Below are 72089 nucleotides of genomic sequence, written 5' to 3'. Positions count from 1 at the left end.
TACCTTTTAAACCCAGTACGTGTGTAGGAAAAACTGCGTATAAGCTGTATCACACTCTCTCTGTCTGTGTGTCAGGTGGTCGTGTCGTTCGCTAGTTGTATGTCACAGCTTAACCCGTACTAGGTAATATTTTTACATGAGGTAAGTTGACATACTCTGGTAGGGTATATGTTTCAAGCCTCTAGCTGTAGAGCCTATTTGCAAAAAATAAGTTTGGTAACACTACTCGTCAAAAGCAGCTCAAACAGTGTTGCTAGCTGTAGGTTAATTTTCCCCGTTATACAATTGCAAGAGGTGAGTTGCTTATAGCCTATCTGGAAGGCTTGGTGTGTATATATCCATGGCTTATGTCGTAGGTTAATAAAATTTGCAATAGATCTTGTATGTCTTGCCAACCGTCGGCCCTTACATGTGATATAGCAGTTTTACTTATTGTAAGACATAGTGTGTATGTATGAGTAGGGGGAGGTTAGTTTAGTTCACAATAAATCGACCTGTCACGCTATGACCAATTTCTGCTTTTGAGTCACCTGTAAGGCTATATGTGGGTGGGTGAAAAAGCTTAGTTTAATTCACGATAGATCACATTTTAAATTTGTTAGGTTAGTTTTTGTAGAGCTCTCTTTTTCCATCTTTCCTCTATACAGTGAAGACACAATTAGCTAACCTAGCATACAACATACCTTCCTAATTAATATGGATATTGTCACACACTCCTCTTATTTTATACTGTTGTAAATAGAAAAGATTATGTACGGTAAATGTTTTGTACATTATAGGAAAAAAATGCAAAATATCCTCCAATTTTAATTCGAATCGAGTCGAATTTTTACATATTTCCACGCCGCCACATATTGTCCTATTTGCTTCTTTTACTTGCCTTGCTTAATTAACTCTCGCTAATTAGCATTTTTTTGGAAGAAGTCAACTAGAACAACATATGGCGGTATGAGAAATATGCAAATCAAAAAACATTTTAGCAATATATGGGCCCTAGCAATTAGCTTTCTCGACTAAGAGTACTCTTTCAAACGTCTTCTGCTGATCGTATTACTAAACGAGGACGTTTAAAATTTTTGGGTGTTGAAAAAGTTTGACCCTACTTTTTTATTTCTATTGTTTGCTAATAGATGGCGCTAATAGTACCCCCTCCCCTCCCCTCTCCCCTCTTCTCCTCTGCTGTATGGCAAATAGCACAAACATAGAAATCAAGATTTTTGAGAGCAAAACATAAAATTTGCATGCATCTGATGTCGAACCAGGAACTTTTATCTTTCGGGGAGTCAACATTATTTCTTACTCAGTCGTCATATAACATGAACGCACGCAAAGATTCACATGTGCTTTTATTATTTTGTGTTCGGTAAGTACAAGTATATTCTTACATAAATTATTGTTTAATTTAATAAATTGTAAAACTCGGAGCCTGCTAAACTAACACTCCTTCTGTATTTCATTAAACTATTGAAAGCGAATGTTGCGTGCACGCGGAAATAGCACAGAAAAAAAAACCGGATGGACGCAATTTAAAATCACTGGGGCAAGGTCAGTATTACGAGAGCGTAAAAAACACGTGCTTCCATTCAACTTCGAAAAATAAGAATGAATATGTGCATACAGAACACATATGCTTTCTTTTCACAGTTGTAAAATCATATAAATTGTGCATGAAGTAAGTTACGAGAAGGCTCTCTCAATTAGGTACAAGTATTGTACAATTAGGTACAAATTGTTGTACAATTATTTCCCCCAGTTGCCCAGTTGGAGTTGGGGGCATAACACTGGTATTATTTGTAATCACAGTGCTTACTCATGTATTTTGTTTAATATTTTATTTCAAATTCACTGTCAGAAACTAGTGTTGCCAGTTTCTGCATGTAGGTTTACCTACTCTGTTGGTTGTCACTGTCAAGTTTTTAGTATTCGTACAGCATAAAAAGCTATAACTCCCCCCCCTCAAAAATATATACATTGTATACGCCAAGATGCGCAATAGCCTGGCAACACATCATGAAAAAACATGCCAAGAAGACCCAGTGGGTTTATAAGTCAGTGCTACCAATTCCTATTTGTAGGTTAGCTTAGCCAGTGAAAGATCATATAGTAGAATTTTTGTAGAGTGGGTGTTTGCGAGTTCCACGACGCCTTGCCCGAGGATACCCTATGCAGTGTCATCCTGATTGCAGAGAAGTCCTTCGCCTACGACGTGAAGAACAAGAGGGTCACGGAGCAGTTTTAAATTCATAAAAAATTGCCACATACTAAAAATCAACATCCAACACATTTTAGGTTATATAAAATTTGTGAAAACCTTATAATACTGAAATATTAAAACAAACGGAGTCCCCCTTGTAGGTTAGTTCGGTGCGTAAATAAAAAAAATGATAGGTTAAGTTATATCACTTAGGATCGTAAGAAAATTAAAAAAAATCGTAAAAAAAAAAGATAGGTTAAGTTATATCACGTAACATCGTGATATACCTACCAAGTACGAGTGGGGGAAAAATGAGTATAGTGAAAATTTGTACTAAAACATCGCTAAACGCTATAACATCGACAAAAAATTGTCAAAATATGTCAAAAACTTATATTCGATTAATAAAAAAAAAATACCTACAAAATATGATCCTCAAATAATAACGTTCAAACAGTACCTAAATAAAAAAAATGATAGGTTAAGTTATATCACTTAGGATCGTAAAAAAATTAAATAATCGTAAAAAAAGGATAGGTTAAGTTGTATCACGTAACATCATGATATACCTACCAAGTACGAGTGGGGGAAAAATGAGTATAGTGAAAATTTGTACTAAAACATCGCTAAACGCTAAAACATCGACAAAAAATTGTCAAAGTATGTCAAAAAGCGATATTCAATTGGTAAAAAAAAACCATACCTACTAAGTACTATTTTGAAACAACTAACTTACACTACTATCAAATAATTAGAGACTTAGAGCTTATAATAAAATATAATATCGCTCTGAGATGGAAATATTGCTGCAACTAACTTTGTGTTGATGCGTGTCCGTAATGAAGGGTTGCGCCTTCCTGTCTAACCATTATTCCATTATCTTGCATAATATCGAAATCAATTATGTGGTGTCTCGATTTTTATGTAAACATGACACGCATTATCAAGATTGTAGCTTGAATTTCCTGCGAGAGTACAGTAAAGATTAATCACGTAATATACAGCAAAGGAGTAAGTAACTTACTGAATAATTTAGATTAATTCAACGATGAGTTGAATTTCTTCGACTGACATCGGGCATTTCCGAGCAAGACGACACCGAACACCGTTAGCGGAACTAAACAATTGAGCGTCGGATACACCACATGTTGCCAAACGTACTGTAAAGCGAGATAATTTTCCGACAACGGTATCGTAAGCACCAGAAATCAACGGGGGTTAGATGTGGAACTGACACGTGGACCTGCACAATGAAGTTTCCTGAACGATCAACTACAGGTCGGTATGCAACTGGCAAAAAGAGAAGTACTCTTGGCAACTTTGTGATTTGAGAGCGAACTTCCCAAACGAGCTTGTTGTCACCCATCAAGCCACCCCCCCTACGAAGACGATTCGGGGACAAAGAGAGCTAGAAATAGCCATGAAGGTCAGCCGCCAGCTGGGAATGCGACCAGTATAATGCATTTTGATAAAGGTATTTAGCATTCACTATTAGAGCTTGGATTTGTATGTAATTTCATATTCTATTCCTTTCTAAATACATACCTTGAACAGGAAATTGACAACGAATTATATAACTGACATGATTTTGCATAAGTTTTATGTTTCATATTTTTACATATTTGCCAGGATATTACATACTTTACATATTTGCTAATTTACTTTACATAAAACAACATAGTTCGGTATTCTTGTCCTATCTGGACCCTTTTTCTTATGTTTTCGATCTCTGAAGCATGATGAAGAAATTTTGTAGCTCATGTGATGTCATATTTTCTAATTAATGAGATGCATAGTGCATGCTCACAGTCACCTGAAATTTACTGCCAAGTCGACAGACAAGCTGAATACGCCCACCCCCAAAGAAAATACGGGAACTGTTATTCATTGAAAGATGCTGGAGTTTCTCCCCCCCCCCCCCTTTCTGGTTACATATTTTCGTTTCGCTTTTAGGTTTAGGCAAAGCACTTAGAAACTTGGCATCGGTGGACAAGTAAGCTACTTTCCTGTACGTAGCGAGTTACACAATATGTTCCCTTGTACAAAAGTAGCTATGTAATTTTATTCGATTGTTCTTTCTGTAGATGCTGCCTTTTACAATTTGTTTCGAAAGCTACAAAGAGGTATCTTACATATTTATATATTATACAATAATATGCGATGTGAAAAGTAATTAATAGTTAACAAAATTGGTTTCTTAAGTATGTACACGTCGCAGTGCATTTTTGAGTTTATTAATTTGATACAAATTTTAATTTGAATAACTTATGTCCTTAAAATTAAGTTGAATATGTTAAAATACTTTATAATAAATATCTAGCAGAATTCTTGAAATTGCTTGGATACTCGATTGTTATTAATATTACATATTCTTTGATACTACATATTTAGGTACATATTTTATCAATTTTTGTTACATATTTATGTACATATTTTGTACTTTGAAATTACATAAAAATCCGGGGTCTACTCATTATATCATACTTATTTTCAGTGTCTGCTTTTATCTATGTTGGCTTGATTTCAAAGGACTACGTCATAAAGGATGCTATTCGGAGCTTCAGCATGAGTGCATCTTACTTCAATCCAGTTATCCAGCTATCCGGGAAAGAAAATGTTTTCGAGATAAATGATGGAACACAAAACTTCAGATGTGTTGGGAACGAAACAGTTTTCAGTTAGCATTAGATTTATATCGCGATCCGACTGTGTTCGAGACGATTTTCTTTTATTTGTTTCGTGGTGATATATGGCATGACTGCTGAGGCTTCTGTCAAGAAATCGTTTTCCGCGACGAAGAGGATAAAAAACCGTGTCACGGAACAGGATGAATAGCGATAGGCTGGCAGATATGGGCATTGCTGTCAGTGCACTGGCGGTCACTTCCGACTCAATACTAAGGATGCGCAATAACTGAAAAAAGTTATTGCTTTGAAAGGGAGCTGGATAATTGGATAATTGTTTGCCTTTACAGCCATTGCATATTATAACATTATATTATGTGCTATACAGCATGATTGGATATATACGTAACATAATTTAATATTGTTCCCAGCGGGTGGTAGTCCAACGCAGACAAAGCCAAACTGCGTGGCGGAGTGGTTAGCACAGCGTGCTACGACGCCAGGATACCCTGGTTCGAATCCAAGCCTGTGCATGGGTGTTCTTTGTGATGGTGTCTTTTCATCAATTTTATCATGTCATCACTCTTCTAATCTTCGCGATTAGCCAAAAGTGGCAGAAAAACAAACAAAGTAAAATAAACTAAATCAATCAATCGGAAGCAGACATTCTATAATTGTGAAGTTGGTGACAGATCAAAAAAAAATGAATGCAAAAGTGTAGGGGTTGGGTGGGGGGGGGGGGAAGGATGTTTCCTAAAAACAGTAAACGTTAACCGTGTACTGGCCTGTTATGGCGTACGAAGTATCCCACAGATGGTGGATGTGGTGAAGTTTCTATGGATATGCTGGGCAGTGTGTAACCGAACCACTGTGTGCCTCTACCGGGTATCGAACCAGGGTGCTTGGCAGTGCTCCCAGCCAGGTCCGATGGACGAACCCACCAACTGGTGCCGTCATGCAATCGCGTTGGATGTTGGAAAATGTTAATGTCTGTATTCCCTTAAAAATACGGCAAGAGGGAGGCAGCGGTTTCTCCAGCTATTGAAACACTGCGGCATGGAAGCAACACATCTTCCCCCAGGAAATCAAGCTCTTATGATGGTGTTCTCGTGAGTGAAACTTTCCGGGGGTCAAATAGTCCCCCATTTGAATCTCCAGGCGGACTGTTGGAGAGGGCACATCAAAGATGACAACACAGTAACATTATGTACGTGTATATGTTTATACTAACTTCTTTCCTTAGGATGCATTCGTTCCCCGGTCTGTCTGGCTCAGTCACTGTCTATACCCCTTCTAAAACGTTATTTATCCTCCCCCCCCAAAAAAAATCCTGAATACATGCTTGGAAATAGCCATAGCTTGCAAACATTCTGGGCATGTCACTGTGTACAAATCACTGGATTAAAATATGAGAGTACAAACATTTTCATAATTTATTTGAAACGTTGTAGCTCTTTTGTTTCTGTAATTAATGCAAAGTGATTACTAAACCCTCCCCTTGGGTCAATGACTCCGAAACAATGTTCCTATTCCAGCCAAGAACACAGCAAAGAAAAAGGGCTTTGCAAATTTTGCCGTGTTCCGCAGGAAACATCGAATAAACTTTCAAGGTGAACCAGTAGAGTGAGACACAGAAGGCCGAGGGTGAAGGGAGAAGAAAAGAAACTGTCAGCGAAATTGAGAAGAGAATAGTTTAGAAAACAATTCGAACCCAGCTTGCGGTTGTTGCATGGTTTTCTGGTATTTTCTCCTGGAGATGAAAAGTGGTTTTGGAACGACAGTGTTTAGTAACACTGAACTTGAAACTCAGCAGCACTGGATTCTCTTTTGTAATGTCCATTGGTACTTCTTGTATTAGTTTTAATTTTGTTTTAGAGGTGGGATAGAGGGCATCAGAGGAAGATACTACAGGATTAGGTGTTAGTGGCGTGGAAGAGTATATGAACGTAGAGAACAAATGTAAAATGAGCCGCTGCTAAAATTTTTGAAATAACCACAAAGGAATAAATGTGAAAAAGATTAAAAGCAAAAGCAATACAATAATATTGGGCGAAGTCAAAGTTGAATAAGGGATAAAGGGCAACCAAATCAATCTTTATGACAAAATATGAAACTTTCATGTGCAGTCTTGTGATGTTTACTTATATCTCCGAAATGCAGGGCACGTGAATTGCATCTGGGGATATAATGTGACTGCCCACCCCCCCGCACATTTACGCTACCTATATTACTGTTTATAAAACTAATGCAGCATAAGCTTGAGTTGAAGTCCACTTTATACTCAATAAGGCTATTCGGGACTGAACCTACAGTTTAATGTAGAAATCTAACCATTATGTGCCTCCTTCGCTTATCGAACCCACGCCCCTTGATTATACAAGTCGATGACGACAGCACAACGCCATCGCGAAGATTCAACAGTCGTGCATTCAAATTTCAACCTCCTATGTCATCGTTTCTCAACCTTTGGGGCCCAACCCACTGCTGGATCCCGAGGGGGTGTTTGGTGGGTCGCGAAGTCGCGTTCGGAAATTTATTTACTGTGTCTTAAGGGGGTTCTAAAGGCATGTTAAAGCATAGGCCCAAATTTCAATGGATGAGCGTACGACTAATATAGATTCGGTAAGGGAGAAATTTTCCGATATAAAAGATTGTTTTATTCACTAGAACATGTGAACCTTATAATTTTGTTACGATTAATGATATTTTAAGTAAATAACAGAAAATAAAAGGTCTCCGTCATGTTCAAACTTCTGCGTACAGATGGCGCTGAAGTGGTAGTTTTGTCAATACTGGTGCATTTTTTTTTCTTTTATGACTAGTATGGAAGATTTCGTGGTGAAACAAAGATCACATGTTCTTTCCGCAAGCATCTGAAATACTATGTGAAAAAATGAAAACATTTCGTACCTTCAGAGAGTAGTGCTTATCATTAAAATTTTTGAAGTGGCGTTTCGTCGCAATATACTCCGTAGTGCAGATTTTAGCCAACACTGTTGCCGAGATTTCACTCTGTGCTTTCTAACGATATGATCCAGATATGATCAATGCGAGTGCTTCGAAATTGTGAAAGTTAAACCAAGTTACCAGAGAATAATGAATCCAGTAAATGTTGGAAGAAGGAAACTTCGGAAAAAACTGAAAGGTAAGTGTTATATTTAAATGCTTGTTGCTTAATTTATCAAAAGCAAAACATTTGCAATATGCAAGAGTGATGCAGAATGTATGATTTATTTACATGTTGAGGAAATACCTTCCGATATAATTTCTGTGAGAATATCGCTTCGACATGTCTACATTTTCAACGCAGCACGCATTTTTTCCTTACAAACGAAGTTGATAATTCTTTGCAATTGTAAAATCAGAAGAAACTGTTATTTTAAATTAGGCATAATGCAGATATTACAGTTTTGTGATTATTACTAGAGCATGAAATACCTTGATATAGATTATATTCTGGCATTAAATCGATATTGCACAAAATGCTCTACTATCGTTCCTGTGAGATGAGATTATTTTCGTATTTCACTGGTGCTATTCAAATGTACGTACTTACATCGGAATTTGTATTACAAATCAGTCGTTCATTATAGTTTCACTTTGTCCTTGTACATGGTTGGAACGAGTCGTTTCTGGCTTTCAAGTGTTAAATGCATTAAGTAGGTTAAGCTAAGTTAGGTTGGATTGGAATAGATTTAATGTGAGATCCCCGAATTTTGTGCAAGTTCTAGACAACGTTCTGTTATCTTCTTTCACAGAATCAGGTCAGAAAACCTGTTTTGTAAGCTGTATAAAACTCTTCGGTTTTCTCGTTCTTTCATAATTTTGAACGGCTTGTAATGGTAGTGCAGCATTTCCAATAAGTTCAAGCTTTATGTATTTAAAGTGTAAAAGTACACCCTAACGGCTAAAAGAGTAAAGTCCTAACAGTCTATCAAACAATAGTTTGCGTGTTTACTGAGAATTTACAACTTAGTATAGATTAGGAAATTTTACTAGTTTACATATTTTACAAGTGCAAAGCCAATCATTTATTTGTGGGTAAGATTGATTATTTTCAGAGAAATCATAATCTGTCCTGATTATGTTATGAATATTTGATTCAATAGCCTACTGAAGTCCAAGTCATATTTAACATGCACTGTAAAGATAGATCTGAATCTGAGCTGATATAGTGAATCAAACCTTTAATAATTCTGTTATAACAGGACCACTACGTTAACAATTATGGTGTAGTTTAGATCAATTATATTCACATCCACTTACACAACATCTCCAAGTTGTTTTCATTTTATTATTAACTCAACTTGTCTGTGGTTATAACAATGTAATGAAAATGATTTTTTTCATCTTTGTTAAGTTCATAGTCTCATACACCATATTAACAATATTTATATTTGCTCCTTTTGCAGATGAACATTTGAGAATCCATTTGATATGTCTTCTAAGAATACCTTGAAATTTGTAAAAAGGACAACAGATTTGACAAACAATGGCAACCCAATACCGTGGAAGTTTGTGGATATGCTTCTATGGAATCAAAATCGTCTTTTTGGATTGTTTGACCTGTACACAATTTGCAGATACATGGTTGAATGGTGATGGTTTACAAGATATCAAGAGTCCAATATATACTCAAGAAATTATGTTGCAAGACTTCTTAATATCTGGTTGCAAGTAGTCAGCAATTGGGAACGGTATATTAGAGAAACTGAAAATAATGGGAATGGTATAACGTGTGTGTCTTGTCTGTCAAGTTATAGCACATATATAGTTATAGTTATATTCCTTGAAATTTTTGTTAGTTCCAATTTTTAAGGGTATTTGCCCATCATTGCTTTCTGAGTGGGATGATGATTACAAGAAGGATACGTATCTATGAAAGAACGACATAATGTTTTGCAGGATGAGTAAGAAGGAGAATGAAGTTACATTGAAACAAAAATGTTAATGTGAATTTATACGTATATCCCGAATATATAGTTTTTGTAGTCCTTTCATGCAATGATTTTTGAATGATTTGAATTTTATTATAATAGTAATTATTACCATATTGTATCTTATAAAACTTCTCTCACAATTCTTATCTGAGTAATGCTGAACTCTAAGATATCAACAGTGTTTTGAAAGTTACTTTTCAAAAGTAATTCAAAATTATTCACTTGAGAAATTAATTCAGTTATAATTACTGTTGCTTTAAAATGTATCTAATTTAGTTACTATTACAATAATTGTAATTATTTCTTTATTCTAGATTAGTTGTATATTTTAAGACATGGTTCAGAACATGAAATGTAAGCGCACTATTAATTTCATCACAGATGACCACCAACAACTTGGCATTAAGTTTCATATATAATTATAACTGCTGGTCTCCGTGTTGGAGTGGTTAGAACAGCGAGTTACGACGCTAGGAGTCTCTGGTTCGAATCCCGGCATGGATATTCTTTGTATGTGATCCTTCATAAGTTTCATCATATTATCACTCGTTCTCATCTTTGCGATTAGACAAAAATGGCAGAAAAGCGTAGTAAAATAAACTAAATCAATCAACCATATAATTATAACTAAGTTAATATATTTTATATGTAAATACAGAGCCAATAAAATCCACATATTTTACTTAAAGATGAAAAAATAATATTTTATTGTATTTTTGTTGAGCAAACAATATATTATTCAGAATTACTGTTGAACTGTGGTATACCAATGAGGATTGTTGGACATTATATAGCCTTATGTCGAAATTATTCTAATTAAAATACGCTTGGAAGAGATAAATTCTGGTTCTTGGCAATAAATAAGATTGTTCTCATGGTCTCAAGATTTCAATCCATTGTTTCAGGCGAGGACATGATTCAACAAATTGTAAAAATGGAACAAAAGAAAATTCCTTTCAATGCGAAAAAAATAGTAATTGTACACTTCTGTTCAGATCAATTGGTACATACTTCAACTGTTCGACCCTATAAAGAGTGACACTTTATGTGAACAGGAGTGTACAACTAACTTTCAATTTAGTTACTATTTAGGTGGAAAAAAAACAACTGAATTTCAGGTACTAATTTCATAAAGTAAGTAGTTTACAGTTACTGTTAAACGAAAATGTTACTGTTACTTCTAAAGACAGCTGCAGAACAAACCAGTATAATTCGTGAAGAACTGTGAAACAGGACTTTGGACATTGTGCGGAGGCAACTTATGTAAAATTGTACTTAAGAATTATGAAACGAACAAATAATCACTCTGCTGCTCGTTTACCTTTATTCGCGGTTTTCAAATAAAAGCCTCCCCGATAGTGTAGTGGTAACGTCGTCGCCTTGTACTCAAGAGGTTCGATACATGGTGGAGGTGCATTACACAGTGGTTCAGATCCCACTTTAAACGGTAGGTCCAGTCCTGATTAGCCTAATTGTGCATAAAAGGACTTAAAACATCAATTCAAGGTTTTCAAAAAAATAATTTTCTTATAGTATAGTAATTTGAGCTATAATTTCTATTGTAACACTGTTAAGCCTTGTTTCCATGTTAATAAAACATTAAAATGCTGACCAAGGAAAACTTTTATAATATAAAAAAATATGCTTAAAAACGCAAAGTTTCCACCCTCAATTGTGAATATTCGTCTGAAGAAGACCCTCTTAGAGGGTGGAAACGTTACGTTTTTATGTACATATATTTTTTATAAGTATAAAAAGTCATGATTTTAATGTTTTTTTTAATTTCCATCTTCAGTTTTCTTCCAATATTGCGAATAAGAACTTTTGCAGGTATTAATATACCCGAAAATATTATAAACTAAAAGATTATTTGGTTTTATCGTCATCCTGAGAAAATGGAACACTTTTTTGTATCAATTGGAATTCTGCAAGAAAAATACACGAAGAAACTGAAATTGTGGAAAAATTAACATTACTACTTTTAAGCATTTTTCAACAATGTTTATAATTGAAAAAATTGAAAATGTGTTTTTTATTTAATTTCATTTTACTAATACAGGGTGCAGAAAATGGCGTTTCAACAATGAAAGCACGGTGCGTTGCGTTACGTTCTACCCAAGAATATTTTGAACGGTCGCTCCATACACAAGAAAACAACTTCGCTGGAGCAAGCGAACGAAAACAAGTCTCTGCGCAATTAGTGACGCGAGACGGCTCTACCAATGAACACGTGAGAGGGAACGGGATTGCGTGGAACGGGTGAAAGCGGCTGTAGTTACTAGCTTTCGCATCATCGTGTACTGCTTCGCTCTGCCCACTCGATCCCCCCCCCCTTTCTCTGCCGCTATGTGCAGCCTTGCTGCAGCAGATATAGTCGGGACAGAGTATAAAGTCTCCAATCAATGGTAGAAAGTACTGTCATACAAAATGAAGTGTACTGTCATACAAAATGAAGTGAAGGCACGTATCCAGAAATTCCTTTCAAGGGGGCAGAACAATATATTTTTAAGGGGTATAGATATAAACTCACAAGTGTATGTTTAAGGCCAGTGGTGCCCTTTGGTGGCAAAACGGGGGGGGGGGGGGGCAAGGAAAGTTTACTTTCTCTCGGCAGACAAGGCCTAGCATTAAGAGGCCATAGTGCGGAGGCAAAAGAAATGGGAAGCAACTGTCCCCTAAATAGTAGCCACCGTTTAAGGCTGCCATTTTTATCACAACGTGTTTGTCCGTTTCTTCTCATCAGGCATCAAAACATCTTTGGTGTCTGAGTGTTTTCACGAAGCTGTTACACAATGGATGGACAATCCACTCGACAATGTGAGATTCAAACTGTGGGCTGCGAACTGGACGCACACAGTTTTCGAATATTTCTCCCTGATTCGAGCCTGAACACCACTAATGTGTCTTGTCTTCCCATGTTTGCAGCTCTTATAAAAGCTGAAACCCACCAAATTGTACATATTCAGGCCTAAGCACTCGCAAGTGTTTGAAATTGTCAGTCACAGCTTCCGCAGTTTTGTCATATATCGGCACGAAACCTAGGAAGTCTTTTAGAATACAGCTGGATCGAGAAACAATTACTGCACAGTGAAAACCCTTCCGTTCCCAACACATCTAATGTTTCGTCTTCCAATATGATAAAATGCTCACTCATTTATCTCCAGTGGCGTGCACAAAGGGAGTTAGTGTTGGTGGGGATCATAACCCTCTTTTGGCCAAGTATTTCTAAAAAAAAAAATGAAGGTATAAAGCAGAGAAAGATGGTAAAATGAGGACTGACTACCGAAAAGAGTATACGTACCACCCCCACTTCGAAAATCCTGGGTATGCCACAGTATAGCAACGGCACGACATACCAGAGACCCTGGTTCGGGTCCTGGCAGAGCCTAAAAATTCCGCTAAAATATCTACATATGCAACATCTTCCTGCTTTCTCTTCTTGACATTCATAAAATTTTCGGCTGTCCCTTTGTAGTAGTTAAGTGTTTGAGTGTGTGTCAAGCCCAGTTGGCTTAAATAAAAGTCCTTTTTACCCCATGAAAGTCTCGGACTGCATACACGAAATTTGGCCCGGGCACAAATAAAATTACAGTTGATCTGTGCAACTTATTTATGTCTTAATAACCCGCCTCAATATCCGGTACTCGTGAAATGTTCACTTTAGAGACCTTCGATCTCTTCGGCTCATGCCTCGAACTAGCACTACACTGAGGCTCCTAGTCGGCAATATCTTCAACTTTGGACACGAACTGGAACTAGAAGTAGACTTCCGTAGTTTACAGGAAATTGCGTCACTAGTCCTCTTCATTTTCGAATTACTAACAGATTCTGTTGCACTGATCAACCGGGAAATTGAAGCCGGGTATTTATTTATGTCTTCATTATATTCTAGAATGTTCCGCAGATAAAACCTTTCGTTAATGTTACCAGTAGTTCGACTCCACCTCTTATTTAAGAATGTTTCCTTTTCCGCTTTCCAAAGAATAAATAATACAAAGAATCGTCCTATTGTGCTTTGTTGTGCAGCTTCTAAATGATGACTAATCTTTACGCAATGATCGCGCTCGCTGCGACAACAACAATGAAAGCCCAATAAAAGTTTACGTGCAATATTGTCAACAAAAGGGTTATAGAACATTCTCTGTCGTGCCTCGATAATTACGCTCCTTAAATTATCGTCACATTATTCAAGCCAAAACACTAATTTATCCAGTGTAAACTGATGGATTTCATGCGGGAGCTCGACCCCCTGATCTCCACCTTGGATACGTGCTATTATCAATAAAATGGTTATGAAACATTCTCTATCTTGCCTTCATAATTATTTCTCTCCTTAAATTATCGTCGTATTTTTCAAAAAACCAAAAACCTAATTTATCTATTGAAAACTGAAAGATTTCCCGGTGGGGGGGGGGGGTCGACACCCCTCCCTGATCCCCACCTTGGATACGTGATATTATCAATAACAGGGTTATAGAACATTCTCCCTCTTGCCTCGATAATTATTTCTCTCAATCGTCACATTATTCAAGAAGCCAAAAACCTAATTTTATCAAGTTTAAACTGAAAGATGATAATTATAAAGTCTACGCAGTGTGTCAGTGTCCCAGTGAAAAGGTGAGTGAAAAACAAGGCGTTATTTATGTTGTGTTTTTATAAAAGTAGTCTTCCTTTGAATCAATAGGCCGCTAGAAACGATCGTAAAACTGAAGTAGTCCTGGAAGTCTGCCGCCGAAATCCTCTTCAGAAGCTGTGTCCTCAGTTAAATCTTCATGGTCAACTTTAATTTTGAGAACAGCCAAAAGTCTGCAGGAAAATAGGATGAATGGTCAAGTACAACAACACCTATTTTGGCCAAAAAATCGCGAAAATTCGCTCCAATCTCTTTGGTCGTCTGAAAAAAGTGTTAAAATGCGACTGACAGTGGTTATGGGAATGCCAGCGAGTTCTTCAATGTGTATGACAGAGACACAGCGATCGGTTCGGATATTTTCGGAATCTCTTCACACGATGTTCTGGTTTCCATATGTTCTTCTTGCACCCGACCGCATCACGAAATCTTGCATACCACTTGAAAAAGTACTTGTCACTCACAGTTTCACTACAATACACATATCGAATCGTTTCAGTTACATTTCTTTTCAACAAAATTTGATGTTAGCGCGTTGTTCCATCATGGCGTTTTTTCACAGATATGATACATGCAGTTACATTTCATGTCATATCTCATGATTTGCACATGCTATACTGAACGCAACTTCAACTGGCAGCTGGGAAATAGCGAATCAGCGATCAGTTGAATTTTCTTCGACTGAAATCGGGCATTTTCGAGTCACAAGGTACCGAACGTTGTTCGCGGGACGAAACAAATGAGCGTTGGGTACACCACATGTTGCCAAACGTACTGTAAAGCGCGAGAGAGTCTTCTCGGGCAACGATATTGTCAGTACCAGAAATCAGTGAGGTGTTAATGGTACAACTGCACACGTGGTCCTACATGAGGGAGTTTCACACGCAACACTCTACAAACACACAGATAAAGACAACTGGCCAAAACAGAAGTAAGCTTGGCAACGTTACTTTTACTTCGCTACTGAGTTTCTTGACACCCATCGAGCCACACACCCCTGAATACGATTGGTTGGACATAAAGGGCCAGAAATAGCCGTCAAGGTCAGCCGCCAGTTGCAGTTGCATTCAGTATATTGAGTTGGTGTTTTAAGTCCACTTTATGCACAGTAAGGCTAATCGGGACTAGATCTACAGGTTTTTTTTAAAAAAAGTGGGATCCGAACCACTGTGCCATGTGCCTCTACCGGGTATCGAACCCGGGACCCCTTCATTACAAGGCGACGACGCTACCACTACGCCAGCGGGGAGGCCGCATTCAGTATAGCACCATGAAATTCTTGTGAGGAGTGGTAGAGATGACGCTATGGGCGTCTTGCAGAGACGATCAACCACCTTTTCACTGGACCACACCGTGTACAATTATGATGCTCAGTCTTTATTTATTTCAAGACATTTCAGGGACGGAACGCAACAGTAGCGGATAAGTGGATGAGTCAGAGGGATGACTGTTAAAGATTTACCTTGACAGATCTTCAAATAACAATGAATTTTTATATTCACGTTGTTGTTACGGGTTTCAAACCAGGAAAGTTCTCATCATGTTCATCATTATTTATTCATTTTCATTTTTACCATGACATTTGCTTATTACATTTTGACAGGATGGCGCAGCCTGATTTTTTATTTTGATTTGATTTAGTTTATTTTACTTCGCGTTTTGTGCCTCGTGGCTAATTTGCGAAGATGGGGATGAGTGATGAAATGATGAAATTGATGAATGGACATTCACAAACAACCAAGCCCGACCGGGATTCGAACCCGGGACCCTTGGCGTCTCAGCGCGATGTGCTAACCACTCGGCCACAGGGTCTGGCGCAGCCTGATTTTGGATGGACCAAAGCACATTCTGCCAGACTCTTGGAAAACAAGGCGGTAACCTCCTTTTACATACGCCACTGCAACAGACATGCACAAAAAGCATTAAAATGGCATGAGTTATCACATGTCAAATGCTTGGAAATCTCTAAAGTGAGTCTCCATTCTACAACGTCTCGTTTCGCCATTGTCCATATCTCGTACGTCTGTGAAAGAAGTAAGAAAGTTTTTTTAACTCACAGAAACCAGGAAAAGAAATCTTGCTGGCCCATTTCTTCATCTCCCTTTACGATGCAAGGGAGAGGCAATTTATCATCACAGAACCGACGCGAGACTATTCTTCAACCAACTGGTGACGTCACAAATCGTCATGAGACCAAACAGAAACAGATGTCGCGCTATTGGATATCGACTTACGCTTCGATCAGGCGAACAAAGACTGGGATAGCTAATGTCGTGTCGGCCGCAAGGTGACACGGGTGTTCTTTGTGAGTGTCCCTTCATCGAATTCATCATATCATCACTCATTCTGATCTTCGCGATTAGCCAAAAGTGGCACAAAAGCGAAGTAAAATAAACCACATCAATCATTCAACAACAAGGTGGCAACTCTGAAAAATATAATAAGTCGAATCACTGCTCGAGAGCTAAGAGGCAGTTGCCAACCTTGAGATTTATGTCTTTATGTTGCCAACTTTACTGAATTATTAAAAAAATTAAATTCGCTAAATAGGTTTTGAAAATGATAGCCACAATGGTATTTCACAGAACCAGCATAATAAACGAACGGCCTTTAGCAACTTGGAAAAATACTGTCAGCAGTGAATGCTATGACGTATGGATTTATTTTCTGTTGTGAACAATTCGTTAACCTATCCACATATTTATTTCTGATATTAGATGCATACATATGCACCAAATACATACAACTTGCTATAGCTATCGCTAGCCACTCGTATAAAGTAAGTACATAGTTGAACGGCTTGGCAGCACTTTGCAGAACTACTGAACCAATTAAATAGAGTAACTCGGGGGAATATGCCCATCGAGGTTAAATGCCCACCCCCTCGTATCTCGCGCAACGTTAATGTTGTGGCAACTCTGCGACTCTTGTTTGAAAGCGCCCTCCGTGGTGAGACGAGGCAGCAGGTTTGGAGCTTGTGAAAAGAATCTGAAGTCATTCAGGGTTAATTTCGTGAGGTAAGAAGACAACTCTTGAGGTAATAATTTTTGGACGTTGTTGTATTAACAGAGTGCAATAATATTCCCAAGAGAGAAAGAAACTGAATTATATTTAGTGTAAAGATCAAGAGTGAGGGAAACATATCTGCAGAGTGAAACTGCAGCATGGTGCTCAGAGTTGCCAACCCAGTGATTCAGTTTTCTGCTTGTAGCTGTGGGGTGATATGCCCACAGAAATTAAGTACAATATGCCCGTGGGCATTATTATGAGAAGAAAGGACCACAATGTGACTTTATCCAGTATATTCGTTGTAGTATGTGGATACATGAAATATGTACCAAATTCAAGTCCATGTCTCCAAAGTGCAATGCAATTTCTCACAAATGTAAACAGTAAAAGAGGGTATGGTAAATTCAAAATAAGTGTTGTTAGAAACGCTATGCTTGTCTGTACAAATGATGTTCTGTTTACGAAACAAACGTTAATAATATTCCAGTTAATGCTGTGTAATATTTTCCTTTAGATATGTCATGTCAAGTATTACAACAATTGTTTCTTGTATTGGGCATTTTACCCTTAATATGTGCGCATTTTACCCCGAGCACAGGGTGATTTGCCCAAATTGACGTTCATCTGTTTATTTTTCTATGGTTCTTTTGCTATAAGACTTACAGTAATAAAACTTATAGGTAACAATTACAAAACAGGTAGCTTTCATTTGACATCCTTTTCTTTGCGACACTCCTTCATTTAGCGAAGCTGCTACGTATAAACCGCCAAAAAAAGTTGGGCGTATTCCACCGAGTGACTCTATTGTTTTAAATATTTGAGATCAAATATCTAGAAAAGAGGTTCGATACACTTTGGAAAGGATTTGAGTAATGAGGTTTGAAATAATTTCCAAAAAACAGAGCTTTATTTGACAGGCTTTTACTTATTAAAAAATGAATCTACACCTCTCCTAGTGTGTTGACTTTACAAAATTATATGTGTTAGTATGTCGTCTATATAGAGGTATACAGGGTGAGTCACTTCAAAGCACCGAAAATATTTCGTGAACAACAATAAATATTGAAAAACTGCTTTCGGAGATATAAAGGTGTGAGAGAGGCTCAAAAAATTAATGGACACAATACGTTGAACTACGTAAGGAAGTACGATTTTCAACACAATCTTTTTTTTAATGGAAACTCCATTTTATTATTATATCATTTGAAAGTACGGAAAAAATCATTAACAATGGCATTTGTTACATTGTAATACGTCTCAAGTATTTCTCAAGTAATTTTAACGTGAAGTTGAGCGTGAAGGCGCATCCCCACTATACCTGTCGGCAGAGCTGAGCGCAAATGCCATCGTGCATACAGCCTACACGTTTGTGCTGCATTTTTCGTACACTTGCCATAGATAAGTATGATCTCGGCCTTTTCAGAGTTTGAAAATACTATTGCCTCAGCAACAGTTCTATTTCATAAAATTGATAAATCAATTTGAAAGAAAATATGTGTCAAGTGCAAAGTTTAAAAGTTGAAAACTTACAGATTTGTCATGACCAAACGAGAAGAGTTGATTGTTCCGATGTACTAAAAATTATGACGTAAATGAATGAACACCAATTAAAAATTAGAAAAATGTTAATGTACTAACCTTTATGTATGTGACTGATGGCGGAACATTTAAAATGTATACTTTTTAATGTACAAATATTTATATGATATATATGGCTGGATTTGGATTTTCATGGTGGTATCGTTTGGATTCTGTGTGAATAGCGTGTTGAATTGTTTGTTTTTCTAGTTTGAGATCTAATTAATTGAAGTTTGATTTGAGAATAATAGTTCTAGAGTTACAAGATTAAATCTCTCTATACATTTTACATTTGATATGTGAAAGAGAAAAGCGAAATAAAAACGCTTGTGATTTCCCAAGATGGCTCAGGATGTGAAGATCAATGAAGAAAATTTATTGCAAGCAATCCAGAGTGATATGAATGTGATTGTACCTGAACAGTTAGCGGAAATGGAAGTTAGTGATAAGACTTCTTTCAAAAGAGGTCGATCTAATGAAGAATGCACGGAACCTGAAGTGGAGAAAAACCCAAAAAATCCGAAAGTAAGTGCAAGTACAAAGGTTGGTGTTGCTAAATATAGAAATGAGGCATATAATATGACTTTATATTATGAGGGACATCAAGGCCCATATATCGTGTTGGTGGACAGTACATTACCTGGATCACAGAGCTTGAATACGGTAAAATTAGGTTATAATTTGTGTAAGGAGAAGGTTGATGTTGAATTCGTTAAACAAAGTGGTTTGAAGCCGGCAAAATTGACATTTCGCACAGCATATGATGCAAATAAATTTGCTAAAAATGAATTCATCAAGGAAAAATACCATTTAGAAGCCAGAATTCCTAAAGGTCTATTAGTGAGAGAAGGATTAATATATGGTGTACCTACCGACATCCCAGTAGACGAGATAATCGAAGACATTAGAGCTGAAGTTCCAATAATAGATGTAATAAGGATGAAGAAAACTTTTTTCAATGAAGAGGGGGAAGTAAGGCAAGAACCTACTAAACTGATTAGTGTAACATTCCAATCTCAACAGTTACCAAAAGAAGTGAAGTTGTGGAGACAAATATTTGAAGTGAAGCCAAAAGTAAAATCTGTGATTTTATGCAAGAAATGTTTCCGTTTCTCACACACACAAACACAGTGTAAATCCTCTCCCGTGTGTTATAGATGCGGTCAAGCGGAACATGGAATCTGCAATGCCAGTCCTAAATGTATTAATTGCAAAGGAAACCACTTATCTACCGATAAGTCTTGTGTAAGATGGGAGCAAGAGAGAGAAATACAAAGGCTGATTGCTTATAACAACATCTCCTATCAAGATGCAAGGAAACAAGTACTTTTTGGAATTGATCCACGAAATGAACAGCGAACATATGCGACCTCTGCTAAAGACTTTCCTAAATTGCTAGAGATAAGAAAGGAATCAATAAACAAGGAAAGCCCTTGCACATCAGAAAGTCCTACTACGATCAGATTAAATTCTGTTACAGATTGGGAAAATAGAAGAAATGACACATATCTGAGTAACCTCTGTTGGAAGAAAGTGCCACCAGAATCTGACCGGTCTTATGAAAGTTTTAAAAAACAACACGGGGAAAATTTTAGACTGCATTCTGCTTCACAATTGAGGAAAACAATTAAACCTGTTTTGATAAAGGACAAAAATAAACACAAGGATCCACAAATTGCGTCAACATCATCAGCAGTGGCTAATTCAAGTGAACCTGTGAGCACGACGTGTTCCTCTAAGGAACAGGATAGAAAATCAGATTCGATTGGACGCCGGACAACAGCGGAGAGTCCTTCTCAGAAAGAATCGCTAGTAAATCTGCTACATCTAATAGCTGAACTTACCACAACAATTTCAGTGAGTGATGATTTATTATATATTAGGAAAATAATCTTAAAATGTAACGAAATTTCTGTACAAATTTTAAAACTAATTCAAGACTTACAAGATTTCGGGGACACCCCTTAATTTAAAACAACAATGTGTTACCAGCAAAGAAAATACTTGCCATTAATAATACAATGGAATTTAAGATCCTTCTCTGCAAGGAAACTTCAATTAATTAAATTAATAGATGAGTGTCACCCGTTAATTATTTGCGTTAGTGAGGTATGGGGTTTAAAATCAGAAAATATTCATATTGCTCACTATCATAGTATATTAAATGATTATAATGTGGGAAATAAGGGTGTGGGAATTTTTGTTCATGAAAGTGTACCATTTCAACAAATTCAGTTTAATTCAACACATGATTTATTTTCCAAATATAATGTAGAAGTGGTCGGTATAAAAATTCAGTTAAACAACTTACTTTATAATATTATTAGCTTGTATATTCCATCTCATTATACTTCGCAACAAATACAGAGCTCTCATCTAAATTCTCTTATATCTGGCTTTCAACATCCCTTTATCATAACAGGAGATTTTAATTGTCATAATACATTGTGGGGTGATCATAGAATTGATACTTTGGGAAAGACAGTTGAAGATTGGATGGATTATAATAACTTGACAGTTATAAATGATGGATCTCCAACACATGTTCCACCAAATGGAAATAATATGTCCTCTATTGATCTAACTTTAATATCTGATAATCAGTGTTTTGATTTTGTGTGGGAAATAGACTTTGATTTACGAACTAGTGATCATTTTCCATGTTTCATCACGCTAACATTATCTCAAAAATTTCCAAAATTAATAAAACAAAAAACAATTCGTAAGTGGAGCGTAAAGAGGGCAGATTGGATGAAATATAATTCAGTTTTAGACTTAAAATTTTCAGCTAAAGAATATCAAAACCAATATACTGTACAATATGAAAAATTTGTGGATATAATAACTCAAGTTATGGATTATGCCTGTCCCCGACTAAAACCGCAATATGATCGAAATTTTCCCAAAATAGATTGGTGGAATGAAGAATGTTTTCAAGCAAAAAGGAAGCGAATACAAGCATTGAAACAATTTGTAAGTGCTCCTTCACCTGCAACTTTGATAAATTTGAAACGAACTACTGCAAAATCTAGAAAAGTATATATAAAGGCTAAGAGATTTTCATGGCAAAAATATTGCGAAGAAATAAACCCTAACACAAAATTAGACGTCATATGGCGCAAGTTCAGATCACTTAGAAAAGCACATGTAAGTCGGACTTTACCTTTGTCGACTGAATGGAAAACCGATTTTATTAATAAAGTCATTCCTACACCCTTTACATCAGCCTGTGAATCTCCTAATATATTCTACACGTTCTCATCTACATCAAAATACTCAAAGGGGTTCACATCCTCTATCACTGTAAATGAAATTCATGAAATTCTTCAAGGGTCTAAAGATTCTGCTCCTGGCATTGATGGAATTACGTATTCTATGGTACGAAATCTTCCACAGAATGCACTAAGCATGTTATGTAAAATTTTCAATCAAATATTCCTATCGGGTAAAATTCCCGTTGCATGGACCTCTCAAATCATTATACCAATTCTAAAACCAGGGAAAAACCCTTCGTTGGGTCAGTCATATCGCCCAATAGCTCTAAGTTCCGTACTGGCAAAAATTTTCGAGAAGATTTTATTAAAAAGATTAGAGTGGTTTATGGAAGGTCAAAAGGTATTTTCTCCCAGACAAATGGGATTTCGTAAAGGTTATGGAACCCAGGATGCATTAGTAACATTATCTTCTCATATTTATAGCGTTATTAAAAGAAACCAATCAGTACTTTCAGCCTTTATTGATATTCAAAGTGCATATGACAACGTAGATATTACTGTTCTATTGAGACAACTACAATTACTAAAAGTGCCACATTGTATACTCATAATGACATGGAAATTGTTATCTAAAAGACAACTTTATTTTCATTTTGGTTCAGAAATGGTAGGTCCAATATATATTGGACAAGGACTACCACAGGGAAGTCCTCTTAGCCCATTATTATTTAATGTTTATTTATCAGATATTAAAACAATAATAGATTCCCCATTTCAGTTTCTACAATATGCTGATGATGTATGTATATATTTAGACTCAAACAATCACTTAAAAGATTTTTCAATGTTTGAATATAAATTAATAGAATTTAACGAATGGTTAAAGCAGAAAAAATTATCAATATCTTTAGAAAAGTCCAAAATAGTAGTATTTAAGCATAAGGGTCTTCAAAATATTTTCAACATTATTCCTAGGAGATTACAAATTCCAATTGTTTCACAAGTAAAATATCTAGGTGTATACTTTGATGCTTCATTATCATGGCAGTATCAAATAAATATGATGAAAAATAGATCCGATAAAATATTTCATTTATTTAAAGCTATGGCGAATACCAAATGGGGAGCACATCCTACCAGCATGCTTATGTTTTATAAGAATTATTATCGAGCAGTATTAGATTATGGATTAATGGTCTTGTGTAATCTTCCAGTAACAAAACTTTCTCCACTAGAAGTCCAGCAACGAAAAATTCTAAAAAGATGTTTGGGATTAATGAACAGTACTCCTAATGTAGTGGTATATATGGAGTCAGTAGAATGTTCGGTTTCTGTGAGGATAAAGTTAATTGCTATAAAAATGTTATTTAAAATTCAACATTCACCATGGCATCCTTTCAATGATGTTTTATTAAATCTTTTAGAGCTGCATGATTCAGGAATAACCAATGATAAATCAGCTACACTTTGGGTACAACTATTTAGTAAATATCATCATGAATGTAGTCAAGTGCTCATAGCAAGAACATTGCCAGTATACTCGTTAGAATTTCCCACACAATCAATTCAAAATATATATTTCCCGAAATATAATCATTCAGCTCAGTTTAGAGAATCTTGGGAAGACTTTTATCACATATATACAGATGGGTCTAAAACTGAAAGTGGAGTAGGAGCAGCTCTTTATGATACTGAAAGAAATATATCAAAAATGTTTAGGTTACCAGTGGAGGCATCCATATTTACAGCAGAAATATATGCGGTATATCAAGCTTTGATTTATATTGGTACAGTTCCTGAACAGAAATTTCTAATACTGGTTGATTCGCAAAGTGTTTTACAAGCAATACAATCTAATTATAAAAAATTATTTAAAATATCACCATATGTCATCAATTGTATTCGTGCAACTAATAGCTTAATTAGCAATGGAAAGGTAGTTCATTATGTGTGGGTAAAATCACACATTAATATTTACGGAAATGAACAAGCAGACAGATATGCAAAACAAGCTGCTCAGATGAATGAAACAATCCAGTTACCATTGCATTACACAGATCTTCTGCCGAGGGTTAAGAAGAAATTTTTTGAAGAATGGAACTTATGGTGTAATAATGCATTAGAAAGCGTTGGTGAAAGTTATCGTCCTTATGTTGATTACACTAGGAAAAAACCTTGGTTTTATAATTGTAAAGGTTCAAGAAATGCAATTGTTTTAATAAATAGACTAAGAAGTGGTCACGCGAGAACATATCATCATTTATTTAAAATACACATTTTAAAATCTCCGAATTGTGACTGTGGTGATTTAAGGGGTGATGCTCATCATATTATTTTGGAATGTCCAATTCACTCAGAGAGAAGAAAGACTTTATACAAAACATTGTCAAAAATTAATGTTCCTTTTCCTATTAATATGACTTCAATGTTGTATGCTCCAGATATTAGAATTGGATATGTTATACTTGCTTTTTTGAGAAAAGCTGATATAAAATTATAATATATTTTTTTGTTACTGAATGTGTTAATGTAGTTATATAAAATTGTATTTAAGAGCGTTTATGAACTTTGTGAGTAAAATTTATATTAAAAATGTATCTTATGTACTTATAATGTATGCTGGGCATAAACAGCCACATGTAAGCTGTAAGTCCAATAAATATTAGTTGAGTTGACAAATATTTATTAACTCAGAAAGATGTATCAGAACCTTTGACATAATTTGTCAAAGCTTACTTATGTACAAACTACACATTTTATTATAACCGACAGTTGTTGGAACGTAACAACTTTCCTAAACACAACGCATAGTACGTGGAAGAGTAACAAGTTAGCACGTATGATACATGAATGGCGTCAAAAGGGGGATATGTATGTTACGACACATGAATCAACTTGTGACTATGTTTATTTCAAGCGTCAACTTCACGTTACAATTACTTGAGAACTACTTGACGTATTAAAATGTAACAAACGCTATTTTTAATGAATTTTTCCGTACTTTCAAATGAGATAATAATAAAATGGAGTTTCCATTTAATAAACACCAAGATTGTGTTGAAAATCGTACTTCCTTACGTAGTTCAGCATATTGTGTCCACTAATTTCATGAGCCCCTCTCACACCTTTATATCTGCGAAAGCAGTTTTTCAATATTTATTGTTGTTCACTAGATATTTTCGGTGATAATTTTTGGTGACTTACCCGTATATGATCAGAAATTTGAACATAATAAATTGAAGTATCGGAATTGGTCTAAATTTAATGAATCTTAATTATAGGGGTATGTTCAGCTTGCGAGCATATGCGACCATGCTTGTTAGAGCATGATTTACGAACCAGTAGAATCCCCACAGGTTTCTTGGGTGCATTGTTACCACCTGCACAACAATGCTCGGCCCTCTCATTGGAATGGAACTTCGATTAAAATGAGACAGCGAGCAACACATGTGATAAAGCGATAAAAGAGAGAGAGAGAGAGAGGGGTCAAAGAAACAACAGTTAGGTTTGCAGCAAGCCAGTTTCTCTCTCTCTCTCTCTCTCTCTCTCTCTCTCTCTCTCTCTCACACACACACACACACACACACAAACAGACACACAGAGTGTTAGCGAGGATTATAGCGGGCGTGTTAAACAAGGCAGATATGCGAAACACTGCGGCGTTACCTTGTTTCCGCTATGGGAGATTTTTATCTCAGGAAGCTTTAGTCTGCTTGTCATCCTAGTCGGTTGGATTCAGGGTTACCAGTTCGCGATTCGCTTTTCCACCAGACAAATTGGATAGTGAAAGTTGCCAGGTTCGAATACTAGCCTGAGCATGGCTGTTTCTTTGTTAGTGTCATCATTAATCCTCAACGTCACGATTAATCAAAACTGGCAGAAAGCCTACGTAAACTAAGACGAACACAAAACATACTTCAAAAGTTTGCTTTCATAAATAAGCAATATTTCCCTCTGTGATTAATGTTTATTTACTTGTCAATATTGTCAATAATCGAAATGATCCATAAACATATTGACAGTGACAAAATAAATACGATCACCGTTAGCGAATGTTAGTTTTTACGTCGTTTTTTCTTAGGCTACATCTAGTTTTATCGCGATGATGAGGATGAGTGTCATTTAATGACACGTATCTAGAACCATATTTCAGGAGGTGTCCGAAGTCCCTTGTAATAATAGTAATAGCAATAATAATAATAATAATAATAAAGATCATAATTAATAGGTCGCTGATATTAATGTATATTAACAATATCAATAATAATGATAATAATAATTATTATTATTACATGAAAAGGGGAAAAAATGGCATAGGAAGTTTCGAGGATAAACCATCCTTGTACTCTTTACGGAGGGCACTTTGAAGTTTCTCATTTGAAATGAAGTTCGGAACAAGAACTGTGAAAACTACGTACTGCTATTATCCATGCCCTCAAATCTGTTTTTGAGTAAAACATTTCCAAACAAGCAATGAATACTATTGCTCTCAATTAAGTATCCAGATTTTATAATCTTTAATCCACAAACACAGTTATTCGAAATGACGTTCCATGTGTCGAACTCTTTTACTTTCAAATGTTGGTTTGATTCCCTATGTTTTAACTAGCGATTTAGTTTACACAATGATTTCTCAAAATTCTGTCTGCTTACGGACAACGACATTGAAGCACTTTTAAAAAGGTTTGAAGATTTTTCCAAGTCCAAATTTTCTGATTGCAGAACTTGAAATATCAAATACACTGTTTCAAATATTTTTGTTTCCAGCACTATTTCAATTATAAATTCAAACTTTTTTAGTATTTTCTTCAATGATGAAACTTGGCATCTTTCATCGCCTTTTTTTTTAGATTCTATTATTCTTGAAAGTGCCTTCATAACCTCGACGTAAGCATAACTTAATGATCTGATTGACTGGAACCTAGAAGAACTTAGGGTTGGACCAAAAGTTTTCATCGTTTTCAAGTTTGACCAAAAAACTGGTATTAATGTCCTAAAAGTAAATTATGGGCTGCACAGTGAAAGTGTATGGCGGCTTTCTGTGTGATTCCTCCCCTTTGCATTTTCTTCAGTGTGCACGACGCTGCTTGATACAAAAGCAAAATGACGCAACGAACAGAACGTCAGGTCGGTCCACTTCCCAGTTGACGGTGCACCTCAACACAAGCCATTCAAGACTTGAAGAATCTGCAGGAAACACGATTCCCCACCAACACATTTCGCCAATGAAAAGACACGAGCTACACAAGCTGAGTGACAACGACCGAGGAAGGGACAATGAACCAAGCCATAGAGAAAGACCCAGTAAGTAGTCGACATCATTCATCTAAGTTAGTTAGCGTAAAATATACACAAAAGATGGCACTAGAATATATAAATAAATAATCTCTCTTCAAACTAAAATGTATAACACAAATGAGAACAAGTATTTCGAAATTAATTACAAATGAAAAATGTAGTGACAGTTTGAAAAAGTGAAACAGAAATCATAAAATGTAAAAAAAGAAATGTTCAGCAATATAAGTAATGCTCGTTTATTATGTAGCAAGTAATAATACAGTTAAATTGCCACAAAGAAACTGAATGGCAATTTATCACTTATCATTGCCGTGTTATGCTCTAGCCTACCCAGGATTTTTTTCGGATAGGGGGTGGGGGGGGGCTGAACTTGTGAATTTGGATGGTGCGTAAACAGTGGCGCACATCCGGATTTCCTGTTTTTTTACAATTTTATGGCTATTTTAAAAACAGATAATTCCGAAACATACAAATGCTATAGACATCGCTTTGGGTTCATTTGGAATGTGATGGAATGGAAAATCAGAATTTTGTCGTTTGAAAGTAGCAAACAAACATGCATCTATTTATTTTAATCCAGGGTCCGATTTGAAGGGGCGATAGGTGAGATTCTTACCCCTCTCCCCTTCCTGCTTTGAAACATCAAATCTCTGGTTATCAATGATACATCTCAACCGGGGATCATTATTTCCAACCCACTTGTAAACTACATATATCGTATGTTCCAGTTGTATTCAATTAAGTTTACCACACCATACCTACAAAGAAAATCGTTACGCAATTTATATCGACTTTGTACAGTGACGCCAATTTACATATATGGGTCCGTGGGGCTCGAACCCACCCAATAATTTATGTAATTTTTTGTAAACTTATAAATCAAGTTTTTGAGCGCACCAAATGGTTTTGCAAAATTGGTGTCCCTGGCTGTCTTTCTTTTAGATGTCATGTATTCTGTAATTTTTTAAGACTTCTGGTGTTTTACAAGTAGGCTACTTTTCTATCGAATACTAAAACTGGGCGGTGTTTCTGACGTTGTGATCGCTTCGTCGTTTAATCCTGTTGGAGAGCTTGTTGAGTGAGATCTGTAGTGTTTTGTTGTTATATAAAAAATAGTCGAAATTGTCCCCGATCGACGCATGGGAGTTTCAGGTTTCAAAGATTGGTAAGACATTTGGTGGAATTTGCGATATTTTAAGATTCTATACCAGTACTGAAAGTACTATCATTGTATATGCAAAACCAAAATGCTTCAGTTCTTAGAGCAAAGCAAGAAATTGGCGTGGCTAATTTTGAAACATTGAAAACGATTGATTCATCGCGTAGGAGGATGGTAGTTCAGGGATTAGTGTAAAACCATGCGTTCGAATGTAATTTTGTCAATCTTTGGTGCACAATATGAATGGCCGGTTTGAAAACTTATGTCTCTTTTCGCATGTAGTCCTATTAAATGCCCACACACACTTGGCTTGTAGATGAACGTGTGTTTTATGGAGACATGCAAGATGAACTTTAATGCAAATGAAAACATACGTGCGTCACTAGTTAAATATTTTCACATCTACAAAAAAAAATCCAAAACAATTTCCAACTCACTCAAGGATTATGCAAATTCAATTAAAATTGCACCAAAATATCTACAGCTGATGGCGAACGCAGGTTCAGTGTCGTGAATCTAACCTTTACTGAACAGAGTGAGATTAAATATTTGCTTGGATCATAGAATACATCGACGTAAATTAATTTTGTTCATACCCCGTTGTTGGCGTTTCATTTTCATGAGATATGAGCTCCAATTACCATTTTAAATCTTCGTTTTAAAAGTTATTCAAACACAAAAGTGGTTATCGGGGGAAATTTTAAGTTTTTATTTCCGACTTCATTACTTACCGTCATTTGAATTTTTTATTTTCTACAAATTTCAGGTGGGGGGGGGGGGGGGCTGTAGGATATGGTTTTCATCTCCTATCTGTTATTTAATAATTTTCTATATCTTCATATAACTTTTTCATTTCATGGTCCGAGGTTGCATGTATACTTGTACAGCTAACGGCAAAGATAACAGTAGACAAATTGTCCATCGTTATTTTAATTATTTTTTATTCTACAAACTTGCTATTGAAAACCACTCATCGCCGTAGAGTTAGGCAACACACAAAACGCCTTGCAGGAAAGCTAGTATTCCAGAATGTAGGTGTCCCATTTTTATTGCTTGTGGCTGTACGTCAGGCACGTAGAAGGGGGAGGGCTCGTGGGATACAGACCCCTCAGAAATCCTACACATATCAAATTTTAAAAGTGTACTGTAGCGGTAATTAATTACTGCCTTAGCAGGATTAAACATATTGTAAAATAAGTTGTAGCTACTGTAAAATTCATCTTCAGGGCTTCTACCCACCCACATTTTCGCCTTTAGATGCCGGCTGCTGATTAGCCGAAATAAAATTCTGGCTACGGGCTTGTTGTACGTACATTTATAGTTTAACAGAGTCTCGAACGAAACCGAGAATCTCGGACACGAAGACTCGGATAGTCTCGTCTTGCTACCGTTCTCGTCTCGATTTCAAAAGGCCATGTCAGTCTCGATGTCTTTGATTTGATTTGATTTCTGTTATTTCTGCTACTTTTGGCTAATCGCGAAGATGAAGTTGGAACACTCACATAGAACACCCATGTCTAAGCCGGAATTCTAACCTGGAACCCCTGCCGTCGTATCACTCAGTGTTAACCACTCTGCCAAGGAGGTCGGCTCAGTCTCGGTCTCGTCTCGAATTCAGTACTTTCTCCACTATTCACCATAGCTATAGCTACAACGAGATCTTATAGATATGAGGGGCTGGGGCAGGGGTGGAGGCTGTCCCTTGGGTGTTGACTGGACACCCATGAAATTACTTCTGGCGTTCTTTGTGCCGGGGAAAGGGATATCCTGCCGATGCCCTTCTGATAACGTTCTTGCGTTACAATGTGCTCACGCGAACTTTCATTTTCCGTGTCGTGTATACTTAACCGCTTGCCCTGTCCGACCCTGGCAATCGACAAAATGTAATTCGACCGGAAAATGTCCCCCCTCCCCAATACAAAGACCTGAATTTCCTGTTTTCCGTTTTGATTTGCTCTTAAGTTATCCCAAAGTGAGGGTGGCGTTGAGTGAGAACTTCGATCGGGGGTTAAGGGTGGAGGACTCTAGGATTCTTTGTTTTTCTCCTCTTTATACATTTTTTTTTATCTATATCTCCCTATATTTATTTTCTACCTTTATCGTTTCTCTATATATTTATCTCTACAGCTTTATCTTTTATATTTCTCTGTTTTCTTTATTTTATCTTTCTCTCCGAATTTTCTTTCTTTCCTTCTTTCTTTTTATCTCTCACTTTCTATATTTTCTTTCAATTGTATATCTTTCCCTTTCACATCCATTTCCTTATTTCTATTCATCTTTCTCTATTATTTTTCTATCTCTATATTTCATTCTTTCTTCTTTTTCCTCTATTTTGTATCTATCTTTCTCTCTTTCCTTCTTTCTATTTTTTATCTATATTTTTCTATCTTTCCCTCCATCATTCTTTTCTTCTTTATTTCTTATCTTGCTTCTTATGTCATCTCCTGCTTTCATTCTCTTTCCTCTTTTTTCTCTATATCTTCCTTCCGCCTTTCTTCTGTTCCTCTGTCTCTTATCTTTATTTTTTCTGCTCTGATCCTTTTTTTTCTCTTTCTCTTTCAAGATATTTAAAACAACAAAATGGGGGAAATTTCTCAGTTTTCATGAAAGAAAAACGGGATGTCAAAATATAAATATCAATAATAATAATAATAGTCCTCCTCCGTAGTCGAGCGGGTTAAGGCGTTCACTCGTCTTGAGATCGTTCGCTGCGGGACGGCGTAGGTTCGAATCCGGCTCTGGTCGGAATTTATTCGGCCTACGTATAGGGCCGGTGGCAACCCACCATCGTGAGGAAATTGGGAAGCTCCGAGTGAGTGAGCGTAACCTGGTCAAGAAGACCTACAATAACGTCTGGGGGTTCGTCGGGCTGATCCCCCGACACTTCAAAACTGGTCTAAGATCTCCACGCTACAACAGGTGACGACGGAACAGTGTGGGAGGGAGACCAGCAGTCAGTAGGTAAGCCAAGTCCCGTCAAGGGCTGTAGCGCTGTGGGGTTATGTTAATAATTATAATAACGCAAGATAAGTAATATAAAACTGTTTCGCTATAGATGCTTCTTTGAAAAATAAATAAATAAATACATACTGTAAATAAGTCGGCACATCAATTGCTTCTTATGCTTGCACATAACTGCAGTGGTACAGATATCTAAAATAAACCACGTTGTACTTAGTTGTGAACAGGCACCTAGCCTGATGTAATTTAAATAGTGTATAGTGATAATTAATTTTACTTCCTTAGCAGGATTAAACATTAGATCGAAAAGGTTTAGAGTAAAATAGAGGAACCATGTTATATTTTTTATATTCTACCATTTAATCCAAAGAATAATTGGATCCGCAACCCTCAAAATGTATAGTTTTCTTTGTGAAAGATCACACAGTATAAACTTCATGAGTAAAATTTGGCCCTAACTTCTAAAGTCTCTTTTTAACGGAATGTGTAAAAGTTAATAACAAAATCCAATAACTGTGAATTTCAGTACACTAACTGTACAAAATGTAAGAAAAATAATGGACAACACTTGTGTTGGATAGTCACTCACACGGTGGATCAAGTAGCAAGGTCTCTCCATTTATATAATAATAATAAATATAACAATAAATTTGGAATCAAAATTGGTTTATTTTAATAAATTATTATAGTTATTATTGTAAAATGACAATTATAACCGTTATAATAATTATAATTGTCATGATTATTTTTGCTAATCGAGTTTTATCAGTGGCCTGTCTATCTCTACAAATATTTCTGGCGATGCTTGTGCTAATAAGGGATGAGCCCCCCACCCGAAATAAAATCCTGGCTACGGGCCTGGTTGTGAATGACTGAATGTTACTATTATATGCAACAGTTGTTAGTAACAGTAGAGAGGTTGTATTGTTGCAGTAATTCTATGCCGATAAGTCATTGTCACAAAAAAATATACATTATGGCGTCCAGTTTTACGTTTAAAAAAAATCGGGACAGAGACTGAAAATTAGGGACTGTCCCGGATAATACGGGACGTCTCCGGTCACATTATATCTATCTCTTTTCGGAGAGCAACTCTCGGTATCGTCTCCATTTAACACACACCTGTTTTGTTATCGCCTCGTCTAGAAAGAAGGTTATATAAAAAATCTAGTATTATCCCCCTTTTAATTTTTAAACTATGACTTCTGTCTCAGCTCTGTCTCGAAATTAGTGGCCAACTAGAAATATAGTTAGTCTCATATTTTCACTCTACGAAACATTCACAGACATCAGCGCCATCATGCGGTCCAATGTACACTTGCAAGGTCTTTGCCTCCAACGTCACAGTCTAGTGAAAGTGTACCATAGTTGGCAACCCTGCGGATGGGTTGTTCCGAGAATTCACTCTGGCCTATTCCAACACTCCACTCGGTTGAACATGAAACAAAAAGCGACACTTCTGCCTTCGGTGACGTCACCATTGATGACATATCTATTATCATAAGTGAAATTCGTTTCTCATTTCTATTCAGCTTTTTTTCCCTCTCTTTCTTTCAAAGGTGATGCCCGTACACGGACTGAATGAATGTTCAGGAGATGTTATCTGTTCATCTGTCCGTATCGCTTGCGCTTAGCTGTTCCAGAGCCAGTAACACAAACTGACCTCGAACAGATTTACAGGTGTACACTTGCGATTTGGACAGAATAGCTGTGCTTCTTTTTTTGGCGCATATTTTGTGAAAATCAGTCGTAATGTTAAATATAATTACTTTGATCGTTTCTAGATAAAAGTGAATGAATTATGGATTCAGATTATCTTTTACGAACAGAGACGATAACAAGGCAAGAGAATTCGAGACGAGTCGAGATAAGATTGAAAACAAGAGGGTTATCTCAAGGACGTATTTAAGGCGGGGGGGGGTCCAGCGGGTCCGGACCCCCCCCTTCCGTAAGACTTACTAACTAAAAAAAATTAAATAATGAAAATACTGCAATAATAAAATAACTAAAATTAAATAATGAAAATATACTTGTTGTTTAATAGAGGGTTATTTATTTTCGCCAAACTCATCGGAATGCAGGGATTATATTGCGATCGTACGACATTGAATGACAGTACCACAGAAGAGTTATGCAATATTTACTACTTACAACGTAACATTCATAAAATATCACCAGGAACTTTACTTTTTTCAACTGGATGTTAGCATCCTTTCTTTTATATTCAACAAATATGCAATTCTTTATCTATTTGACATTAATTTCCTTGTCAGGGCTTCCTTCTTACAAATTATGCTGACCTTAATTACACGTAAGCTACCTAATGAATATGCGCTCTTATATCACTATTCTTATACCGTCCTTTTAGCTATTCATGTAATCAAAATATAAAATTAATTAATTTTAATATTTACTATATTTATTAATTTAATACAATTATAATTACTCTAATTTAAATATTACTGTTATTATTATTATTAATATAATAGTAACATATTTCTAGATACATGCCTGGGTCATCTGTACACCCAACGGCAAAAGAAATAGTAGGCGAACTGACCATCACCATTTTTCATTCAGTCTGTTTTCTACAATGTGATGATCATGTATTGAAATAAAAATGTCAGTATGCAGAGGACAACACGTGCTTCACATCAACATAATTCCCCATTCTAAAACAGCACAGGAAGTAGAATACAAAGGAATGAAATTAGTAATGGACAATTTGTCTACTATTATCTTTGCCGTTGGCTGTACAATCGAGATGGGATAGTTATTGCCCGATAGTTTCGTCTTATTTCGAGCGATTCTCGTGACATCTCATATTATAATTAAATATTGACATAAATATGTAATAATAATAATAATAATAATAATAATAATATTATTTATTACAATAATAATAATTACTTTCATGATATTTTTATGCATACAAAGTTCGAACCTGCAATGCAAAATATTTAAACGCACTTAAAAGTTTCGCAAAGTTTATTTTAGGTTCATGTTAATCGGGATTGGACCTATAGTTTAAAATGGATCCGAACGACTGTATAATGTACCACCACCAGAGATCGAACCCAGAACCTCTTGCTTACTAAGTGACAGAGTTACCTTCAAGTCACTAAAAGCACATATTTATAACTGGCCTAATTAATTTTAAATATTTTCATTTTAAATTGTAGGTACCGACCTTCAATATAGTTCATAAGTGAGGGTGCCCTCAGTTAAAGTAATTTCGAAAATAATTTCGAAGGCTCGAACAAACACACGCGTGCGTGCACAAAGTAATATGTTTGATGCTCTTCAGGTTATCTAAAAAGCAGCATAGATGCATATGTTGCCAGTGCAACATATTTTACAGTAAAAGCCCAAAACATTATGGAACATGGAGGACATTTTTAATATAATTGTTCCCGGTTACAGACAAAAATATTGCCAGGTCTGATTGCACCTCCTGCAAGTATCGTACAGTAACCAAAGACTGTAATAAAAAAATAACCCGTAGCTCGACAGCCCTTGAAGGGCCTAGGCCGATCTCTCGACTGCCAGTCTCCCTCCCACAATCCTACCTCGAGGTGTGGAGAGATCTTCAACCGGTAATGGGGTGACGTGGGGTCAGCACGTCGAACCCCCCAACTGTTATAGAAGATTTCCGAGACCGGCTTACGCTATTCACTCGTAGCTCCCCAATTTCCTCACGATGGTGGGTTGCCTCCGGTCCTATACACAGGCCGAAAACCCAGAGACTGAACCCAGGCGGACTCGAACCCATGCCGTCCCGCAGTCGGAGAACCAAAGACTATATTGTACAAGTTTCAGAAATTTTAAGATAAGTGTTTCTGAGATAATGATTTCTGAAAAAAGGTCAAAATGGATATTTTCATTCTTTGCAAATAATTTTTTACATAATGTTATAAGTTAGTGCAGAAATGGCATTGCAAATAGCACTGATGAACAAATTCAAACTTTTTTTTTTGCTCCTTTGAACGAAAATAGGTGATTATTTATAATTCGACCCCGCTGAATCCAAATCTGAAAGTAGAAATGCTGTATCACCTATAGTTTTCCCTGGATTTTCATTTTTTGTTTTTAATAAAAATTTAATTCCCTTTGTAATAAAGCACACGTTCTGCTATCAACAGCTTTAGTAGAAGTCATCGATTCTAGGGGACATCCACATACATGTAGAGCTCTCCTGGACAGTGGGTCTCAGTCAAATTTCATCAAGGAAGATCTTGTTCAGAGACTACAGTTGCGAAAGCAGAAAAATCATATTCCAATCAGAGGAATCAATAATGTTTCATCGGAAGCCAAGCACAGTGTAGACATTCAGCTGCGCTCAAGAGTGTCAGACTTCCAGACTTCACTTACTTGTCTGATACTCCCACGCATCACAGGGAACGTACCTTCTCAAGTTATTCATAATGAACATTGGAACCTACCAACAGACATTGAGTTAGCAGATCCATATTTATATTTGTTTATGTTTATATTGTGTAGTAGTTGTGGTGTGTTTGTGTTTATATTGTGTTATAGTTGTGATGTGTTTGTGTGTGTCTTGTGTAGTAGTTGTGCTGTCTAACGTGTTTGTATTTGTCTTGTGTAGTAGTTCCTCCATTCATATTGGGGGTTAGGCGTAGAGCGGACAACTCTGCACTGTAAAAAAACAATGTCAAGAACCAGCAATATAAGGCCATGGATGTTCCCAAGGTAAAATATTCCGGAGGTAAAATAGTCCCCCGTTCGGATCTCCGGGTGGGGACTACTTTGGGAGGTTCCTGGACTAAGGATAAGATCTACGTTAGGAATAAGGATATTAAATTAGGCACCTGGAATGTTCTGAGCATTTACCGGCCTGGGGCATTTCAGTGTACAGTTAATGAGATAGTTAAGTATAAATTAGATGTAGTAGCTGTCCAGGAAGTTAGGTGGCCAGGAGAAGGGAATTGTAAAACTAAAAATTATACTTTTTTCTATGGTGGTACTGAAAATCATAATTTTGGAACAGGCTTTTTCATAAATAATAGAATTATCTCGGCTCTTAAAACAGTAGAATTTATTAATGATAGGATATCATATGCAGTTTTACAGGGTAGGTGGTGTAAAATTATTTTAATAAACATACATGCACCAACGGAAGATAAAGATGATAATACTCAAGATGACTTTTATACAGAGTTAGAACAGGTCTTTGATAAATTTTCTCAGTATGATATGAAAATTCTGTTAGGTGACTATAATGCACAGATTGGCAAAGAAGAGACATTTAAACTCACGATTAGTAAAGAAAGTCTTCATGAATTAAGTAATGATAATGGTATAAGATTGATTACTTTTGCAACCTCAAAGAATTTAATTGTGAAAAGTACCACTTTTAAACATAAAGATATCCATAAATATACCTGGTCTTCTCCAGATGGTAAAACTCATAATCAGATAGATCATATTCGCATTGATAAGAGAAGGCATACTAGTATAATTGACGTTCGTACGCATAGAGGTGCTGACTGTGCCAGTGACCATTATTTAGTAATTGCTAAATTAAGAGAAAGACTCTCAGTGATAAATCATAAGCAACCAAATCTAAAAGTTCTAAAATTTGATACAGGAAAGTTTACTGATGAAAGAATTAAGAAAGATTACCAAATTAAACTGTCAAATAGATTTGATGTTTTGCAGGATTTAAATGATGATGAAAATATAAATGAAACAGACGTAAATAAGAATTGGGAGCACATACGTAATGCAATAGAATCAGCAGCTAAAGAAAGTATAGGATACCATAAACCAAGAAAAAGTAAGCCATGGTTTGATAATGAATGTCATAATCTAATAGAAATAAGAAGTCAGGCTAGACTTAGGTGGTTAAATAACTCTGATGATACAAATCTAAACAATTATAATAGAATAAAGCGAGAAGTTAACCGCACGTTTAGAAGTAAAAAAAGAGATTACTTGAAAAGCAAAATTAACGAAATTGAAAAAAAACAGCAAAAATAAAAATATCAGAGATTTATATAAAGGTGTAAATGAGTTTAGAAAGGGGTGGCAACCTAAAGTAAACTTGATAAAAGATAAAGACGGTGATTTTCTAGCTGACCCAAGCAAAATTCTAAATAGATGGAAGAACTACTTTAATGACCTTTTAAATGTCCATGTAGGAGATAAATCAGAAGTAAATGAAGTCCACACAGCAGAACATAACTTGACTGAAGTTGAGGATGCTATTAAAAGGCTAAAGAATAACAAAGCACCTGGCATTGATTAAATACCAGCTGAGTTAATTAAATATGGTGGAAATTCATTAATATGTCAAATTCATAAATTAATTTGTTTAATATGGAATAAAGAAGAAATCCCTCGACAGTGGAAAGAATCCATAATTGTTCCTGTGTTTAAAAAAGGTGATAAAATGAACTGCAATAATTACCGTGGAATTTCTTTACTCTCAACAACATATAAAATATTATCAAACATTCTTTTAACAAGACTAACCCCATATGCTAATGAAATTATAGGTGATTATCAATGTGGATTTAAACGTAACAGATCAACTACAGATCAAATTTTTCACATCAGACAGACACTTGAGAAAAAGTGGGAATATAATCAAAATGTCCATCAGCTATTCATTGATTTCAAAAAAGCATATGATTCGGTCAAAAGAGATAAATTATATAATATACTAGTAGAGTTTGGAATGCCTAAGAAGCTTGTTAGTATGATAAAAATATGCACCAGTGAAACAGAAAGTAAAATTCGTGTGGGTATTACGGTAATATGTCTGACAAATTTACAATTCATGATGAGTTAAAACAAGGAGATGCATTATCTCCATTGCTCTTTAATTTTGCCTTAGAATATGCTGTTAGGAAGGTAAAAGAAAGTAACGAAGGACTAAAATTAAATGGTGTGACTCAGTTGTTAGCATATGCAGATGATGTAGACTTACTGGGGGATGATGTGAATACAATAAAGAATAATGCTAAAATATTTTTCAAAACTGCTAAAGAGATAGGTTTGGAAGTTAACAAAGAGAAAACTAAATATATGCTTACAGGCCGAAACCAAGTGTTAGGTAATAATCAAAATCTAATTATTGATAACAACTCGTTTGAACCAGTTTCCAAATTCAAATACTTAGGAGTAATATTAACAAATGAAAATTATATTAAAGAGGAAATAAAAAGTAGGCTTAATTCAGGAAATGCATGTTACTTCTCTCTTCATAAACTTTTGTCTTCTCGTTTAATATCTAAGAAACTAAAAGTTAAAATATACAAAACAGTAATTTTGCCTGTAGTATTATATGGATGTGAAACTTGGTCCCTTACATTGAAAGAGGAACATAAATTGAGAGTATTTGAAAATAGGATCCTTAGGAAAATCTTTGGACCTAAAAGGGATGAGGAGACAGGTGAGTGGAGAAGGTTACATAATGTAGAACTACATCATTTGTATTCATGTCCAGATATTATTAGAATAATTAAATCAAGAAGACTTAGGTGGGCAGGTTATGTGGCACGAATGGGTGAGGAAAGAGGAGTTTACAGGATTCTTGTTGGGAAACCTGATGGTAAGAGACCTGTAGGAAGGCCAAGACGAAGATGGAGGGACAACGTTGAGATGGACCTAAGGGAAATCGGTAGGGATGGAAAAGAGTATATAGAACTTGCTCAAGATAGGGAAAGATGGAAGGCCTGTGTTGCTGCAGCCATGAACCTTCGGGTTTAAGAAGGCTAGGGAGTTAGTTAGTTAGCTATAATACATAGAAATTTGAAATTATTTTTGTTTCTTTGCTCATGAAATAAAATTTAAAGATTGAAGTGAATAACTATGAAATATAAAAAAATTAGAAAATATATATAGGACCGATTTTGACTGTTCAATGAAGAAATTTCATGCAAAAAAAGGAAGAAAAAAAACACATTTTTACTCACATTTTCAAAATTTCTTTCTTGAACTCTGCCGTTTGTAACTGCCAACAGAAACCTCTTCCTTGAGGTTCCAACAGTAGTCTGCTAACATGTTCTGTACCGATTTTCCTGCATATCGTTTCTCCATGACAGAAATATCCTGGTGAAATCTCTCGCCGCATTCGTCACTAACCGTGCCCAAGTTAGGGGGGGGGAGTCCAAATGCGAAAGTAAAAAGTGAATTTTCAAGAACATATTGCACTCCATGCGCTGATAACATTTCAACAAGTTCTTAAGAAGTACATTGTAGTTGTCAGCTTTCACACTTCCAAGAAAATTACAGTATACTTGTCTGAAAGCTAACCATGCGCATTTCTCTTTTTCTGTTAGCAATTCCACAAAGTTGTCATCATGAATGATCTCACGGATTTGCGGCCCAATAAATATGCCATCTTTTAACTTACTATCACTGAGTTTAGGAAATGTTTTTCTCATGTACCCAAAACCCTCACCGTGTTTATCCACAGCCTTAACAAAATTTTTCATCAGCCCTAACTTTATATGCAACGGTGGTAACAAAATCTTGTCTTTCTCAAGTAGAGGATGATTCTTAACACTCTTCTCTCCAGGAATTAAGTTTTTTCATATGGGCCAATCCACAATGTTGTAATGTTTATCTTCTGCCCGGCTGTTCCATTCGCAAAGAAAGCAACAAAATTTTGTGAACCCAGACTGCATGCCTAACAGTATACCAATCCTTTTGAGGTCTCCGCATATCTGCCAACCATATTTTTCATAATTTATTACTTTTAATATTGTATCCATATTTTCATATGTTTGCTTCAAGGTGGAAGAATAGACAAGGGGTACTGATAGGTATATATTCCCATTATGCAACAATACTACTTTGAAACTATTCTTAGATGAATCTAAAAATAGTCTCCACTCGTTTGGGTTGTGACTCCTTCCAAGTTCTTGCAGAAGGCCTTCTACATCACTGCAGTAAGTTAACTCATTACTAACAGAAAAAAAATGTGTCTGTGATTGTTGGCATTTCCGATATGACACCTAACACCATCTTGTAATAAATTCCACCCTCGGAGACGAGAACCTAATAATTCCGCTTGAACTTTAGAAAGGATTGAGGTCTCTGACTAGATCATTTAGTTCGGATTGGGAAATAAAGTGAGGTATATTTGGATCAGGAAAATTTTGATCGGTGTTTGAATATGAGGGTCCAGGTTCATCATCTGGAGAAGCACTGCTTGGTTCTGTTTCATCCACTGCCCATTCTTTAGGAGGCTTAGGAATTGGTATAAAATCATGAGTCAGGTTTCTTGGCTGAAAGAACATCAGGATAAAATATAGAATGTTTTGATTTAGAACTATATCCCACTATGTTTGTTAAACAGAAATAACAATCCGTAGTATGATCTTTCTGTTCTGTCCATATTACAGGGTTTCCGAAGGGCATTGATTTGTGAGTGCCATTAAGCCAACTACGTAAAGTTCGCGAACAATTACAACAAATTTTACCTGGTGCCCAGCTTTTTCCCTCGTCTATTTTACTTCCAAAATACAACTCATATGCTTTTCTCACTATAGGAGTGATAGTATTTCTCTGCGACTTTGGAGTAAATTTCCCGCAAACATAAAAAAACAAGTTCGGGTTATTCACACATTTGCGTGACATGGCAAACTCATTAATTGAGTTATAATATATTTCTTTAAAAAGCAATTATGAATGCTCTTATCGTTTTGTTAAAATACAACTTACACTTCACTTCACTATACACAATATTACATTCACAATTTCATATACACAAACATAAAACACGGCTACTCGCGAAGTTATCGGAAAGGAAGTTAAGACTCGACTAACCCACAAAAGAACAAATTTTAACAGAGAAACAGGAAATTTCTCTACTGCCAGATGTTTTCTCCACTAAATATTAAGTGCCAGTCATAAACACACAACGTCGCTGAAAAGTTCTTATCCATTTGCTAGGAACCAAACGTTAAGCCGGATTCGGAGCAGGGTGCGGAGACCTGAAACCATAAAACTATAAAATGTGGGTGTTCTGCAAAAAATTTAGGTGATACAGGTAAACGGAGGCGATATTCGTTATCAGCACATCTGAATACATAAAGATCACTTAGTTTTATTTAAAGGAGTATTTCATTGTTTATTAGTGTAGTTAGTCCAGTTCCCATATTCCCATCCGAGTTGATCTCCAGTTTAAAAAAAAAATAAATGAAAAAATCAAATTTTTGTATTTTGATTCTTAATTTTAGAGTTGAAGAGTGTTTCATAAAAATGTTCCTGAATTAGGTTTTGGAAGTACCTTGAACAAACTTTCAAATAAAGGAAACTTTAAGTCTCTACAATCCTTGCTTGTAGACCCCAACTTTCTAGCAATTTCCTTTAATAAAATGTTTCTCGTGAGCTAAGTAAGGAAAGATAAAGAAAGAAGATCTGGACCAGATGTGGCTGGATCGGCATGCTACCTTTTGTTTGAAACAAATAAGATCTGCGATTTTTTTTATTTATTTATTTATTTATTTTTCAAAATACTCTTATATTCCTCTGAATGGACATTTCCACTCTAACCTAAAATATGATTTTAACTGTATCACTGCATGCCATTCATTCATTTTATATTAACGTTGTGCAAATTTTGGTGTTAATTTGAAATAGTTTGCGAGAAATTGGCCTTACAAGTTGTGCCAAATTGATGCTGTACGTCACGAAAACCGAACGGCTTCTGATTGGATATTCCAGTTATGGCGTTCTCGTTCGGCAGTGAACTCGGTCGTCTGCTTAGCGGTCTAGAAATCCATGCACGAAGGCGTTCGTTGCTCTACGTGTTTGTAACGCTGAATATTGAAGAGGATTTTCTGTGATTTTCAAAATTAACGTTTCGAATTATGACATGCGAGAGATGTACGAAACTCAATTTCGGCAATCTAACATGTGCAGCTGCATTCACGGTAGCTCCATATTTTGCACAACTGATATTGGACGGACCAGAGATAAGAGGAGCGAAAGCAGCGAGTTACGTTTTGCAAGGGAAATTTGACGTGGTGTTTACTTTCATCGACAGCTTATTCAAGATAATTTAATATTATTCTGTTGAAAGATTTTTCTCAGTAGCAATCATTCCTCATTTTCAATTATTATTAGTAGTGCTGGTATTACTGCAGTGCAATAAGTTTATCTGGAGAAAAATGTCAGTCTTTTTGCACGACGGTATAAACCAGCGTTTTTTCTTTTTTTTTACGTAGCTGATGATAAATGTATGTAATGCAAATTAGCGTCGGGAAGGGCGGGGGTTCGAATCGGTCCGTTGACCAGTTCCTAGAAGTTGGTATCGTTCATTTCAAGTTACAAAAAACAGAAAGGATATTATTTTTATTGTAAATAAAAATAACAGAAATAAATTTCAGTTAGGTATTATTCCAACAGTGGGCGTTGCCAGAATTTTTTGCTGGAGCTCGGGAAATGATAAAACTTGTATAGTAAAAATAATAACAATAATAACAATTGATAATAATAAAATTGTCATTTTACAATGATGAATATTATATACTAATATAAATAAACAGATAAGTGAATATCTAGTACAAAGTTATTTCATACATTTTTTCTTCACATTTCACTCAGTGTACTAAAATTTACAGTTATTGTATTTGTTATTAACTTTTGCATACATAATTCGCGAAAAGGCTGTAACAGGTAGGGGAAAGTTTTACTTATAAGGTTTATGTTGTGACATCTCCCATAAAACTATATTTTTTAGAATATTCAAAACTATGGAACCATTTATTTTCTTGGATTAAATGGTAGAACATGGAGATACAACTTGGTTCCTATATTTTCCTTTATTTTTTTGATCTAACACACTTTCTACTGTCGCTATATTCTGTTCAAATACTAATTAAATGATCTTTATTTCTCCTATTAACTATAAAAATATCAAGCTTTCTTCTTTCTTCTACTTGAAATGAACGATGCCAATTTCCAAAGGGTATTGACATTACCAACTGTAACAGTAAAGTAGCCCCCTTGCCCAAAGATAATTGAAAGTAAAAAAAAGCAACTCTAACCAAAACACATGCAATTAAAATAATAAAAGAAAAAACTTCAATAAATAAATCTATCACCATTGTCCGACTCCCCTCCTTTCGACACCCATGATTCCCACAGAATAATCAAAGTAACAAAATGCGCGAGATCGAAAAGTTGAGTGTAAAATGCAGGATCCATATTTTTATTATTTAATCTAAGGAATAGGTGGTTCAAGTTTTCAAAATTCCAAAAATTAGATTTCTTATGTGAGAGGTCGCATTATATGACTAAAATTTACTCCTAACTTAATTTTTTCTTGAACAAGGTGTGTGAATGTAAATAACATAATATAGTACTTTGCATTTCAGTACACTTACTGTATTTGAAATGTAAATAAATAAATAGTTGCGCTGCATATTCGCTCATCTGGTGGACCGAACGGAACAGCCAGCCCAAGGAAGGATGTAATAAAATTATTATAGAAATAAAAACTTTTATTTTATATTAGTTTATAACAGTTATTGTTGTGCAATAACAATCATAACCAATATTATTATTTTTAATGTTTTAACTTTTATCAGAGCCTGAACACCCTCCTCCGTACAAAAATTTCTGGCTACGCCCATGGTAATGCACTACAATGTAATCAAATAGAACAGTATTTTTAGTAACTTGTACTTTTACATAGCTTTCACAGACCAATTTCATTATTTTGTAGCTTATCATTAATGTGGCCTTGCCATGTAAATGGCACACAAACAAGTCGTCTGTTTTTTTTTCATTCGTGGGTACATTGATAAATATCATATTGGAGCATCTGATACTCGTAATTTTGCATAATGGTGAAATCTTTATTTTCTACTGTGATATCCACGATACTACCACCTATAGAATTCGGGCTGCTCTGCTCTTGTAACTCACAAGATGGAAACTTGTTTCGGCACAAGACAACAAAAAATCTTATTTGTAATGTTAACTCAGCAGAGAAAACTGTGGTAAAGCACTGACTTAGTGCTTGCTTAGTGGTAACGACCATTTCCTGTTCTAGTAGTTACGTTTCTTTTCCAATCCATTATCTCATAGCAAACACAGACACGTCCTAACACCAAATGCAACCAACGCGAAGTGCAGTCGCCGAAAGACGACGTCACAAGATAGTTTATTATTTAATTAGTTACTTTATTTTACTTAAAAATTATTTAACTCTAATTCTGACCCAATGCCCAGGTCGGGATTCGAACCCGGCGTCCCCGAAGGAAGAGAGAAAGAAAGTGTGTATCACATATGAAGTTTTGGAAGTTTCGGTCCCAAAACCTCCCCCCACTATGCGCCACCTCAAACGAAGGAAACAAAATGTCAGGCATTAAACGAAGACGAAATTGCCAGCCATTTCCTTCCTGACACGTAAATTACAGCAGAGCAGCGGATCCGGATATCTTTACGAGAATCTGCGTGTCCCTGCCAGCGAAGGAAAACTCTGGAAACAGGCGTCAACTCGTAAAAACGACGCGTAAAACGCTCCGATTGGGATTATGATTTCCAGAGGCCGCCCAAACAAAACATTATACGCAACGATTTTGAGCTGCATTTACGATGTAACCGTTAGGTACAGTATCGAGACGAGATGGCACAGCCTGAACTACCCTTGTGAATCAGAAAGCCTGTCTTGTTTTCGGTCTCGATTTGAAAATGTATGTCCCGTTATTGGTCTCGTCTCGATTTCTATTCTCGATACGGCTAGAAATTGCCGTAAAATTTACAATATTCTACCGTTAAAATTTAACAGTTTGACTCTTAATTTACGGTAGAGATTTTTTTTCAATCTGAATATTTTATCATGCATAAAAATAAATAATGATTATAAATTACAGTTGCATTCACATTAAATATATTTTTAAAAACAGAATCTTTAAAACACTAATTAGTTTAACTGTGTTTTAATACGGTCTTAGTAATTGTTTACGAGTTAGATGAAAGCAGAATTACATCGTCAATTTGGCAGCCCATTTTTGGGTCTCGTTTTCGTATTCAAAAATTATGATAAATATTTATTAAAGCAAGCTATTCACATTAAAAAACAATACGTGCAATGCAGTGGCGGCGATTTGGTTCCAAAACTGGGGGGCAAGGACATTTTACTTTCCCTTGGCAGGTAAGGCATACTGCAGGGGCAAAAGTGGCAACTGCCCTCCCCCCACGCTCCTTTAATCGCCGCCACTGATGTAATGGCTCGGAAGTCATCATCTCGGGGCCTTCAAGGTAATGCTATTTTACGTTTTTGGCCTTTTGACCTTTTTAAAAATGTATTGTTCATTTCTCAGTAATTTTTTTTCATTTTTGATTCTACTTCTTCTATTATTTAGACTTCTTCAAACTCATTCTGCTCCTTCATTTGAATTTTAGTCGTATTTGCACCTTCCAAAATAATATTTTTTGCTTCGGCTCAGGTACAGAGGAGAGACAGCAGACGTAAGATGGGCAAGTCAAAATACAAAGTACAATAGATAAGGAAAAATTAAGGAAGTTGGAAAGAAAGAGAGAGAGAGAGAATATAAAGAATTAATGAACAGACAGAGAGAGAGGGAGGGAAGAAATACAAATTGGAGAGAAAGAGTGACAAAATAAGCTGGAGAGAATGAAAGAATGTACGCAGAGAGAAATTATTAAAGAAATTAGAATTACACAGAAAGGGGAATAAAATAATTTGGTGAGACAAGGAATACAAATATGAGAGATATAAACTTTGTTCAGATATTCCAGGGAATATAGTGACACCTATTGACCCTCCCTGTGGAAATCCATGATTGAAATCTCGATAGAGAAGATACTCTCAAACCACATGTCTCGGTTTCGTCTCGAGTTTACAGAAGTTCGTTTCATTTCGGCCTCATCTCGGTACCACCGTTAATCAGAAACCTGCAAATTGATAGATATACTTCATTGGTTACAGCTTTAATTGAGTGACCAATCAGGATAGATCATATCTGTAGAAGATGGGTTATTCAATATCAAGAATTTTATAAACGTCTTTGCAAGTCGATCTTTATTTTTTTTATTAACAATTTTATTAACAATCGTTAAGAACTGACAGTTGTATGGAAGAAAGAGCCTTGCAGTGGGAATGTGAAAGAACTTTAAGTTGCGACTCGTACTCGTAGATGAAATTGATTAGAAATTGAGTTTTAATTTTACCATTGATGAATTTATGTAAATATTTCAAATTTGCTAGTTCGCCACGAATGTGTGGTGATTGGACAATGATCGATTTAGTTTATGTTACTTCGCATTTCTGCCACATTTGGATAATCGCGAAGATGAGAATGAGTAATGATATGATGAAATTGATGAAGGGACACTCACGCCGGGATTCGAACGCGGAACCCCTGGCGTCGTATCGTGCTGTGCTAACCACTCCGTCACTGATGCCGACTGATTGATATTCTAGAAGTTTCTTAAGTAATATTTTCCATTACAATGTTCGAGTAAATTTCCTACTTTAGTAAGATTGTAAGATTACTTTATTACAATGTGTTCTAAAATCGTAAGGGGGTTGTGATATGCCTGGATAAACAGTGGCCATTGATAAAATAAACTAATAAAAAGGCCAATCATGAGTCGCCAAATTTACTGCGAAATTGACATGATACTCGGTAGCCTGCTAGGTAGGTGAATGTATTCAGTGGCTGAAGGAGGTTCAAACGGCGACGAAGAATATACAGCTAAATGTGTACAATTATTAGCCTCGTATCACTATTTTTCTGAATCTGTTTTGAAAAATGAATTTGTGTAAGTAGAAGGACGTTGAAAATCCAAGTAACAGTCACGTTTCTTTTCTGTTTGTTAGTTCCTCATTCAAGTGCCGGCAATGGCATGAGTGATAGTGTATTAGTGTCATTCGTTTCATCGTTATATCTACCCTTATCGTTGCAAATATCTAAGGGGGAAGAACTAGGACGTTAAGGAATCAGAGAACACACAAACTACCTAATTCTTAAATGCTAAGATTTAGAAAGTTTAAAATTGGGCTTTTCTGCCTCGGTAGTCAAGCGGCAAGACTGTTGTCTTGCAATCAAGGGGTCCCGAGTTCGATTCCCGGTGGAGGCACATTTCATTAAGTGTCTCGGATTCCACTAGAAGCTGTAGATACCAATTACCCTCTGTACATATAGAGGACCTTAATACAAATCCAAATAACTAAACATTCCGATACGATGCAAAAATCAGTACGCTTGGGCATATTTTCTGCTCGTTGGCCTAGGCCTACATGTTAATTATCGTTTACGAGATTAGAAAATAGTTCCTGCAATATCGTCATAGTGGCCAATTACGATTCCATGCAGGAAAATAAATCTTTGAAGCCCATCTAAAACTACTGATCCAATTCTGATAAGCCTTTACGCATAATATATTCTGAAATAAAATTGTAATCTTCAGCAGTTTTTTCACTTTAATAACACATCAAAATGTCCAGTGCGAGAGTTGGAACTGTATTCACTGCTGTGTATTTTCTGCGAGACCTGAAAGTTCTGATTATCTGGAAAAAACTTGAATGTGATTTGACTGATTGATTGATTTGTTGTTCCGAGTCCACCTTATGCACAAAAAGGCTAGTCGGGACTAACCTACATTTTAAAGTGGGATCCGAATCACTATGTGTCTCTACCGGGTATCGAACCAGGAACCAAAACATGAATGTGATCTTGCTGCTGCTTCTCTCTCTCTCGGAAAAAACACATGAACCTGTTTCGGGGCCTTATTATAGAAGTGAAGACGTTTGCAGATGAAAATAATATTTCAAGGGGCATAGAAAATGAACAAATCCGAAAATTTCCAGAACAGTTTGAGAATTACACGGTTGAAATTACAGCATGTGAAAGCAAAAGAGCTACGTGTGAAGAGTTAGGATCTATTTTCCAGTTCTCGATCACTTAATTTCTGAACTAAACGAAAGGTTTACCAAGAACAGTGGAGTTAGCTTCTTAAATTCAGAAGGTGACGATTTCCTGAAGTACGAAAAGCTCCAATTTTTCGCCGCTCACTACTGTTGAGATTTGGAAGTGATAACTCAAAATAAGGACACTTCGGCAGCTGCTTGCGATAGTTGAAGCATTTAAAATTGCCTTTTATTTTGAATTTATTTTAAATTGCTCTGTTATTGCAACATGCATATCCCTATCAACAGCTGGAAAGATTAGTTTTAGAAGCCATGGTCCAGATTGGGAAACAATATTAAAGAATAGGTGACATAAAAATATTTTAATTAATGTTAATACATTATTGGTTCTGAATTTCGGTGCACCTGTATAAAGAAAGTATGAAAGAGATAATTTTATCATTCGTCACCAGCGAATCAAAGTCCACATGGACACATTTGCCACTCCGACCCTCTGTGGACGCCACCCTTTACCTGTTGCAAAAAGATTGCACAACGTGTTTGCATTTCAATAAATTCACCTTGCTAGCCTAAACAAGAACCACAATTGTCCTGTCGCGACTCGCTCTACATTCGAACCCGATGAAGACCGTATTCCCGCAGGTCTTGCGCAACGACAAGCAATTGAAACTTAACTTGGCATTGAATTGCTCACTTACGGATCGTAACAAACCACCGGTTCCCGTAGCTCACTCTCCGAGAATATCATAATGACTCTTTTGTGATGCTGTCACGACCGCCTTGAGGGGCGTGCGTGCAAGGTGGGGTCACTACCAGCATGACAAAGACCGGTTGGTTGGCGAATGCAAATCTGCCAATACTTCGCACCAGCGCCCTCTGTTCAATCGAAAACTGATTCACGCTGGTCCTTTTTTGAAAGCAAGTAAGGTCCACGCCCCATTGTTGCCATCGAGATCAGCAACAATTGATGTTTGTTCACGTTAATTGCTTGCTTTGTGCATAGGGAGGGGTTCATAAAATGCTTTCTTGCAGATAATATTCGTTCCTCGATTATCATGCAGAATTTATCTCTCAGTGTTGCAACCCTAGCATTTATTATCATATATTTTCTTATTTTATATCGCTTTTCCGTCTCTTTAGATTAATTACGACGATGAGGATGAAAGATAATTTTATGAAATTGATGAAGGAGCACATCCAGGTAACTGCCGTCCTGTATGCCGACGAGGTTCCACAGTCTCTGTGGGGCTTTTGTTGTGTTGCTCATCCACATCATCTTATCACCACTCATCCCCATTGTCGCGATTAGTCTAAAGTGGAAGAAATGTGACGTTAAATAAACTAAATCGATGATGAAGGGACCCTACCAAATAAATTGCTTTATTAAGCTTGGCCTGGGGCTGTTCTTCCCATGCCAAGCCTGGACTTGAACCTGGAACTTTCCGTGGCGAGATTGTGTGCCAACCTCAACGCTCTCGGGTGCAGAAGTTGTTGCGAGTGTGAAATCATCCAAATTTATTATCAAGACAATAATGACAATAAGTAAATAAATTCCTACGCAAAAGTTAGAAAATAAACACAGAAGTAGCAATTATGTATTATGTATTCATATCTGAATACATTGCTGTGTCCGATATATTCTTTCAGAGTGGATTGTGTGGTGCATCTCCTGTGTTGTCAACAGAACAGTGACAACTCTATACTCTGTTCCAGCGAAGCACTGACCACTGCTGCAAATGGCTGTCGCGTTCCCCGCTCCAAGCCCTCTCGAGTCACTACTTACGCAGACACTCGTTTTCGTTCTCTTGCTCCACACATTCCTGGGACAAAGTACAGATGTCGAGACGGGTGCAGTGAGCGAGTCCGCCTTTCAGTGCCCCACCGAACAGTCCTAGTGAAACAATTGATAACCGACGAACTATTAAAAATTAATTAAGCCCATCTACACGTCATTCTGTGTGTTTACCCTGTAAATAATATTTTAGTATATTCATAGAACGGACATAAATATATCTGGCCAAGGTAAATTTCATGATGTAGATATGTTGGGACCCTTTAAAGGAATTTAACAAACGAATGCGTTTGAAACTTGTACGCACAAGTTTGCACAAAACTACAGTCATTTATAATAAACTCTTTCCAAGGATTAATCAAGATATATTGATGCATAATGTGGAAAAATAATTGCATAAAACTGTTTAAATTGGGCCTACATGATGATGATGATGAATATTCAGAAACGCATGTAATAACCGTGACTTCTTTTCTTTGAATACATCGCTGCCTAAATTCTACCTTGCCTTTATAGAGTGGGCAAGGTAGAGTTTACCAGGCAGTTTTCATGTCCATGTTTATGCAATACGAGGTTCTAAATTTGAAAGAAAATCGTCACAGAAGAAGAGGATAACGTCTGTTCCAGCATCAGGATAATTGATTCTTTCCGGAAGATTTCACACCTAAGTGAATCCTTGTTTCGACGCTACGAACCCTTCAAGAACTGATTTTATTCTGCATCACGCAACACTCAAAATCCATGACTTACCTCTATAAATAATCAGGTATGTGTATATACCCGGTTGGTATATCCGAAGAAGCCGTATAGATAAAGTAAGGCAAGAAGGTAAAGTTCCCCGTTAATATAGCACCGTGCCATGAAGGCAAATTTAGAGGATGTGCGGGTAGAGCTCTACACATTCACGATCTCTGTCATTTTGGAGGTTATGTTATCAGCAACACGCTCCCAGGTACCCATTGATTTGAGGCTGGGTGAGCCCCGGAGCCGCTTTATGCGGGGACAAGGCCGGAAAAATCCCCACTCCGATCAACTAGACAACTACCATCCGGGTAACGGACTAGGGTCCCCTGCGTGGCAGTCAGACGCCCTACCGACTAGGCCACCGACAAGAAGAAGCCTAATAACAAATTGAATTTCGATTACGTAAACTTTTGAAATATTAAGCTCAAGAATGAGATCTAGCGTCTGCATCAGTAAGTATCGGTGTCGTCTCGAAGGGTATGATCTTGTAATCAACTCAGTTTAGCTCTCGTCTCGAATTTTCAGATGATTCCGTAACGAGAACGACACTTGTCTCGTCACGGTACCATCGCTGTAAGAGAAACTGAATGAAAATGGTGATGAACAATTTGTCTCGATGATACAAATATATACTGTATAACCACAATCACCTAATGCGTCCTTATACTTACATATGCAAAAAAAGTTGCATTCAGTCTGAAGGGCAATACTTAATAACAAAACAAACAAACAAAGAAACATTTAGCCATGGCGATTTCTTTCTAGTAGCTCTAAGTTAGACGGGGAAAAAATGTTGCTTTGACAATAAAAAAAGAAGAAGATCGCATTTGCACCGTTTAACATCAGATGACTCGTGACACTGGGCAGAAAATTCGTGAGATCCTTCGCACATTGGGAAATAGGAAAAAGCGCCTCTAGTGGCACGTTCGAAAAGCCAGGAGAAACCCAGCTCCATCTTGTAGCCTGTGTAGGAAGCCGAAATCCGGTAGCTGTTTCGGTGAGATGAAAGGGAAGATTGTGAGTTGGTGGTAAGGGACGAGAGGCACAACCAATCATTACAGCTTTCTGCACAGGTTCGGTCGGTTGATTTACTGCATCGAGGCCTGATCTTCCCCTTTTACATCAGCGTTCACCCGTAACGTTTCGAGTCTTTCTTTTTCTTCTTCTTGCACCTTTCAAAAGTGTGGCAGTTCGTGAGCCTGGAAGTTTATCAAGGCAATTATAAGACCCGAACAGAGAGAGAGAGAGAGAGAGAGAGAGAGAGGGGGGGGGGGTAATAAAACGCCACTTATATGGTGTTATTCATCACACGTTTAATCGCCAAGTGGCGTTGGTCAATTACCTTCAGCAACATACTGTATCATGTATTGGGTTGTGTGTGTGATAGAAATATTTGGGTTCAATTTTTAGATATTCGTGTCCCAGGTCAGGAGTAATGTAAGATAATGTAGCCAAATTGTATTCCATAGGACGTCTGGGAAGAGAGTGTCTTTTTGTAAATTGAAGGTCCAGTCTTGATGAAATTATGACACCTATAGGATATTTTTATTTAGCGCAGTTGATCAAATGTTCTTGGAAAGTGTTCTAAAGCTGCACCAAAGTCTTCAAATTGCAATATAAGTTCACTTTATGATACAAACTGCACAATTTTAATGCACTTATTTTATTTAAGTGGTCGAAAATACTTGCAACAAAGGACTACAGTTTAAAATGTTATCTGAACAGACTCATTGAAATATGTCCCAGCAGGGAACCCCTCACTGATGGAAGTCGAAGTCTCCGGAACAGGTGCTTGTTGCCATATCAACTGTACAGTCGAATGCGATGATAATGCAAGGAAAAATTGTCCATCAGCATGACTGTCCATACCCTTTGTGAGTTTGAAGATTAGAAAGGAAACGATAACGAAAGAGCTGATAGCTTCTACACCAACATCAGTACAATTTCAATCTTCAAATCGCAGGATGAAGCCTAGTATCTCTTATTCATCTGTGATGCTATCCTAGCCAAGAAATGTTAATCAATACAACTAAAAAGTTTATCTTCCACAAAATGAAATCGGGCCTCACCCATGGCGCAGTGGTAGCGTCATTGCCTTGTAATCAAGGGGTCCCGGGTTCGATACCCGATGGAGGCACAAGTGGTTCGGATTCCACTTTAAACTGTAGGTCCAGTCCCGATTAGCCTTACTGTGCATAAAGTGGACTTAAAACACCAACTCAAACAAAATGAAATCGTAAGTACATCACTACATTCTTTAACTTTCAGGTTATTATTGAAACATTCTTGAAACGCAAATGTTGTAAGTACTACATACTTCAGGTGCGACTTTCGAACGCTTCTTGTGTTCGGGCTTTACTTTTCAGAAAGTCAAGGTCCAGCACGTGACGTCTTCCAATATTTTTTGTTGAATATCACTGACTGACCCAACTATAAACAATTCACTTTAGTTCTGAAGTCCTCCCCTTGTACATTTTCTTCAATGAATACTGGTGCCGAATCTGCAGACAAAAAATCGATGAAGAAATATTTGATGAAACTTTTCGCAACCGATTTGCAACGACAAGCTCTTGTTCATTTCCTGTCTTTCGAACACGATGAAGTTAAACCGAAAAATATGTGGGGGGGGGGGGATGAAATGCTTAGGAATACGACTGATAGCACGATTAATTACTTGACATTACTTCATCATACATTTTTTCATTGCTTTGCATTGCTATAGAACACGCAGCCACAGGTGGGAAACATACTAGTAACACACAAAACAATTTCATGCTTGGCATGTCTCGATTATTGCACGCATACAAATAAGAATAATACTGTTGAGAAAAAAAATCACGTTCACCCAGCTCTCCTAACAGGTTCTGCAACTGATATAATTATTCTTTTCATCTTCGTGCATGTTTCTGTTTCCGTCACATTTTATTCAACATAATTTTTTTATACCTGTTCACACTGACAAGTAGGCGTTCAGAGAAAGTTGAATAGACAAAACGTTGTACAGACTATGAAACGATAACATTATGTATACATATATTAAAAACAGCAATGGAACAAGTATTATTCAAAGCTAACGTATGGTCGGTCATCTTTCGAATTCACTCTGATATAGATATGCTGCGTCCGGTCTTCCTTGTCAGCTGTTCTGACACGGTCCTTGAGTCCTCATATATATTTCTCTGAAAAACTGTTATGCATCCAATTTAGAACCCTCCCACATACATTGAACTCTTACAGGAAATACTTCACTATAATTTACGGTTGTCACTCGCATTTATTCTTTCTGTCTACACTACAGACAGACTGTGTAACCAATGAAAAGAAGAGCCGACTTGTGGAGTATGAATACTTCTGCACAAGACGTATGAAGCCCTCCTTCGATGGAAAAGCATAAAATAATATATGCACACGTGTGGTGTACGTGTGACTTAAAGCGAGAGAGGATTAAATCCTACGACTGCATCCTACTGACATCTCTGCTAGGATTATACGGTTTTCATTGGATAATATCGATTTAATATATCACCTGAAAAAGAGTATTAATAATAAAGGTGGCAACCATGAATTTGTGTGGGTTGCATATAAACAGCATTTTAAAAATTCTGTTTTCCAAGGGCTCCCAGCATAAAATGATCTTGATTTGAATTGCTTTATTTTACTTCGCTTTTGTGCCACTTTTGGCTAAGATGGGATGAGTGATGATATGATGAAATTGATGAATGGACACTCACAAACATACATGCCCATGCCGAGATTCGAACCCGGGACTTCTGACGTCGTAGCTAGTGTTGCCCACTGGACGAGACGGGACAGGCTTTTAAAAATTCGAGACGAGACGAGATTGATCATGTGTCATAAGACAAACGAATATTTTCGAGACGAGACAGCATTTCCACGAGACGAGACAGGCCAAAGTCTCGTCTCGTGGGCAACACTAGTCGTAGCGCGATGTGCTAACCACTCCACCACAGGGACCGGCAGTATAAAAGGAGGTGACACATGTATGTTCCACCTTAGTAGTGTGTGAAAATTGAAACTATGCTCCCAGATAGACGAATGGTTAGTGCTCTCTTCTCTGGTGCCAACGGTTCTGGGTTCGATCGTCGTGAGAGATCTAAAAGTTCGTTACGGATGCGGCATCGTGAAGACAATTGGAAGGCAAGAGCACCGGAATTAATGCGATCGCCATGCGATTCGCCAGTGACGAATCTCCTGACAGGGCTTAACTTTCAAAGGGCTCTTGCTCCACGCAGAGGGGACAAGACCAAGAACGAGGTAGGGACCTGCAACTCGAGAACGACACCAGACCGTGCCAGTTGGTTTAGACACTTGCCGGAAAATGCCTTTCCGTCCCAATCTGCACAAGACGAAGCAAGACAATCGACTCCTTTGCGAAAGCGCCTTGAACAGAGACAGATAAAAAAAGATTGGGAGAGACTTCGAGTGAAATTAAGCCTTGCAAAAGTTCTGCAACTTTTGTTGTTTAATCCTTCCATGCATTTAAACGAAGCTATTAAAGCGGAAGTTGATGCTCAGATCGAGGAAGTTACCAGACGCCAGATCCGTCTCCATCCGTTTAAACAGTTTCTCTCGCGAACCAGATTATGCTAAATTGTAAAATTATTGTTCGGTGCTAAATGATACGAAAAGTTTGAAGTCTGAAATGCAACTAGGATTGGCAATGTGATATTAATAACCAGCAGGCTGTAGTCTAGGTCACTCCATTTTTTTGGAGGAGTTGCGACAAAATCGCACGTAGCGGAATAATGAAGTCTGTTGTACTCTTTCTAATAAAATTAACCTTCTACGTGTTCAGGATACTATAAACCTTGTATTCAGAAACACAAAGAGGATGTATGCGTGATTATTTGTGGATACTTCATAGTGTTGTTTCATTTAGTCAGTAGAAAATTATGAAATTATTAAAACACGCCCTAAAATTACAATAATTTATATTTATTTATTTTTGTCATACAGATATTGGAGAAAATCGGGAGGAGATAGACGATGCAAGATTATTTTCATTACATTCAACACATGCAATAAATCTGCGCCATCTGTCGGCAAGAAATTGAGAACATTACGATTTAAATATTGCGATATAAAAGAAGTGGACACAGCTAATAATCCTATCTTAATACTACTATTTCAAAGATATTTTGGCACACCCTCGTAATGAAATTCCTGTCTCTAATGTAAAAATTTAGCCATGTAAGGAACAAAGTGAGAGATATCCATTGTACTGATAAATCCGATAGAAACTCATGGTTGACTGCATCCCACGCTTTTGTTATATTTATCGAAAGAAATGCTTCAAACTACCTTTTTCTTTTCTTTTAAAGTTTGAAGCATTTATGATAATTCTTCCTTGGAATGGGTAGTCAGAATGGGGTAAAATGTGAGAAGCTATTTAGATATGACGACTGACACTGCTTGTGGTGTAAGAGTGCACTAAAAACCTTTCAAAAACCAGTTTTCGACAGGCATCTTCAGTGTAGCCAGAAATATATTGCAGAGAAACCTAAACGAAGGAAATACCTAAATGGAAACACCTAAGCTATATTTTGTCAGAAAAACCCAGTAAATTTTAGAACACTCCTCCCCGTCTGATATGTTTCGGAAGGTTGTAAATCACTTTCATAATAAAGGCCCAGGACAACTAACAGCTGCGTTAATTCCCAGCCACTCAAGAGAAATGTTATTGCGGTCAAATGGGTTGGGAGTGATGGTGTCTTTCGTGTCTGTTGTGTTTTCTCATTTGAGAACTAGCACGAAAAGAGCTAGACCGAGCATAATATAACCATGTTCAATTTTGTGAAAGAAGTTCACTGTTAGAAGTTACCTTAACGTTTACAATATTCTATCGTTAAAAGTAAACAGCCAGCCTGTTATTGCACGAGCAAAAAAAGATAAAAAATAATAAAACATTGATTTCATGTTATTACAGAATTATACAGGATGATTCACTTAAAAGTAACACATTTTTTTCTAGTTTTATTTCAACAGAAATACATTGTGTAATGTTCCCTGTTGGTTTCACGTGACGCAGGACATTTTGGAGATTCAAATATTTTTAATGGAGTGTCGTTGTGAAGATTCAGTACAGGCCACGAATTTTCATGCTGTTCGGTGGGTAATTAAGTGATATAAAGTCTCGCCCGGCAAAAGGATGGACTTGAGGAAACCCAGACTGTCCGCCTCCAGTTCAAGGTGGGAAAAGCTGTGTTGCTACCGGTTGCTACACGCCTGAATTTTGTCCAGTCGTACACGACACCTCTTTCTGTCAACAACCCCCCTTCGCTCGCATTTCTGGGAGAGGCAGGAAATCGAAGACCCATTCGCTTGCTACGTGGCGGCAACCATTAGGCTTCGCCGTGCTCGGCTTTGTTCAGGGTGCCACCTGTTTCGAAAACTACCCAAAACGAAAAATTTGGCAACGCAGAATACCACGAGAATTTCACCTCACCACGGCAACAGGACGAAGCCGATTGGTTCAGCGATTCATGTGACCCTGCATGGCTTTCGACAGAAAAGAGAAAAATAGAATTTTCAAGTCCGTTCTTTCGCCGGAACCACTGTAGAGCTGTGCTAAGAGTATTTGCAACAGGATGGTGCCACGACCTATACATTCAATTATACTTTAGTTCTGACCCAAAGTTTCTTTGAGGGTTTCATGAAACTTATGGCTACCGAGATTACCTGATTTGACACCCTCAAACTTCTTTCTGCGACGGCATCATAAGGAAAACGTGAATGGTACACGTCCTTGGTCACTGAACGGATTGAAAGAGAACATTACAAATTAAATCACTGGTATTGACATTAGCATGTTCCAACGAACGAGCAGGAACACGGAACAATGTATCCCGAAGATGGAAGAGGACATTTTCAGCATGAAATGTAAAGGCTATTAAACCCCCATATATACTATACCACATTTTAGATGTAATTATCTTGTTGCTAGCATAATTCTTGTTCACTTATATTCATAATGAAATGTGCCAGTTTTATATAAATCACCCTGTACATCTTATTGCATGTAGAGAAACATCATCGAACATTGTACACTCTTGTTGAAATAAAGTGGCACATACTTCAACTGTCCAACCTTATAAAATGTGCCACTTTAAATGAACAGGAGTATACATCAATGAAAAGTATGTTTCTGAAGTTTAAGGACATATATAAAATAATACAAATTACATACTATATTTACAAAAAAAATGAATTTGTGCTGTAGCAGAGCAAAGTCTGGAAGAGTATGGTCTCTTTGCCGTCTTAGTTTAGGTCTCCTCTCGGTACCATCCCCATTCAGAACAGATCGTAAACATTGAGGGAAATCATTTGCGTTTCTTAAAATCATTTTAATGTTATTGAGTAGTAATAGAAATTTATATACCATCAAAAATAGAATGAACTTCCTTCATTCATGGTTAGCTTACTGAACGAAGGGCTTCAACATGTAGAAAATAAGTTGCAACAAGTTTCTGATTCTTGTCAGTCAGCTACTAGGTTACTAAATGCACGTATAAATGGTGAAGTAACTTTATTAAATTCGAAAGTAAGTGACCTTGAAACAAAATTACACCACCATGATGATGAGTTAAAACAACACGTATCAAATCAGTTGTGCCAACATGAAGCTTCTATAAGTACACTATAAACAAATATGAATACTACGCAGGTAAAGTTGCAAGAATTTGATTCTATGCTTAAGGATTGAAATGAGAGCAAAGCGATGTTATTTGTACTAGTATGGTTATAGACGTACCATAATGTGGAGCTATTCTGAACAAGTGGGGTTATTCTGAACAGTGTGTTCTAAAATGTTTTCCTTTTTTATACTTACTGAACTAATCTTGAAAACCACCTGGAAAAAAATTGCTATGTTATTTTGGGATCGTAATGGTTCACTCTGAGTGCAATAGTTACCATGTTGTCGCAAAACGGAACTAATAAAAAATAGAAACCTAGGAACAGTTGCTTTCACGTTTTCCAGAAACATGGAAACTTTGCCCTGGTGAATAACAACGGAGTAACGTCATGCATCATGGTTCACTGTAGACATTTTAGACATGGTGTGCAAAAAAATCCAATTCTCAAGAAATAAAGTTTCTCGTAAGTTTCCTCTAAAACAGAGGTGTTTTAAAAAAGATATTTTGCCACACAAAATTGGGCTATTATGAAAGGGGGGGGGGGTATTCTGCACAAGTAAACTTGTTACGCTCCCACGACTACGGCGTGTGAGTGACTCGACATTGTATCTGCAAACAGACACACGCAGTCGCAGGAACAAAGTTGTTCAGACTTGTTGTCTTCTAACATTTTATGTCTTTACAATAAAAGTTTTCATTGACAAATACCCTGTTCTCATTTTTCAAAAGTTCCTCAAAAAATACTGTGGTTTCCCTCTTTAGCCTTCTCCAACAGCCAAACGTGAAGGAAAACATGCTCAAGTGACAAGACATATCAGCATGTTCAGAAAAGCCCCATCAGTAAAATGGAATGTTCCGAATAGTCTCTAGGTGAAGTACAACAGAGCATACATACAAAATGTGCTTCTGTTCAGAATAGCCCACAAATGAGTGTAATTGTGAACAGAGGTTTGAGAATTTTTTTCTGGACCAACAAACAACGCACGAGTCTAACAACTTATGGTACATCGAAGGTGGCATCATGAGCTACATAACTATTTTTTTTAACTTTACACTGCTATCAGGTACCACTACAATTCAACGACATTTACTGCAATGCGTTCAGAATAGCCCCACATTACGGTACTACAAACAGATGAAGAATTACGTAACGTTGATGCACTTACTAATGAACAGAGGCACACAGCATGCCAAACTGATACAAAATTAAATTCTAAATTAAAGCATGTTGCTTTTAGTGAACACAAGAAAAGCGAAAATTTTCATAAAGGTTCCTCTGGCTATCATACATCTGATGCTGAAGTGGATTGTGCAAAGGAACCAAAATTGTGCAAGAGCAAATTTGCTGACAGTAAAGTTAGAAATAAATTTGGTAATGCTTCCACTTCACAGCGCAAGAATACATAGGCATTGCGCTGTTGTGTTTTAGATAATACTAAATTTACCAATAACAATCTTACTGTTGACAAAATCCATTGTACGTGTTCATTAAATAACCATTCATGTCTTTCTTTGTTGGACAGTTCTTAAATGTATAATAATAAGCACGTACATACTTGTGACATTGAAAATAATGCACCTAGTTGTTTATGTACTACAGACACATCGAAACAAATTTATTCTACATCTAATAGAAATTCCATTCCTTCTAGAATTCAAGTTCCTTATAATAATAAAAAACATCTTCACAGGTCTTGAACCTTCAGTATGTGGTTGCCAACGTCAAAGTACATGTCATTCCTTGATCCATGATCAGTTTCCTGATGACTTTCCGATGCGGCTGAATAATGATTGTACATGGAATTCTTATAATCAGCCTGATACTTGTTCTAATAGGTTTTCACGAGTTAGTGAACTCAGTCAACTACCACGTTTTGGAGGATATGTTTCAAAACAGTCTGCTAGAGAATTTATCGAACAACTAACTACAATGTTAAACTTAATTGGTGTTCCTTCCAAGTATAAATTATGTATAATTTATAACGGTCAAATATTGAGTAACAGGTAATTGATCTAATTGCCCGTTATTAAGAATTAATTACAATTGGTAATATTAAAATCTGTCGCGAATAAAGATGTCTAGCGACTGCCTTAGCCAACGCTAGCTTGCTCAACCACCGTTTTGCGCCCGAATCCGGATTTACATGCATTCATATGGAGAATAGCAGGAAAAGAGGAGCTTCTAAACCAATGGACCAAATTGGATGATATTTTAACCAGCGGAAGACTACATCATGACAGTACAGATTCCAGAATTTCAGCCTAATCAGTACAGAACTACGGGAGTAATAAATTATTAAAGATCCAACACTGGATACAATGGAAGACGGTATCCTGTTGAGATAGCCCTAGCTGAACGTGCCCGACACAATACCAGACGAGTTGGATTAATCTCTGCACGAAGGGCTGCTAGCAGAGGTCAAGGAACGGCCTGAAGATTGACCAGAATAGGAGGACAACGGTCAAAGCACCAAAAACAATAAATAGGCACATAAACACAGAGGCTAGAGCGTCACCACGTTCAAATCTGGAATAAAAGAGATGATTCGGAAAAACCAGAACACAGTTTGCCTAGAATCGACACCGGAGTGTGAGCTACGCGCGACCTAGCTCCGAGTCGCGATCAGACCCGTGGTCTGGATTTGTCTTTTGACTCGAGTGAGTGTTTAAAGCCATGGAGTAGAGCAAAGTAGACCCAGGGGGTCGTTTCCCCCTCGCCGTCAACGCATCCGTATACATACGTGTGGTATGTGAGAATAACACCAGACACGTCCACCTGTGCCAATCGTCCGGAACAAAGTCCTAACTTCATAGAAATTAATAACAATTGATAGCAAAGTTAATACTGAAGTGCATAACAGTCAATACGAAAGTTAATAACATTTGATATCCATGTGTGTCCATGTGAAACTGCGAATGGCTCATTACGTATGTTCGTCTCAACGCCCAAGCCATGTATCTCTACGTACGAGTGACAGCCAAGGACTGACCTATTACTGCGCTAGTTGTCGTATGGAGTCGACAGTGTACGAGTACCGTCATGGACGTGCCAACGAAGTGATCGAGTGAAGCCAGGATCCGATGATGCCATATGGAACTGCCGAGTGATCCACTTTCGTCAACTTGGATAACCGCGAAGTACAACACCGGAGTGTGGACGCCTTCCAAAACTGTAGGACCACTTTCACCCTACCCAGGTCAGAGGGAATGCAGCGAAGGTAAGATCCAACCATGTGTGTGTGTGAGAGAGATGACACCAATCTACCGCGAATCTGCGTAAATCATTGCGTAACTTAACTCAGTGCTATGGCATAACTAGACATCCTTATTTCGGCGGACAAAATCAACGTTATAAATCAAAGTATATGTTATCAGCCAAACAATAGTTCATTGAAATATATTTGTACCTCCAGAAACGATAAAAGGATCCGCACAAAGAACAATTATTTACTTAAAACCCTAAACGGCAAATTGTAAAAGGCAATGTAGCCAAGGAATAGCATGAGTATAGTCAAAGTATTAATTAATTTAACATTTGTAATTGTAATATTGTCTCAATTGCCATGGAATGTGTGTATGAATGATCGATCGAGTGAAAGAGAGAAGAGTTTCACTTCTTATGGGGAGGGGACTTTGTACATAAATTTATTGATCAATTTGCATCTAATGAGTTATTAGACAGTCAGTTGACATTGTTACGATCTACAAAATATAACCCAGCTTCAGGTTTATCATTGGAAGCACATACGCTTTAAAAATGTACTCTGCTTATTGTAATCTTGTGGAAACTCTAAACAAAGTTGAAGTAATACGAATGATTTTGAAATAGCTACCTGAGTCATTTTCAAAGAATGTGGGCTGCCATATGTGACGGTCCTGTGAATCCGCACAATATAATTGTATGTTTATTGAAATTATTAATTTCATATTATACAAATCACTTTATATTAACTGTTCAAAAAAAATGTATAATAATTACTTTGTACTACGTTAATTATGTTTTATGTTATTTATTGCGCTATACGCTGTATAAACGAGATATTTGGAATTCTAACGTTGCTATAGCAACGAGAATCAATAGTCATTGTGTGGTAGTGTGTCTAAAAAAAAATGGAAATATAGGTAATAGTGAACTGCATATTTCTCAGTTATTTCACTAATATATAGACCCATAGAAGTTGTACCTTCACCTTCGCGTTCTAGTTTCAAATATTTATGAACGAAATGTAATCGTGCAAATGATTGACTAGTGAACGTCACAGTATAATTGGTGGTCCAGTATTGTGGAACGTTATCAGCACGATCTTAAGTGATGTGTTTTGCGTATGTGTTAACTTACACCACTGTTTTCGTGAATCTAGTTTGTACATAAATTTCTATTATGTACGCATCAAGTAATCCTTATAATCTGAGATCCAAAACAAGTCTTACAGCAAGATCTATCAATTGTGGTGACGATCCTGATGAATCACAAAATAAAAATGGTGCCATAAATATGGTGAAGTGCTGCAAAGATCCCGATAAGGAAAGGTTGGTAGCTTGTGGAAATTGTGGCCATTGGTATCATTTACAATGTTTGGGTTTGTCAGATAAGCATTGGGAGTTATACCAGTTAAATGAAAATTATTTCTGTAAAGATTGTGATCCATCTTATGACCCGTTCAGTATTGAAGCTTTCGTGCAATGGAAAAGAAGTAAAGAGAATGTTCAAGAAATTGACATTCGTCCTTCTGTGTTGGCAGAGACGTCAATGGGGCAAAGTAATGTTCCTTTTCAGATGTTTGATCTACTTGCAGAGTTAAGGAAAATCAGCGAGTCACAACAGGTGGAATTTACAAAAATGAGGGAAACACAAAAGCTTGAGTTTACAAAAATGAGGGAAACTCAAGATTCTATGAGGCAAACTCAAGAGTCTCAACAGCTTGAGTTTACAAAAATGAGGGAAACTCAAGAGTCTCAACAGCTTGAGTTTACAAAAATCAGGGAATCTCAACAGGAAATTCAAAATTCACAGCAACTACTCAACCTTGACTTCCACGAATTGAGTACATCGTTACGGAAGGAATTAGCTGAAGTTGCAGAGTCCTGCAAATTAGCAACACGTTCATTACATCAGGAAATGGAAAGAGAAGTGCAAGGACTAACAGAGAAAATCGAGGAAGTCAACACTACTTGTGCAGAGAATTCTGATAAACTTGCTGGATTGAATAATCAGATTACAGAATGCCAGAACAATGTTTCAGGGTTGTCTCGGCAAGTTCATAGACTTGAAGTCGTTGTGAGCAAGGACGAAATAACGAAGCGCGTAGAAGCATGTGAGGAAAAGATTACTAAGTTAACATCAAATATTTCGACTAATGTTGACTCAAGTAATCCTGTACAAGTTTACAGTTCTCATGTGAATGGTAACTGTCAACCTGGTATTCCTGCACAGAACCTAACCTCTCCTAAATCATCTAATTCTTCAGCGTGTGATGTTTCTGATGACGAACACAATCGCATTGCTTCACAAAGACACAAACGTTCTAGAAATAATCGCATGAGAGCTAGTAATACTAACAAGTTATGTCAATCAACCCGTTCTTTATATTCTGATGGTTCTGGGCAGGAAAGAAAAAGGCAAGTTAACCAAAAGTCATCAAACCCGCAGAATCATCGATGTGATTATCCTGACAATTGTGTGCGTTCGTTTACTCAAGAACCTCGACGGTTGGTAAGATTGAATGAACTTACTGTTCTTCCTAAATATTCTGGAGATCCTGAAAAATCAAGCCCACGTAAGTTTATTAAAACTTTATCGTCCTACTTAGACTTACTGCAAGTTCCTGACATGCAAAGGCTTGAATGTATTACTAATTGTTTCCAAGGACCTGCAGAAGGTTGGTATAATACTCATGTCGATTCGTTTACATCGTACAAACAGTTTGTTGACGAATTTCTGAATCACTACACGTCTTATTCGTTAACTCAGGCTCAATTATCTGAACTTAGAAGTCGTAAATATGATCCTAAATCGACGAGTAGTATGGAAGTTTTTGCTATTCGTACGCATTCAGCATATTATAATTTAGTTGATCGTCCGAATGATGCAGAAGTTATTGACATTTTAATCAATCAGTTGCCCACATCTATTGCACAAACAATATTAGCTGCTAGACTAGTTAAAATGGATGATGTAATTGCGTTACTAAAGAGGTTGGATTTAGTGAATTCAAGATCGAACAAGAGTTTTAATGTTCATGATAATGTACGTGAAAAAAATTTCCGACATGATGGGAATAATTCTAAAAGTTTTACCGACAATAATAGTGCAAGGGCAAAACTGAGAGTTCAAAGTGTTGCTAAAAGTTCATCGTTTGTGAACGATGATGAACCTAATGGAAATCAAGGTTCAAGACGTAACGTAAGACCTAATGATAGTGTTCATTTTGTTTCTTCTAGCGATGAAAATAAAAGAATGAAGATTCCACGTACAGATGTTCCGTTTGTTGCTGAAAACCAACAATCAAACTCCAGCCAGAAGACGATGATATTTAATAGAAATAATAATTTTGGGAAGCCTAACCTAACTAACAGACCATATAATCGTTACAGACGTAATGGTGCAGGAACTCAAAATTTCCGGCAAAATAGAAGTCCACAAAGCTCTCGATACTTCAACAATAATGGTAGATTTATGAGCAACAGTTTCAATGCCAGAAACGAGCAAGAACAACAGCAATTTACACTGCATCCTAACTCACAGTTCTCTAACAATAATTTCCACTCATTCCAACCGTGCAGTGTATGTGCCAATTGCGGATATTCGTCTTCTCAGTTGTCAACGGGAAACAGTTGCAATGCAACTGCAGTGGCGAATACTCCATTGAATGAAAATGCTCCATCTTTCGATCCAAGAGAAACTTTTTGTAAACAGTTCATTTCTTCTGCCCCTGAAGCAACATTAAACGAACGTCGCGGGTGAACGTGGACCAGTTTGCTCGCACTAACATAATGGAGGGTCCGTCTAAATCATATCGTAGTGATAATATAAGCACAACTTGTCAGTATGCTGTATTAAGTAATTCCGTTTTATCTGAAGTTGATCATTGTTATCCACTTTCAATATTTTTCCAGTTAGATTGGTACGAAGATGAACCTACTTGGACTTTAAATGATACTGGCATACCTACTCCTATTACTGATCAACCTCTGATCACAGGAACAGTTTGCGGTATTACAATACAGTGTGTCATCGACAGTGGAAGCCAGTGTAATTTAGTCAGTTATGAATTATGGTGTAGTATAAAATCAATTATTCCGAGTGCCAAACTGGATACAGTGGATCAACTTAAGTTATTGCCGTTTGCAGGACATCAGAAGTTTCGTGTTGCTGGTCGGAAGATTATAAGTATTTCAATTAACTCGGAAGTTTTTTCTTTGGAGATGTTTGTATTGAAGCAACTGCATGCTGAATTAATTCTCGGAATACCATTTTTAAGGCAATACAAAGCTGTACTCGATTTTAGAAGAAACGAAATTAGTTTGATGGCGTCTACTGGTTCCGAACTAGTTCAGCCATTTAACTCTAGCAAAAGCACAACTGATAGGGATCGCTGCCAGATGCAGGAAGTTACTATAGTCGAAGAAGCAGAAAATTTACTTATCGTTTCTCTAGATCACTCAGCACGGAGCAGCAGTCTCAGCTTGAGAATCTAATAATAGAATATCATAGGTTGTTTTCTGATCGACCCCGATCTGCATTCGTAGAACCTTATCAAATTGAACTAGACACAAAGGAACCAATTAAGGCACCTATATATCCGGTACCGTTCGCCAAAAGAGCATCGTTAGAAAGGGAACTAGAAAAATGGAAAGCCTGGGGAATAATTAAAGAGATGTCTTCGCCTTATTTAAATCCTGTACATATCGTACCAAAATCTAACGGTGAGTGGCGTCCAGTGGTGGATTTTCGTCGCCTAAACCAACATGTAATTTCACCACTTACCCATGTTGAACCGATAAACGAGCTACTTCAACATTTTAAGGGTCCAAGATATTTTTCTTCGATTGATCTCTCCTGTGGATATTTTCAAATACCACTTACGTCCGACTCGTATAAGTACACAGCTTTTTCGTATCGAGGACGACAGCACGTGTTTTGTTACTTGCCATTTGGTATAAAATCAGCTGTTTCTGTTTTTGTTGAGAGAATGAATAAGGTGTTTGGACCAGAGACTCATTCATTTCTGATGATATATGTGGATGACATTTTAATATTTAGCCCAACAATAGAGAAACATTTTGAACATCTTGATTATGTTCTACAGACATTGCAGAAGACGAACATGTCCATAAAATTTTCCAAATGCAAATTTTTCCAAACTGAAATTAAGTTTTTGGGTCATGTGGTGTCTGGTTCCGAGATTAAGGTCGATCATGATAAGGACTCAGCTATTCTACAGTTTCCTGTTCCTCAAAACAAGAAGTCACTTCGCAAATTTTTAGGACTGGCAAATTGGAGGAATCGTTTTATACAGGGATTTTCAGATATCGCTAGTCCATTATATTATCTTTTACGCAAGAATGTGCCTTTTTATTGGACACCTCAGTGTCAAGAAGCTTTCTTGTTACTAAAGAATGCTCTAATTTCAGCACCAGCATTAAGTCAACCCGACTTTGAGTTGAGGTTTTGTGTTTCTGTTGATGCAAGCCAGAAAGGATTGGGTTGTGTACTTTGGCAAGTTGATAATGGTGAAATTCGTGTAATACAATACGGCAGTCGTGCTCTTAGAGGAGCAGAGATTACATATAGTACACACGAATTGGAATGTTTAGCTATATTATTTGCTCTGGAGAAATTTGCTATATATCTTAAAGGAACTGATTTCAACTTATATTCGGATCATAAGTCGTTGTCTTGGCTTAAAACTGCACAATCACTTAATTCTCGTCTTACGAGATGGGCTCTCAAACTGCAGTGTTTTGATTTCACGTTATATCATGTCCCAGGAGTTTCGAATAATATTGCTGATACGTTGAGCAGATTTCCGCCTTGTACTACTACTATTGTGCACTTGATGATAAATTATATATCAATCAAGTAATTGTGGAAGATTCACAAGATGGTACTTCTTCTATTTGGCTAAAAGCTCAACGAGCAGATGAAAAATGTAATAATATAATTTCTCACCTGGAAAATAGTACAACTGATAAAGACTTTTCAAAGTATCTTCTTCACGACAAAATTCTATTTTATAAACCCAATTCAGAAGAAATTTGTAAACTTGTAGTGCCACGTGAGCTTATACCTTTGGTATTGCACAAAATGCATGATTTAAATGGACATTTTGGTTATCAGAAGGTTTTATCAGCTTGTAGAAGGGCATATTTTTGGCCGTACATCAGGAAATCTATTAGAAATTACCTGAAAGATTGCTTAGAATGTGCACGAACCAAGATTGTAGGTCGGCCATTGCGGAGAGATGAATATCACGTCGTTTCTCAACAACCGCACGATTTCCTCTCTATTGACTTAATCGGAAAATTACCAAGATCACATACATATGAATATCTTCTCACAATTGTAGACGTTATGTCAAAGTTTGTTATGATTTATCCGTTAAGAAAAGCGACTGCCAGAGAAATTATCAATCGTTTTGAAGAACAATATTTTAAACATTACCCTGTATGTAATATATTATTATCAGATTGTGGGAGCCAATTTACATCAAATGAGTGGAAAACCTACATGGATTCAAGGAAAATTAAGCATATTACTACCACTACATACAATCCGAAATCTAATCCTATTGAGAGGTACAATAAGGAGATTGTTAGATTACTGCGATTATTCTGCAATGATAATCACACCAGTTGGTATACAAAAATACATTCTATTATTCAGTTACTAAATCATTCTTGCTCTTCAGTTACCGGATTATCTCCTAGTGAACTTTTCGTACATGAAGATATGAAGGACTCAATATTTGAAGAAATCGGCTGGCCGGAGCAAATTAAATCTTTGCCATGGAAACGCAAATTGTTTTTAGCGGAAATCAGGACTAGACAATCTAGAAGAAGTAGAAAGATTAAGAATGCATTGAACTCGATTAAACTTCAAACAGGTGATTTGGTTATGATAAGAAATAGGCAAGTTAGTTCTAAAATTAACAGCCAGATTTATAAATTGTTCAACTTGTATATTGGGCCATTCCTTGTCAAGGAAATTAAGGACAATAATGCAATTCTTTACACAATGAACCAGCAATATTATGACAAGGTGAACTTTTCAAATCTTCGAGTGTTTAACTGTTCGGAAGAAAAGAGGAATCAACTCTTGTCTGAGAATTAAATTTATGAGAGTAGATACTGGAAAAGGGAAACCATTCTGTTTATCATATTGTACAATTGAATGTTGTATTATGTTCTGATTTGTTATTACCTGTTAGGCACAAATCTGTTTATGTGCATGTTGTTGTCGAATGTCAGATAATATTGTTCATTTGTAACTTTGTTTTAGTTATGTTGATAAACAACGGACTGATTTGTAAATGAAAACTCCTCCTCGCTGTTTGGTAGTTTTCATTTTCCCGGAGGAGGGGAATGTTGTGACGGTCCTGTGAATCCGCACAATATAATTGTATGTTTATTGAAATTATTAATTTCATATTATACAAATCACTTTATATTAACTGTTCAAAAAAAATGTATAATAATTACTTTGTACTACGTTAATTATGTTTTATGTTATTTATTGCGCTATACGCTGTATAAACGAGATATTTGGAATTCTAACGTTGCTATAGCAACGAGAATCAATAGTCATTGTGTGGTAGTGTGTCTAAAAAAAATGGAAATATAGGTAATAGTGAACTGCATATTTCTCAGTTATTTCACTAATATATAGACCCATAGAAGTTGTACCTTCACCTTCGCGTTTTAGTTTCAAATATTTATGAACGAAATGTAATCGTGCAAATGATTGACTAGTGAACGTCACACATATCATTACAGAGCTTAAGCAACTGACGCAGAAATTAAGGACTATAGATTTGTATTCGAGTGATAAGAATAAAAGTTTATCTTTGCCCGTTGATAATACAGATTCTGAAGACAGGGCTAATATGAAGAGGAGTTTCGACAGACCAAAATACTTCGTTAGGCAAGTAAATATCGAGCGGAATTCTTATGATTCTTCAACACAGACTGAAAATGCAGTAATCAATGTAAATCATAGCCCGTCTCCCAGAACATTTCAACGCAAGCTCTTAAGAAGGCAGTTTTTAAGGTCTCAAGGAACTAAAAATAACGTAAATAATTCGAATTTCAGACGTAGCAATACCCTAACATCTGATAACAGAAGATATAGTAGAACTAGAAATTACAATCAACAACCAATAGAGTATGGTAATGCATCTCCTAGTTCACAGAATAATAGTGTTACAGTAGGCAGCAGCTAACTCGAACTGCTACTGCTACCACAAGTGCACATTCTTCTAACTCCTTAAACAATTAAGGCAGGGTGATATGCTCTGATTTACCTTGCCACAAATAAATGCAAAGGATCTGAATACTAGTATTAATGACCCTTATTTAGTACATGTTAAGGAATGTCTGAAGGATTATAATAAATTTGAATCTTTAGGCGTTACCAGAGATAAAGTTTTATCTGTAGTATTTTCATTAGAATTGTACGATTCTGGTACTCCAATACCAAAAATTGAGAATCCAGAAATAGAAGGTAAAATTGCGGATATGTCTTTAAATTGTTTAATTGATACTGGAAGTCAGTGTAATCTATTAGATTATAAAATCTGGATAATTCTAACTTCCATTATACCAGGAGCAAAATTGGAAAAATTAGAAGGAATACAACTGGCTTGCTTTGCAGGAGACCAACGTATAAAGGTAACAGGTTTCAAATATGTAACAGTTCAAATAGCAAATGCGTTTTTCCACATGGGACTGTATGTTGTTAAACAGTTACACGCTGATTTGATTTTGGGTTAGCCGTTTTTGTGGCAATATAAGGCGATTATAAATTACAGCAACGCAACCGTCATGCTTTCGAATTCATCGGGTCAAGAAATAATTACTCCGTTTTTAGGACAATCTGAAGATAGTCTTCCGTCAATAAAGGGAATAGTACGTTCTTGCAAATTACCAATTTCAAACACTTCACAAATTGAAGGAACATCTGACATCGCTTCGGAGGAAGATATTCGGCGTGCACCGTACATGAACAATGCTCTTGCATCTTATTACTTGGATCAGTTATTTCATCTTCTTCTGGATACCAAGTTTTATTTTCTGACAGAATTAAACAAGCAAATGTGGAACCTTACGATATACAATTGGATACTGATGTACCAATAATAGCACCCACTTACCCTGTTTCCCATGTTAGACGGGATGATATGGAAAGAGAATTACAGAAATGGCAACAGTGGGGCGTCATACAAGAAAGCACATCTCCCTATAGGAATCCACTCCACATAGTCCCAAAGGCGGGAGGTTTATGAAGACCAGTGCTCGACTTCCGTAAATTAAACCAACACGTAATTTCTCCGATGACACAGGTAGAACCTATCTCAACATTACTACAGAGATTGAAGGGAGCAAAATTGTTCACATCTATTGACCTTAGTTGTGGTTAGTTTCAGACTCCTTTGACACCAAGGTCGTTTAAGTTTACGGCATTTTCTTACAGAGGTATTTTGATGGAGTTCCACTTCATGCCTTTCGGAATCAAAAGTGCCGTGAGTGTGTTTGTTAATAGAATGCATAAAATATTTGGCAGTCATACAAATTCGTTTTTGATTGTTTATATTGACGATATTTTAAATTTCTCACCATCAATTCAAACCCACTTAGAACATCTACATTATGTTTTATCAACTCTGAAGAAAGCTAATATGTCTATTAAATTGTCGAAATGCAAGTTCTTCCAAACTGAAATACATTTCCTAGGCCATGTGATTTCTGGAGAAATCATTCATATTGATCCTGAAAGGAACCAAGCTATCATGGATATTTCAGTCCCTCAAAACAAGAAGGCTCTAAGAACATTTTTAGGAGTAGAAAAGTTGAGGAGAAAATTTGTTCACAAATTTGTAACGATAGCTGCTCCTTTGTATGATTTACTAAAATCAAACAACAAGTGGGACTGGAAGGAGCATTATCACCAAGCTTTTAATGATTTGAAACAGCTAGTTATATTTCCAGATGTGTTAGCTCAACAGTATTTTAGTAAAATTTTCCAACTTAACACTAATTGGAGGCGTTTTATGGAAACGAACAGATGAAGATGGAACGTTAGTAATACAATATGTTAGTAGAGTATTGCGTGGTACAGAATTAACTTATTCAACTCTTGATATTGAATGTCTTGCTATCCTCTTTTCAGTAGAAAAGTTTAGTGTTTACCTTA

The sequence above is a fragment of the Lepisma saccharinum genome, chromosome 5 (assembly GCF_977018435.1).
Source record: "Lepisma saccharinum chromosome 5, izLepSacc3.1, whole genome shotgun sequence".
Classification (NCBI taxonomy): Eukaryota; Metazoa; Arthropoda; class Insecta; order Zygentoma; family Lepismatidae; genus Lepisma; species Lepisma saccharinum.
The sequence above is the reverse complement of the archived record's forward strand: the minus strand, read 5'-3'. Positions refer to the sequence as shown.